We start from the raw sequence: 71,212 nt of genomic DNA on the forward strand, positions 1-71,212 counted from the left end.
GCGGTGTGGGTGAGAAGGACGAGGTGAGGGGTGAGGCGGGCGAGGCGTGAGGATGACGAGGCGCGGGGTGCGGTGGACGAGGTGAGGGGTGAGGAAGACGAGCTGAGGGGTGAGGAGAACGAGCGGTGAGGAGGACAATGGGTGAGGACGAGGGGTGAGGAGGGTGAGGTGAGGTGAGGGGTGAGTAGGATGAGTCGAGTGGTGAGGAGGACAAGATGAGGGGTAAGAAGGACGAGGTGAAGGGTGAGGAGGACGAGGTGAGCGGTGAGGACAACGACGGGTGAGGAGAACGAGCTGAGGTGAGAGGTGAGGACGAGGTGAAAGGTGAGGCGGACGAGGGGTGAGGAGGACGATGGGTGAGAAAGATGAGGCGTGGGGTGAGGACGAGGGGTGAGGAGGACGAGGGGTGAAGAGGACGAGGGGTGAAGAGGACGAGGGGTGAGGACGACGAGGGGTGAGGACGACGAGGGGTGAGGACGACGAGGGGTGAGGAGGACGAGGGGTGAGGAGGACGAGGGGTGAGGAGGACGAGGGGTGAGGAGGTGAGGAGCAGGGTGCGGTGGACGAGCGAGGGGTGAGGACGGGGGGTGAGAAGAAAAACGAGGTGTGGGGGTGAGGACGAGGGTTGAGGAGAGCGAGGGTTGAGGAGAGCGAGGGGTCAGGAGAGCGAGGGGTGAGGAGAGCGAGGGGTGAGGAGAGCGAGGGGTGAGGAGAGCGAGGGGTCAGGAGAGCGAGGGGTGAGGAGAGCGAGGGGTCAGGAGAGCGAGGGGTGAGGAGAGCGAGGGGTGAGGAGGACGAGGGGTGAGGAGAGCGAGGGTTGAGGAGAGCGAGGGGTGAGGAGAGCGAGGGGTGAGGAGAGCGAGGGGTGAGGAGGACGAGGGGTGAGGAGAACGAGTCGAGGGGTGAGGAGGACGAGGGTTGAGGAGAGCGAGGGTTGAGGAGAGCGAGGGGTGAGGAGAGCGAGGGGTGAGGAGAGCGAGGGGTGAGGAGAGCGAGGTGTGAGGAGGACGAGGGGTGAGGAGGACGAGGGGTGAGGAGGACGAGGGGTGAGGAGAACGAGTCGAGGGGTGAGGAGGAAGAGGTGAGGGGTATGAACAACGCGGTGTGGGTGAGAAGGACGAGGTGAGGGGTGAAGCGGGCGAGGCGTGAGGATGACGAAGCGCGGGGTGCGGTGGACGAGGTGAGGGGTGAGGAAGACGAGCTGAGGGGTGAGGAGAACGAGCGGTGAGGAGGACAATGGGTGAGGACGAGGGGTGAGGAAGGTGAGGTGAGGGGTGAGTAGGATGAGTCGAGTGGTGAGGACAAGAGGGGTAAGAAGAACGAGGTGAGGGGTGAGGAGGACGAGGTGAGCGGTGAGGACGACGATGGGTGAGGAGGACGAGCTGAGGTGAGAGGTGAGGACGAGTCGAGGGGTGAGGATGACGAGGTGAAAGGTGAGGCGGACGAGGGGTGAGGAGGACGATGGGAGAGAAAGATGAGGCGAGGGGTGAGGACGAGGGGTGAGGAGGACGAGGGGTGAGGAGGACGAGGGGTGAGGAGGACGAGGGGTGAGGAGAGTGAGAGGTGAGGAGTATGAAGAATGAGCTGTGGGGGTGAGGAGGACGAGGTGAGGGGTGAGAACGAGGTGAGGGTTGAGGACAAGTGAGGTGGACGAGGTGAGGGGTGACAAAGGGGTGAGGGGTCAAGAGGACGAGGTGAGGGGTCAAGCGGACGACGTGAGGGGTAAGGAGGACGAGGTGAGGGGTGAGGAGGATGAGGAGCAGGGTGCGGTTGACGAGCGAGGGGTGAGGAGGACGAGAAGTGAAGAGGACGGGGGGTGAGAAGTAAGAATAACGAGGTGTGGGGGTGAGGAGGACGAGGGGTGAGGAGGACGAGGCGAGGGGTGAGGAGAGCGAGGCGTGAGGAGGACGAGGGGTGAGGAGATGAGGGGTGCGGAGGACGAGTCGAGGGGTGAGGAGGAAGAGGTGAGGGGTAAGAAGAACGCGGTGTGGGTGAGAAGGACGAGGTGAGGGGTGAGGTGGGCGAGGCGTGAGGATGACGAGGCGCGGGGTGCGGTGGACAAGGTGAGGTGAGGGGTGAGAATGACGAGCTGAGGGGTGAGGAAGACGAGCTGAGGGGTGAGGATGACGAGCTGAGGGGTGAGGAGAACAAGGGGTGAGGAGAACGAGCGGTGAGGAGGACAATGGGTGAGGAGGACAATGGGTGAGGACAATGGGTGAGGAGGGTGAGGTGAGGTGAGGGGTGAGAAGGACGAGTCGAGTGGTGAGGAGGACAAGATGAGGGGTAAGAAGAACGAGGTGTGGAGTGAGGAGGACGAGGCAAATGGTGAGGACAGCGAGGGGAGGGGAGGACGAGGAGTGAGGACGAGCTAAGGGTGAGGAGGACGAGGTGAGCGGTGAGGGCGACGACGGGTGAGGAGGACGAGCTGAGGTGAGGACGAGTCGAGGGGTGAGGAGGACGAGGGGTGAGAAGGACGAGGGGTGAGGAGGACGAGGGGTGAGGAGAGTGAGGGGTGAGGAGTAAGAAGAACGAGCTGTGGGGGTGAGGAGGACGAGGTGAGGGGTGAGAACGAGGTGAGGGTTGAGGACAAGTGAGGTGGACGAGGTGAGGGGTGAGAACGAGGTGAGGGGTCAAGCGGACGACGTGAGGGGTAAGGAGGACGAGGTGAGGGGTGAGGAGGATGAGGAGCAGGGTGCGGTGGACGAGCGAAGGGTGAGGAGAACGAGAAGTGAGGAGGACGGGGAGTGAGAAGTAAGAAGAACGAGGTGTGGGGGTGAGGAGGACGAGGGGTGAGGAGGACGAGGCGAGGGCTGAGGAGAGCGAGGCGTGAGGAGAGCGAGCGGTGAGGAGAGTGAGGGGTGAGGAGGACGAGGGGTGAGGAGGACGAGGGGTGAGGAGGACGAGGGATGAGGAGGTGAGGAGCAGGGTGCGGTGGACGAGCGAGGGGTGAGGACGGGGGGTGAGAAGAAAAACGAGGTGAGGACGAGGGTTGAGGAGAGCGAGGGGTGAGGAAGACGAGGGGTGAGGAAGACGAGGGGTGAGGAGAGCGAGGGGTGAGGAAGACGAGGGGTGAGGAAGACGAGGGGTGAGGAAGACGAGGGGTGAGGAGAGCGAGGGGTGAGGAGAGCGAGGGGTGAGGAGGACGAGTCGAGGGGTGAGGAGGAAGAGGTGAGGGGTAAGAAGAACGCGGTGTGGGTGAGAAGGACGAGGTGAGGGGTGAGGATGACGAGGCGCGGGGTGGGGTGGACGAGGTGAGGTGAGGGGTGAGCAAGACGAGCTGAGGGGTGAGGAGAACGAGGGGTGAGGAGAACGAGCGGTGAGGAGGACAATGTGTGAGGAGGACAATGGGTGAGGAGGACGAGGGGTGACGAGGACGAGGGGTGAGGAGGGTGAGATGAGGGGTGAGTAGGACGAGTCGAGTGGTGAGGAGGACAAGATGAGGGGTAAGAAGAACGAGGTGTGGGGTGAGGAGGACGACGCAAATGGTGAGGACAGCGAGGGGAGGGGAGGACGAGGAGTGAGGACGAGCTAAGGGTGAGGAGGACGAGGCGAGGGAGAGGTGAGGGGTGAGAAGGACGAGGTGAGCGGTGAGGACAACGACGGGTGAGGAGGACGAGTTGAGGTGAGAGGACGAGTCGAGTGGTGAGGAGGACGAGGTAAAAGGTGAGGCGGAAGAGGGGTGAGGAGGACGATGGGTGAGAAAGATGAGGCGAGGAGGAGGAGGGGTGAGGACGACGAGGGGTGAGGAGGATGAGGGGTGAGAAGGACGAGTCGAAAGGTGAGGAGGACGAGGTGAGGGGTGAGGAAGACGAGCTGAGGGGTGAGGAGGACGAGGGGTGAGGAGGACGAGCTGAGGGGTAAAGCGGATGAGGTGAGGGGTGAGGAAGACGAGGTGATGGGTGAGGATGAGGTGAGGGGTGTGGACGAGGTGAAAGGTCAAGCGGACGACGTGAGGGGTGAGGACGAGGTGAGGAAGATGAGCTGAGGGGTGAGGAGGACGAGGTGAGGAGGACGGGGGTAAAGAGGACGAGCTGAGGAGGACGAGGTGAGGGGTGAGGAGGACGAGGTGAGGGTGAGGAGGATGAGATGAGGGGTAAAGATGACGAGGCAAGGGATGAGGAAGACGAGGCGAGGACGAGGTGAGGGGTGAGGAGGACTAAGTGAGGGGTGAGTACGAGACGAGGGGTGAGGAGAACGAGGGGTGAGGAGAACGAGGGGTGAGGAGGACGAGGGGTGAGGAGGACGAGGGGTGAGGAGGTGAGGAGCAGGGTGCGGTGGACGAGCGAGGGGTGAGGACGGGGGGTGAGAAGAAAAACGAGGTGTGGGGGTGAGGACGAGGGTTGAGGAGAGCGAGGGGTGAGGAGGACGAGGGGTGAGGAGAGCGAGGGGTGAGGAGAGTGAGGAGTGAGGAGAGCGAGGGGTGAGGAGGACGAGTCGAGGGGTGAGGAGGAAGAGGTGAGGGGTATGAAGAACGCGGTGTGGGTGAGAAGGACGAGGTGAGGGGTGAGGCGGGCGAGGCGTGAGGATGACGAGGCGTGGGGTGCGGTGGACGAGGTGAGGGGTGAGGAGAACGAGCGGTGAGGAGGACAATGGGTGAGGACGAGGGGTGAGGAGGGTGAGGTGAGGTGAGGGGTGAGTAGGATGAGTCGAGTGGTGAGGAGGACAAGATGAGGGGTAAGAAGAACGAGGTGAAGGGTGAGGAGGACGAGGTGAGCGGTGAGGACAACGACGGATGAGGAGAACGAGCTGAGGTGAGAGGTGAGGACGAGGTGAAAGGTGAGGCGGACGAGGGGTGAGGAGGACGATGGGTGAGAAAGATGAGGCGTGGGGTGAGGACGAGGGGTGAGGAGGACGAGGGGTGAAGAGGACGAGGGGTGAAGAGGACGAGGGGTGAGGACGACGAGGGGTGAGGACGACGAGGGGTGAGGACGACGAGGGGTGAGGACGACGAGGGGTGAGGAGGACGAGGGGTGAGGAGGACGAGGGGTGAGGAGGACGAGGGGTGAGGAGAGTGAGAGGTGAGGAGTAAGAAGAATGAGCTGTGGGGGTGAGGAGGACGAGGTGAGGGGTGAGAACGAGGTGAGGGTTGAGGACAAGTGAGGTGGACGAGGTGAGGGGTGAGAAAGGGGTGAGGGGTCAAGAGGACGAGGTGAGGGGTCAAGCGGACGACGTGAGGGGTAAAGAGGACGAGGTTAGGGGTGAGGAGGATGAGGAGCAGGGTGCGGTTGACGAGCGAGGGGTGAGGAGGACGAGAAGTGAGGAAGACGGGGGGTGAGGAGGACGAAAGGTGAGGCGGACGAGGGGTGAGGAGGACGATGGGAGAGAAAGATGAGGCGAGGGGTGAGGACGAGGGGTGAGGAGGACGAGGGGTGAGGAGGACGAGGGGTGAGGAGGACGAGGGGTGAGGAGAGTGAGAGGTGAGGAGTATGAAGAATGAGCTGTGGGGGTGAGGAGGACGAGGTGAGGGGTGAGAACGAGGTGAGGGTTGAGGACAAGTGAGGTGGACGAGGTGAGGGGTGACAAAGGGGTGAGGGGTCAAGAGGACGAGGTGAGGGGTCAAGCGGACGACGTGAGGGGTAAGGAGGACGAGGTGAGGGGTGAGGAGGATGAGGAGCAGGGTGCGGTTGACGAGCGAGGGGTGAGGAGGACGAGAAGTGAAGAGGACGGGGGGTGAGAAGTAAGAATAACGAGGTGTGGGGGTGAGGAGGACGAGGGGTGAGGAGGACGAGGCGAGGGGTGAGGAGAGCGAGGCGTGAGGAGGACGAGGGGTGAGGAGATGAGGGGTGCGGAGGACGAGTCGAGGGGTGAGGAGGAAGAGGTGAGGGGTAAGAAGAACGCGGTGTGGGTGAGAAGGACGAGGTGAGGGGTGAGGTGGGCGAGGCGTGAGGATGACGAGGCGCGGGGTGCGGTGGACAAGGTGAGGTGAGGGGTGAGAATGACGAGCTGAGGGGTGAGGAAGACGACCTGAGGGGTGAGGATGACGAGCTGAGGGGTGAGGAGAACAAGGGGTGAGGAGAACGAGCGGTGAGGAGGACAATGGGTGAGGAGGACAATGGGTGAGGACAATGGGTGAGGAGGGTGAGGTGAGGTGAGGGGTGAGAAGGACGAGTCGAGTGGTGAGGAGGACAAGATGAGGGGTAAGAAGAACGAGATGTGGAGTGAGGAGGACGAGGCAAATGGTGAGGACAGCGAGGGGAGGGGAGGACGAGGAGTGAGGACGAGCTAAGGGTGAGGAGGACGAGGTGAGCGGTGAGGGCGACGACGGGTGAGGAGGACGAGCTGAGGTGAGGACGAGTCGAGGGGTGAGGAGGACGAGGGGTGAGAAGGACGAGGGGTGAGGAGGACGAGGGGTGAGGAGAGTGAGGGGTGAGGAGTAAGAAGAACGAGCTGTGGGGGTGAGGAGGACGAGGTGAGGGGTGAGAACGAGGTGAGGGTTGAGGACAAGTGAGGTGGACGAGGTGAGGGGTGAGAACGAGGTGAGGGGTCAAGCGGACGACGTGAGGGGTAAGGAGGACGAGGTGAGGGGTGAGGAGGATGAGGAGCAGGGTGCGGTGGACGAGCGAAGGGTGAGGAGAACGAGAAGTGAGGAGGACGGGGAGTGAGAAGTAAGAAGAACGAGGTGTGGGGGTGAGGAGGACGAGGGGTGAGGAGGACGAGGCGAGGGCTGAGGAGAGCGAGGCGTGAGGAGAGCGAGCGGTGAGGAGAGTGAGGGGTGAGGAGGACGAGGGGTGAGGAGGACGAGGGGTGAGGAGGACGAGGGATGAGGAGGTGAGGAGCAGGGTGCGGTGGACGAGCGAGGGGTGAGGACGGGGGGTGAGAAGAAAAACGAGGTGAGGACGAGGGTTGAGGAGAGCGAGGGGTGAGGAAGACGAGGGGTGAGGAAGACGAGGGGTGAGGAGAGCGAGGGGTGAGGAAGACGAGGGGTGAGGAAGACGAGGGGTGAGGAAGACGAGGGGTGAGGAGAGCGAGGGGTGAGGAGAGCGAGGGGTGAGGAGGACGAGTCGAGGGGTGAGGAGGAAGAGGTGAGGGGTAAGAAGAACGCGGTGTGGGTGAGAAGGACGAGGTGAGGGGTGAGGATGACGAGGCGCGGGGTGGGGTGGACGAGGTGAGGTGAGGGGTGAGCAAGACGAGCTGAGGGGTGAGGAGAACGAGGGGTGAGGAGAACGAGCGGTGAGGAGGACAATGTGTGAGGAGGACAATGGGTGAGGAGGACGAGGGGTGACGAGGACGAGGGGTGAGGAGGGTGAGATGAGGGGTGAGTAGGACGAGTCGAGTGGTGAGGAGGACAAGATGAGGGGTAAGAAGAACGAGGTGTGGGGTGAGGAGGACGACGCAAATGGTGAGGACAGCGAGGGGAGGGGAGGACGAGGAGTGAGGACGAGCTAAGGGTGAGGAGGACGAGGCGAGGGAGAGGTGAGGGGTGAGAAGGACGAGGTGAGCGGTGAGGACAACGACGGGTGAGGAGGACGAGTTGAGGTGAGAGGACGAGTCGAGTGGTGAGGAGGACGAGGTAAAAGGTGAGGCGGAAGAGGGGTGAGGAGGACGATGGGTGAGAAAGATGAGGCGAGGAGGAGGAGGGGTGAGGACGACGAGGGGTGAGGAGGATGAGGGGTGAGAAGGACGAGTCGAAAGGTGAGGAGGACGAGGTGAGGGGTGAGGAAGACGAGCTGAGGGGTGAGGAGGACGAGGGGTGAGGAGGACGAGCTGAGGGGTAAAGCGGATGAGGTGAGGGGTGAGGAAGACGAGGTGATGGGTGAGGATGAGGTGAGGGGTGTGGACGAGGTGAAAGGTCAAGCGGACGACGTGAGGGGTGAGGACGAGGTGAGGAAGATGAGCTGAGGGGTGAGGAGGACGAGGTGAGGAGGACGGGGGTAAAGAGGACGAGCTGAGGAGGACGAGGTGAGGGGTGAGGAGGACGAGGTGAGGGTGAGGAGGATGAGATGAGGGGTAAAGATGACGAGGCAAGGGATGAGGAAGACGAGGCGAGGACGAGGTGAGGGGTGAGGAGGACTAAGTGAGGGGTGAGTACGAGACGAGGGGTGAGGAGAACGAGGGGTGAGGAGAACGAGGGGTGAGGAGGACGAGGTGAGGGGTGAGGAGGAGACGAGAGGTGAGAACGAGGGTTTAGGAGGACGAGGCGATGGGTGAGGACGAGGCGATGGGTGAGGAGGACGAGGTGATGGGTGAGGACGAGGTGAGGAGAGCGAGGGGTTAGAGAAGGACGAGGTGAGGGTGAGGGGGATGAGCTAAGGGGTAAAGATGACGAGGCGAGGACGAGGTGAGGGGTGAGGAGGACGAGGCGACCCGAGCTCGATTCCCGCTTACAGCCACCATCACCACTGCGTCCTGGATCTCGAGAGGTCGGTTCAGCCTTAAATTAGTATCTGGTACGATGTGTACACATCGCAACTCGGGAGAAAAAGGCAGCTGAGGGTGGTTCGGGCCACCCACACAGAACATGTGTGAAACTCAGAGATTATGCGTGAAACACGTGCAGATCATTAGAAAAACAGGCAAATATCTTGCGTGATATCAAAAATGGATCATGCGTAAAACACATACCGATCATACGCAAGAAACACACACTCAGGCAATGTATGAAAACACACTCATATGCTGCTGTAGGATACGTTGGTTCAGCAGATGTACAGGGTGATGGATTACAATGTTAAGTTTTTTTTTAAATGGCGTTGAAGAATATTGTCCATTCATTTGCAGTCCAGCCGTACACTCATTCATTCACGTGCTATCTTTTCGTCCATGCATCGGTCAATCCGCAAGTCAATTATGCAAGAGGACTCAGTCCCCCCTGCCCCGCCCCCCTCTGCAAGTAGTAGCAGCTCCCTGCACCACCCAGCTAACCCCACACTGCATGCCGCGTTCTGCGCGATGCCTCAAGTTAAAGGTCGTGTGGGTGACACATTACCGTGGTGATTATTTGAAATGTAATTTTTTATTTTACCAGGTAAGTGAGCCATATAGCTCTTTTTAAGAAGCGATCTGGTCACAAATGTTAGTTTTAACGGAGTGGCTCATCTTGTGGAAATTTATAGCAGTAAAATACTCTAAACCAGGGGTCTCAAACTCGCGGCCCGCAGGCAAATTGTGGCCCGCGAAACGATATTTTGTGGCCCACTATTTGGCATCAATTATTTTTTTTATTATTATGCTTTTTTACCATAGCTCAGGCTCGTGACAGCTTCCGGTGTTTGTTGACAAGTTAGCCAACGCGAATTAGCAACGTTAGTCACTAGGTTGAAACGTGATTCCGGAGTGACACCAAGTGGAAGGAAAATATATCCTGTCACCCAGTGCAAGGTACAGAGGACTTAGGAAGTGGGCGGACTCAACAAGTGTAATCAGTCATCTAATAAAGACAACAGAGTGTTGCAATAGGAAAGGGAAAATAATTACATGGATAGCAAATAGCATGAGATGGGTGGCAAGAACAAAAGCCAAATGGTGGTTAGAACCTGAATATTATAAAGAAGTTATAGATTTTATTACAAGAGAAACAAAGAAAAGGAAAAAGGACAGATATGTGCAATCGCAAAAGAAAATAATTTACCAAGAACAATTTAATCAAAAAGAGCAAGAAATTCAAAGATATAAAACATGAGACAATGCACTTGATGTTAAGAATTAAGACAGGTGGAGTAACATGGACACCAGAGTTAGCTCAATGGCATCCAGACAGATTCGGTAGAGCAGACGGATATGTAGGATGTGAACAAAAAGAAGAAAATCTAGATCACTTTATTTATGAATGTGAAAGGTATAAACACCTGAGAGAGAATACGATTCATGAATTTAATAATGATAAGAAAAACGAAGTGCTCAAAAAAAGCATGAAGAATGATAAAGTTTTCAAATACCTCTCAGAATATATAGAAAGGGCATACTAAATAAGATCCCAAATACTCAGGTATTGGGATAAAAACATGTAAATATATCACCCCCACCTTCCCTGAGCTTTCCAGGATGTTCAAGCGGACCATGTCCCTTTTTGGGAGCACATATCTGTGTGAAAAGCTCTTTTGCACCATGAACTTTAATAAGTCAAAGTACAGGTCCAAACTTACTGATGAGCATTTCAAGCCATACTGAGGGTCTCAATTGCTTCCTCCCTCAAGCCAAATGTGGCTCCGCTGTGTAAGAAGAGGAAGCGCTGCCAGGTCTCTGGAAGCATGGAGTAGGTAAGAGAAGTCTATGTTCTGAAGAACCGTTCATGTTCTGAACTGTTATTAATAAAGATTGAGAAGATTGGATCAGTTGCACTTTTTTTTGGAATACTTGATGCGGCCCAGCCTCACCCTCCAGCGGCCCCCAGGTAAGTTGAGTTTGAGACTCCTGCTCTGAACGCATGTTTCTAAATATGGAGGGAAAAACTGGAAGACCTGGAGAACAATCCACGCGACCACGGGAGAGAGAGAGACATGCAAACTCCAAATATACAGGCGTCAGGGTCCAGATCGACCACACGACCTCTTCCATACCAGGTGAAGGAGTTAACATCCCACCACCGCGGCACCCTTATGTACCAGGTTACACAGTCACGGACTCAAATGAAGACACAGTCCCTTCATTTAACAGTCTGTTCGATAAATAAGTGCTGTTAGCGAGCACCTATTAAGGCTAACATGCCACACGAGGGGGTGGGTGGTCATTTTTAGCCAGGATAGCCCTACTGGCTCTTTTCAGGAGGGTTCTACCACATTTCCCAGCAATGATTACTAGGCACAGTATATTCCAACTGGGTAATTTGCGGGCAATTGTATTTAATTCGGTTAATCTGGTCCATGACGCTGGGATCTTCAACGTCCACTGAAGCAGACGGCACATGGTGTCTTTGCGGTGAACACGCCTATAGCATTAAACAGGGCGGCCGCTGGATTCAAACCGCGAACATCTACGACAAGCGGCACACGTACAACTGCTACAGACACACGCCGAGTGTGTAATCACTCAATATGTGAGTGATTACACGCAACATTGTTGTGTGATTAAACACAACGTTGTTGTTGTGTGTGTAATCACACACAAAATATTGATGAGACGCAACGACGTTGTGTTGAGTGTAATCACAAACAACAACGTTGTGTTGAGTGTAATCACTCAAAACGACATTGTGTTGAGTGCAATCACTCACAACGACGTTGTGTTGAGTGTAATTACACACAACGACGTTGTGTTTAGTGTAATCACAAACAACAACGTTGTGTTGAGTGTAATCACAAACAACAACGTTGTGTTGAGTGTAATCACTTACAACAACAACGATGTGTTGAGTGTAATCACAGGCAACAATGTTGATGACACACAGCGTCCAACAGAGGGCGTCGTAGTCGTGCCATGGGGAGGCGGCGAGTGATGAACGCCACTGCGGCGCCGCAAAGAGATCAGAGCCGTGATATTTATTTATTTGTACACTGGAGGAGGAATCCGATGAGCTACGAAGTTTTTTTTTTTATCACAAACGTCCAGCGTCTTGGCCGTCACGATAGAACGAGGCCGATAAACGTGGAGGTATAAATGAGGGTGATGCTAAGTCGGTGTGCCGTGCCCTAAGTGAGGTTGCCATGGGCGTGTGTGTTGGCCGTGTCAGGAGCGGGTGAGGAGGACGAGGCAAGGGGTGAGGAGGACGAGGTGAAGGGTAAGAAGAACGAGGTCAGGAGGTGAGGGGTGAGGACGAGATGAGGTGTGAGGAAGACGAGATGAGGTGTGAGGAGGACGAGGAGAGGGGTGAGGAGAACGAGGAGTGAAGAGAGCGAGGGGTGAGGAGGACGAGGGGTGAGGAGGACGAGGGGTGAGGAGGACGAGGTGAGGGGTGAGGAAGACGAGCTGAGGGGTGAGCAGGACGAGGGGTGAGGAGGACGAGCTGAGGGGTAAAGCGGATGAGGTGAGGGGTGAGGAAGACGAGGTGATGGGTGAGGATGAGGTGAGGGGTGTGGACGAGGTGAAAGGTCAAGCGGACGACGTGAGGGGTGAGGACGAGGTGAGGAAGACGAGCTGAGGGGTGAGGAGGACGAGGTGAGGGTGAGGAGGATGAGCTAAGGGGTAAAGATGACGAGGGCGAGGACGAGGTGAGGGGTGAGGAGGACGAAGTGAGGGCGAGGTGAGGGGTGAGGAATACGAGCTGAGGGATGAGAAGGACGAGGTGAGGGGTGAGGAGGACGTGGGGTGAGGAGGACGAGGCGAGGGGTGAGGAGGAGGCGAGGGGTGAGAACGAGGGTTGAGGAGGACGAGGCAATGGGTGAGGAGGACGAGGTGATGGGTGAGGACGAGGTGAGGAGAGCGAGGGGTTAGAGAAGGACGAGGTGAGGGTGAGGAGGATGAGCTAAGGGGTAAAGATGACGAGGCAAGGGGTAAAGATGACGAGGCGAGGACGAGGTGAGGGGTGAGGAGGACGAAGTGAGGGCGAGGTGAGGGGTGAGGAATACGAGCTGAGGGATGAGAAGGACGAGGTGAGGGGTGAGGAGGACGAGGCGACCCGAGCTCGATTCCCGCTTACAGCCACCATCACCACTGCGTCCTGGATCTCGAGAGGTCGGTTCAGCCTTAAATTAGTATCTGGTACGATTTGTACACATCGCAACTCGGGAGAAAAAGGCAGCTGAGGGTGGTCCCGGCCACCCACACAGAACATGTGTGAAACCCAGAGATTATGCGTGAAACACGTGCAGATCATTAGAAAAACAGGCAAATATCTTGTGTGATATAAAATATGGATCATGCGTAAAACACATACCGATCATACGCAAGAAACACACACTCAGGCAATGTATGAAAACACACTCATATGCTGCTGTAGGATACGTTGGTTCAGCAGATGTACAGGGTGATGGATTACAATGTTAAGTTTTTTTTAAATGGCGTTGAAGAATATTGTCCATTCATTTGCAGTCCAGCCGTACACTCATTCATTCACGTGCTATCTTTTCGTCCATGCATCGGTCAATCCGCAAGTCAATTATGCAAGAGGACTCAGTCCCCCCTGCCCCGCCCCCCTCTGCAAGTAGTAGCAGCTCCCTGCACCACCCAGCTAACCCCACACTGCATGCCGCGTTCTGCGCGATGCCTCAAGTTAAAGGTCGTGTGGGTGACACATTACCGTGGTGATTATTTGAAATGTAACTTTTTATTTTACCAGGTAAGTGAGCCATATAGCTCTTTTTAAGAAGCGATCTGGTCACAAATGTTAGTTTTAACGGAGTGGCTCATCTTGTGGAAATTTATAGCAGTAAAATACTCTAAACCAGGGGTCTCAAACTCGCGGCCCGCAGGCAAATTGTGGCCTGCGAAACGATATTTTGTGGCCCACTATTTGGCATCAATTATTTTTTTTATTATTATGCTTTTTTACCATAGCTCAGGCTCGTGACAGCTTCCGGTGTTTGTTGACAAGTTAGCCAACGCGAATTAGCAACGTTAGTCACTAGGTTGAAACGTGATTCCGGAGTGACACCAAGTGGAAGGAAAATATATCCTGTCACCCAGTGCAAGGTACAGAGGACTTAGGAAGTGGGCGGACTCAACAAGTGTAATCAGTCATCTAATAAAGACAACAGAGTGTTGCAATAGGAAAGGGAAAATAATTACATGGATAGCAAATAGCATGAGATGGGTGGCAAGAACAAAAGCCAAATGGTGGTTAGAACCTGAATATTATAAAGAAGTTATAGATTTTATTACAAGAGAAACAAAGAAAAGGAAAAAGGACAGATATGTGCAATCGCAAAAGAAAATAATTTACCAAGAACAATTTAATCAAAAAGAGCAAGAAATTCAAAGATATAAAACATGAGACAATGCACTTGATGTTAAGAATTAAGACAGGTGGAGTAACATGGACACCAGAGTTAGCTCAATGGCATCCAGACAGATTCGGTAGAGCAGACGGATATGTAGGATGTGAACAAAAAGAAGAAAATCTAGATCACTTTATTTATGAATGTGAAAGGTATAAACACCTGAGAGAGAATACGATTCATGAATTTAATAATGATAAGAAAAACGAAGTGCTCAAAAAAAGCATGAAGAATGATAAAGTTTTCAAATACCTCTCAGAATATATAGAAAGGGCATACTAAATAAGATCCCAAATACTCAGGTATTGGGATAAAAACATGTAAATATATCACCCCCACCTTCCCTGAGCTTTCCAGGATGTTCAAGCGGACCATGTGCCTTTTTGGGAGCACATATCTGTGTGAAAAGCTCTTTTGCACCATGAACTTTAATAAGTCAAAGTACAGGTCCAAACTTACTGATGAGCATTTCAAGCCATACTGAGGGTCTCAAATGCTTCCTCCCTCAAGCCAAATGTGGCTCCGCTGTGTAAGAAGAGGAAGCGCTGCCAGGTCTCTGGAAGCATGGAGTAGGTAAGAGAAGCCTATGTTCTGAAGAACCGTTCATGTCCTGAACTGTTATTAATAAAGATTGAGAAGATTGGATCAGTTGCACTTTTTTCGGGAATACTTGATGCGGCCCAGCCTCACCCAGACTCTACCTCCAGCGGCCCCCAGGTAAGTTGAGTTTGAGACTCCTGCTCTGAACGCATGTTTCTAAATATGGAGGGAAAAACTGGAAGACCTGGAGAACAATTCACACGACCACGGGAGAGAGAGAGACATGCAAACTCCAAATATACAGGCGTCAGGGTCCAGATCGACCACACGACCTCTTGCATACCAGGTGAAGGAGTTAACATCACACCACCGCGGCACCCTTATGTACCAGGTTACACAGTCACGGACTCAAATGAAGACACAGTCCCTTCATTTAACAGTCTGTTCGATAAATAAGTGCTGTTAGCGAGCACCTATTAAGGCTAGCATGCCACACGAGGGGGTGGGTGGTCAGTTTTACCCAGGATAGCCCTACTGGCTCTTTTCAGGAGGGTTCTACCACATTTCCCAGCAATGATTACTAGGCACAGTATATTCCAACTGGGTAATTTGCGGGCAATTGTATTTAATTCGGTTAATCTGGTCCATGACGCTGAGATCTTCAACGTCCACTGAAGCAGACGGCACATGGTGTCTTTGCGGTGAACACGCCTGTAGCATTAAACAGGGCGGCCGCTGGATTCAAACCGCGAACATCTACGACAAGCGGCACACGTACAACTGCTACAGACACACGCCGAGTGTGTAATCACTCAATATGTGAGTGATTACACGCAACATTGTTGTGTGATTAAACACAACGTTGTTGTGTGTGTAATCACACACAAAAATATTGATGAGACGCAACGACGTTGTGTTGAGTGTAATCACAAACAACAACGTTGTGTTGAGTGTAATCACTCAAAACGACATTGTGTTGAGTGTAATCACTCACAACGACGTTGTGTTGAGTGTAATTACACACAACGACGTTGTGTTGAGTGTAATCACTTACAACAACAACAACGATGTGTTGAGTGTAATCACAGGCAACAATGTTGATGACACACAGCGTCCAACAGAGGGCGTCGTAGTCGTGCCATGGGGAGGCGGCGAGTGATTAACGCCACTGCGGCGCCGCAAAGAGATCAGAGCCGTGATATTTATTTATTTGTACACTGGAGGAGGAATCCGATGAGCTACGAAGTTTTTTTTAATCACAAACGTCCAGCGTCTTGGCCGTCACGATAGAACGAGGCCGATAAACGTGGAGGTATAAATGAGGGTGATGCTAAGTCGGTGTGCCGTGCCCTAAGTGAGGTTGCCATGGGCGTGTGTGTTGGCTGTGTCAGGAGCGGGTGAGGAGGACGAGGCAAGGGGTGAGGAGGACGAGGTGAAGGGTAAGAAGAACGAGGTCAGGAGGTGAGGGGTGAGGAGGACAAGATGAGGGGTGAGGAGGACGAGATGAGGTGTGAGGAGGACGAGGGGTGAGGAGGACGAGGGGTGAGGAGGACGAGGGGTGAGGAGGACGAGGGGTGCCGAAGACGAGGGGTGAGGAGGACGAGGGGTGAGGAAGACGAGGGGTGAAGAGAACGAGGGGTGAGGAGGACGGGGGGTGAGGAGGACGAGGGGTGAGGAGGACGAGGGGTGAGGAGGACGAGGGGTGAGGAGAGTGAGGGGTGAGGAGTAAGAAGAACGAGTTGTGGGGGTGAGGACGAGGTGAGGGGTGAGAACGAGGTGAGGGTTGAGGACAAGTGAGGTGGACGAGGTGAGGGGTGAGAATGAGGTGAGGGGTCAAGAGGGCGAGGTGAGGGGTCAAGCGGACGACGTGAGGGGTAAGGAGGACGAGGTGAGGAGTGAGGAGGATGAGGAGCGGTGTGCGGTGGACGAGCGAGGGGTGAGGAGGACGAGGGGCGAGGAAGACGGGGGGTGAGAAGGAAGAAGAACGAGGTGTGGGGGTGAGGAGGACGACGGGTGAGGAGGACGAGGTGAGGGCTGAGGAGAGCGAGGCGTGAGGAGAGCGAGGGGTGAGGAGAGCGAGGGGTGAGGAGAGCGAGGGGTGAGGACAGCGAGGGGTGAGGAGGACGAGGGGTGAGGAGGACGAGGGGTGAGTAGGTGAGGAGCAGGGTGCGGTGGACGAGCGAGGGGTGAGGACGGGGGGTGAGAAGAAAAACGAGGTGTGGGGGTGAGGACGAGGGTTGAGGAGAGCGAGGGTTGAGGAGAGCGAGGGTTGAGGAGAGCGAGGGGTGAGGAGAGCGAGGGGTGAGGAGAGCGAGGGGTGAGGAGAGCGAGGGGTGAGGAGGACGAGGGGTGAGGAGAGCGAGGGTTGAGGAGAGCGAGGGGTGAGGAGAGCCAGGGGTGAGGAGAGCGAGGGGTGAAGAGGACGAGGGGTGAGGAGAACGAGTCGAGGGGTGAGGAGGACGAGGGTTGAGGAGAGCGAGGGTTGAGGAGAGCGAGGGGTGAGGAGAGCGAGGGGTGAGGAGAGCGAGGGGTGAGGAGGACGAGGGGTGAGGAGGACGAGGGGTGAGGAGGACGAGGGGTGAGGAGAACGAGTCGAGGGGTGAGGAGGAAGAGGTGAGGGGTATGAAGAACGCGGTGTGGGTGAGAAGGACGAGGTGAGGGGTGAGGCGGGCGAGGCGTGAGGATGACGAAGCGCGGGGTGCGGTGGACGAGGTGAGGGGTGAGGAAGACGAGCTGAGGGGTGAGGAGAACGAGCGGTGAGGAGGACAATGGGTGAGGACGAGGGGTGAGGAAGGTGAGGTGAGGGGTGAGTAGGATGAGTCGAGTGGTGAGGACAAGATGAGGGGTAAGAAGAACGAGGTGAGGGGTGAGGAGGACGAGGTGAGCGGTGAGGACGACGACGGGTGAGGAGGACGAGCTGAGGTGAGAGGTGAGGACGAGTCGAGGGGTGAGGAGGACGAGGTGAAAGGTGAGGCGGACGAGGGGTGAGGAGGACGATGGGTGAGAAAGATGAGGCGAGGGGTGAGGACGAGGGGTGAGGAGGACGAGGGGTGAGGAGGACGAGGGGTGAGGAGAGTGAGAGGTGAGGAGTATGAAGAATGAGCTGTGGGGGTGAGGAGGACGAGGGGTGAGGAGGACGAGGCGAGGGGTGAGGAGAGCAAGGGGGGAGGAGGACGAGGGGTGAGGAGGACGAGGGGTGAGGAGATGAGGGGTGCGGAGGACGAGTCGAGGGGTGAGGAGGAAGAGGTGAGGGGTAAGAAGAACGCGGTGTGGGTGAGAAGGACGAGGTGAGGGGTGAGGTGGGCGAGGCGTGAGGATGACGAGGCGCGGGGTGCGGTGGACAAGGTGAGGTGAGGGGTGATAATGACGAGCTGAGGGGTGAGGAGAACAAGGGGTGAGGAGAACGAGCGGTGAGGAGGACAATGGGTGAGGAGGACAATGGGTGAGGACAATGGGTGAGGAGGGTGAGGTGAGGTGAGGGGTGAGAAGGACGAGTCGAGTGGTGAGGAGGACAAGATGAGGGGTAAGAAGAACGAGGTGTGGAGTGAGGAGGACGAGGCAAATGGTGAGGACAGCGAGGGGAGGGGAGGACGAGGAGTGAGGACGAGCTAAGGGTGAGGAGGACGAGGTGAGCGGTGAGGGCGACGACGGGTGAGGAGGACGAGCTGAGGTGAGGACGAGTCGAGGGGTGAGGAGGACGAGGGGTGAGAAGGACGAGGGGTGAGGAGGACGAGGGGTGAGGAGAGTGAGGGGTGAGGAGTAAGAAGAACGAGCTGTGGGGGTGAGGAGGACGAGGTGAGGGGTGAGAACGAGGTGAGGGTTGAGGACAAGTGAGGTGGACGAGGTGAGGGGTGAGAACGAGGTGAGGGGTCAAGAGGACGAGGTGAGGGGTCAAGCGGACGACGTGAGGGGTAAGGAGGACGAGGTGAGGGGTGAGGAGGATGAGGAGCAGGGTGCGGTGGACGAGCGAGGGGTGAGGAGAACGAGAAGTGAGGAGGACGGGGGGTGAGAAGTAAGAAGAACGAGGTGTGGGGGTGAGGAGGACGAGGGGTGAGGAGGACGAGGCGAAGGCTGAGGAGAGCGAGGCGTGAGGAGAGCGAGCGGTGAGGAGAGTGAGGGGTGAGGAGGACGAGGGGTGAGGAGGACGAGGGGTGAGGAGGACGAGGGGTGAGGAGGTGAGGAGCAGGGTGGGGTGGACGAGCGAGGGGTGAGGACGGGGGGTGAGAAGAAAACCGAGGTGTGGGGGTGAGGACGAGGGTTGAGGAGAGCGAGGGGTGAAGAGTGCGAGGGGTGAGGACGAGGGGTGAGGAGGACGAGGGGTGAGGAGAGCGAGGGGTGAGGAGAGCGAGGGGTGAGGAGGACGAGGGGTGAGGAGGTGAAGGGTGCGGAGGACGAGCTGAGGGGTGAGGAGAACGATGGGTGAGGAGAACGAGCGGTGAGGACAATGGGTGAGGAGGACAATGGGTGAGGAGGACGAGGGGTGAGGAGGGTGAGGTGAGGGGTGAGTAGGACGAGTCGAGTGGTGAGGAAGACAAGATGAGGGGTAAGAAGAACGAGGTGTGGGGTGAGGAGGACGAGGCAAATGGTGAGGACAGCGAGGGGAGGGGAGGACGAGCTAAGGGTGAGGAGGACGAGGCGAGGGAGAGGTGAGGGGTGAGGAGGACGAGGTGAGCGGTGAGGACGGCGACGGGTGAGGAGGACGAGCTGAGGTGAGAGGTGAGGACGAGTTGACGGGTGAGGAGGACGAGGTGAAAGGTGAGGCGGACGAGGGGTGAGGAGGACGATGGGTGAGGAAGATGAGGCGTGAGGGGTGAGGAGGACGAGGGGTGAGGGGTGAGGAGGACGAGAAGTGAGGAGGACGGGGGGTGAGAAGTAAGAAGAACGAGGTGTGGGGGTGAGGAGGACGAGGCGAGGGCTGAGGAGAGCGAGGGGTGAGGAGGACGAGGGGGGAGGAGGACGAGGGATGAGGAGGTGAGGAGCAGGGTGCGGTGGACGAGCGAGGGGTGAGGACGGGGGGTGAGAAGAAAAACGAGGTGAGGACGAGGGTTGAGGAGAGCGAGGGGTGAGGAAGACGAGGGGTGAGGAAGACGAGGGGTGAGGAGAGCGAGGGGTGAGGAGAGCGAGGGGTGAGGAGGACGAGTCGAGGGGTGAGGAGGAAGAGGTGAGGGGTAAGAAGAACGCGGTGTGGGTGAGAAGGACGAGGTGAGGGGTGAGGATGACGAGGCGCGGGGTGGGGTGGACGAGGTGAGGTGAGGGGTGAGCAAGACGAGCTGAGGGGTGAGGAGAACGAGGGGTGAGGAGAACGAGCGGTGAGGAGGACAATGTGTGAGGAGGACAATGTGTGAGGAGGACAATGGGTCAGGAGGACGAGGGGTGAGGAGGGTGAGGTGAGGGGTGAGTAGGACGAGTCGAGTGGTGAGGAGGACAAGATGAGGGGTAAGAAGAACGAGGTGTGGGGTGAGGAGGACGACGCAAATGGTGAGGACAGCGAGGGGAGGGGAGGACGAGGAGTGAGGACGAGCTAAGGGTGAGGAGGACGAGGCGAGGGAGAGGTGAGGGGTGAGAAGGACGAGGTGAGCGGTGAGGACGACGACGGGTGAGGAGGACGAGCTGAGGTGAGAGGACGAGTCGAGGGGTGAGGAGGACGAGGTAAAAGGTGAGGCGGAAGAGGGGTGAGGAGGACGATGGGTGAGAAATATGAGGCGAGGGGTGAGGACGACGAGGGGTGAGGAGGATGAGGGGTGAGAAGGACGAGTCGAAAGGTGAGGAGGACGAGGTGAGGGGTGAGGAAGACGAGCTGAGGGGTGAGGAGGACGAGGGGTGAGGAGGACGAGCTGAGGGGTAAAGCGGATGAGGTGAGGGGTGAGGAAGACGAAGTGATGGGTGAGGATGAGGTGAGGGGTGTGGACGAGGTGAAAGGTCAAGCGGACGACGTGAGGGGTGAGGACGAGGTGAGGAAGATGAGCTGAGGGGTGAGGAGGACGAGGTGAGGAGGACGAGGGGTGAAGAGGACGAGCTGAGGAGGACGAGGTGAGGGGTGAGGAGGACGAGGTGAGGGTGAGGAGGATGAGATGAGGGGTAAAGATGACGAGGCAAGGGGTGAGGAGGACGAGGCGAGGACGAGGTGAGGGGTGAGGAGGACTAAGTGAGGGGTGAGTACGAGACGAGGGGTGAGGAGAACGAGGGGTGAGGAGAACGAGGGGTGAGGAGGACGAGGCGAGGGGTGAGGAGGAGACGAGGGGTGAGAACGAGGGTTGAGGAGGACGAGGCGATGGGTGAGGACGAGGCGATGGGTGAGGAGGACGAGGTGATGGGTGAGGACGAGGTGAGGAGAGCGAGGGGTTAGAGAAGGACGAGGTGAGGGTGAGGGGGATGAGCTAAGGGGTAAAGATGACGAGGCGAGGTGAGGGGTGAGGAGGACGAGGCGACCCGAGCTCGATTCCCGCTTACAGCCACCATCACCACTGCGTCCTGGATCTCGAGAGGTCGGTTCAGCCTTAAATTAGTATCTGGTACGATGTGTACACATCGCAACTCGGGAGAAAAAGGCAGCTGAGGGTGGTCCGGGCCACCCACACAGAACATGTGTGAAACCCAGAGATTATGCGTGAAACACGTGCAGATCATTAGAAAAACAGGCAAATATCTTGCGTGATATCAAAAATGGATCATGCGTAAAACACATACCGATCATACGCAAGAAACACACACTCAGGCAAAGTATGAAAACACACTCATATGCTGCTGTAAGATACGTTGGTTCAGCAGATGTACAGGGTGATGGATTACAATGTTAAGTTTTGTTTTTTAAATGGCGATGAAGAATATTGTCCATTCTTTTGCAGTCCAGCCGTACACTCATTCATTCACGTGCTATCTTTTCGTCTATGCATCGGTCAATCCGCAACTCAATTATGCAAGAGGACTCAGTCCACCCCTGCCCCGCTACCCCTCTGCAAGTAGTAGCAGCTCCCTGCACCACCCAGCTAACCCCACACTGCATGCCGCGTTCTGCGCGATGCCTAAAGTTCAAGGTCGTGTGGGTAACACATTACCGTGGTGATTATTTGAAATGTAACTTTTTATTTTACCAGGTAAGTGAGCCATATAGCTCTTTTTAAGAAGCGATCTGGTCACAAATGTTAGTTTTAACGGAGTGGCTCATCTTGTGGAAATTTATAGCAGTAAAATACTCTAAACCAGGGGTCTCAAACTCGCGGCCCGCAGGCCAATTGTGGCCCGCGGAACGATATTTTGTGGCTCTCTATTTGGCATCAAATTTTTATTTATTTAATTATGTTTTTTCCCCGTAGCTCAGGCTCGTGACAGCTTCCGGTGTTTGTTGACAAGTTAGCCAACGCGAATTAGCAACGTTAGTCACTTGGTTGAAACGTGATTCCGGAGTGACTCCAAGTGGAAGGAAAATATATCCTGTCACCCTGTGCAAGGTACAGAGGACTCAGGAAGTGGGCGGACTCAACAAGTGTAATCAGTGACCTAATAAAGACAACAGAGTGTTGCAATAGGAAAGGGAAAATAATTACATGGATAGCAAATAGCATGAGATGGGTGGCAAGAACAAAAGCCAAATGTTGGTTAGAACCTGAATATTATAAAGAAGTTAAAGATTATTATTACAAGAGAAACAAAGAAAAGGAAAAAGGACAGATATGTGCAATCGCAAAATAAAATAATTTACCAAGAACAATTTAATCAAAAAGAGCAAGAAATTAAAAGATATAAATCATGAGACAATGCACTTGATGTTAAGAATTAAGACAGGTGGAGTAACATGGACACCAGAGTTAGCTCAATGGCATCCAGAGAGATTCGGTAGAGCAGAAGGATATGTAGGATGTGAACAAAAAGAAGAAAATCTAGATCACTTTATTTATGAATGTGAAAGGTATAAACACCTGAGAGAGAACACGATTGATGAATTTAATAATGATAAGAAAAACGTAGTGCTCAAAAAAAGCATGAACAATGATAAAGTTTTCAAATACCTCTCAGAATATATAGAAAGGGCATACTAAATAAGATCCCAAATACTCAGGTATTGGGATAAAAACATGTAAATATATCACCCCCACCTTCCCTGAGCTTTCCAGGATGTTCAAGCGGACCATGTGCCTTTTGGGAGCACATATCTGTGTGAAAAGCTCTTTTGGAAGCATGGAGTAGGTAAGAGAAGCCTATGTTCTGAAGAACCGTTCATGTTCTGAACTGTTATTAATAAAGATTGAGAAGATTGGATCAGTTGCACTTTTTCTGGGAATACTTGATGCGGCCCAGCCTCACCCAGACTCTACCTCCAGCGGCCCCCAGGTAAGTTGAGTTTGAGACTCCTGCTCTGAACGCATGTTTCTAAATATGGAGGGAAAAACTGGAAGACCTGGAGAACAATCCACGCGACCACGGGAGAGAGAGAGACATGCAAACTCCAAATATACAGGCGTCAGGGTCCGGATCGAACCCACGACCTCTTGCATACCAGGTGAAGGAGTTAACATCCCACCACCGCGGCACCCTTATGTACCAGGTTACACAGTCACGGACTCAAATGAAGACACAGTCCCTTCATTTAACAGTCTGTTCGATAAATAAGTGCTGTTAGCGAGCACCTATTAAGGCTAGCATGCCACACGAGGGGGTGGGTGGTCAGTTTTACCCAGGATAGCCCTACTGGCTCTTTTCAGGAGGGTTCTACCACATTTCCCAGCAATGATTACTAGGCACAGTATATTCCAACTGAGTAATTTGCGGGCAATTGTATTTAATTCGGTTAATCTGGTCCATGACGCTGGGATCTTCAACGTCCACTGAAGCAGACGGCACATGGTGTCTTTGCGGTGAACACGCCTGTAGCATTAAACAGGGCGGCCGCTGGATTCAAACCGCGAACATCTACGACAAGCGGCACACGTACAACTGCTACAGACACACGCCGAGTGTGTAATCACTCAATATGTGAGTGATTACACGCAACATTGTTGTGTGATTAAACACAACGTTGTTGTGTGTGTAATCACACACAAAAATATTGATGAAACGCAACGACGTTGTGTTGAGTGTAATCACAAACAACAACGTTGTGTTGAGTGTAATCACTCAAAACGACATTGTGTTGAGTGCAATCACTCACAACGACGTTGTGTGTGATTACACACAACGACGTTGTGTTGAGTGTAATCACACACAACGACGTTGTGTTTAGTGTAATCACTAACAACGACGTTGTGTTTAGTGTAATCACTAACAACGACGTTGTGTTTAGTGTAATCACTAACAACGACGTTGTGTTTAGTGTAATCACTAACAACGACGTTGTTTTGAGTGTAATCACTTACAACAACAACGTTGTGTTGAGTGTAATCACAGGCAACAATGTTGATGACACACAGCGTCCAACAGAGGGCGTCGTAGTCGTGCCATGGGGAGGCGGCGAGTGATGAACGCCACTGCGGCGCCGCAAAGAGATCAGAGCCGTGATATTTATTTGTACACTGGAGGAGGAATCCGATGAGCTACGAAGTTCTTTATCACAAACGTCCAGCGTCTTGGCCGTCACGATAGAACGAGGCCGATAAACGTGGAGGTATAAATGAGGGTGATGCTAAGTCGGTGTGCCGTGCCCTAAGTGAGGTTGCCATGGGCGTGTGTGTTGGCCGTGTCAGGAGCGGGTGAGGAGGACGAGGCAAGGGGTGAGGAGGACGAGGTGAAGGGTAAGAAGAACGAGGTCAGGAGGTGAGGTGTGAGGAGGACGAGATGAGGTGTGAGGAGGACGAGGAGAGGGGTGAGGAGAACGAGTGAAGAGAACGAGGGGTGAGGAGGACGAGGGGTGAGGAGGACGAGGGGTGAGGAGGACGAGGGGTGAGGAGGACGATGGGTGAGAAAGATGAGGCGAGGGGTGAGGAGGACGAGGGGTGAGGAGGACGAGGGGTGAGGAGGATGAGGGGTGAGAAGGACGAGTCGAGGGGTGAGGAGGACGAGGTGAGGGGTGAGGAAGACGAGCTGAGGGGTGAGGAGGACGAGGGGTGAGGAGGACGAGCTGAGGGGTAAAGCGGATGAGCTGAGGGGTGAGGGAGACGAGGTGATGGGTGTGGATGAGGTGAGGGGTGTGGACGAGGTGAAAGGTCAAGCGGACGACGTGATGGGTGAGGACGAGGTGAGGAAGACGAGCTGAGGGGTGAGGAGGACGAGGTGAGGAGGACGAGGGGTGAAGAGGACGAGCAGAGGAGGACGAGGTGAGGGGTGAGGAGGACGAGGTGACGGTGAGGAGGATGAGCTCAGGGGTAAAGATGACGAGGCAAGGGGTGAGGAGGACGAGGCGAGGACGAGGTGAGGGGTGAGGAGGACGAAGTGAGGGGTGAGTACGAGGCGAGGGGTGAGGAGAACGAGGGGTGAGGAGGACGAGGCGAGGGGTGAGGAGGAGGCGAGGGGTGAGAACGAGGGTTGAGGAGGACGAGGCAATGGGTGAGGAGGACGAGGCGATGGGTGAGGAGGACGAGGTGATGGGTGAGGGGACGAGGTGAGGAGAGCGAGGGGTTAGAGAAGGACGAGGTGAGGGTGAGGAAGATGAGCTAAGGGGTAAAGATGACGAGGGCGAGGACGAGGTGAGGGGTGAGGAGGACGAAGTGAGGGCGAGGTGAGGGGTGAGGAATACGAGCTGAGGGATGAGAAGGACGAGGTGAGGGGTGAGGAGGACGAGGGGTGAGGAGGACGAGGCGAGGGGTGAGGAGGAGGCGAGGGGTGAGAACGAGGGTTGAGGAGGACGAGGCAATGGGTGAGGAGGACGAGGTGATGGGTGAGGAGGACGAGGTGATGGGTGAGGACGAGGTGAGGAAAGCGAGGGGTTAGAGAAGGACGAGGTGAGGGTGAGGAGGATGAGCTAAGGGGTAAAGATGACGAGGCAAGGGGTAAAGATGACGAGGCGAGGACGAGGTGAGGGGTGAGGAGGACGAAGTGAGGGCGAGGTGAGGGGTGAGGAATACGAGCTGAGGGATGAGAAGGACGAGGTGAGGGGTGAGGAGGACGAGGCGACCCGAGCTCGAGTCCCGCTTACAGCCACCATCACCACTGCGTCCTGGATCTCGAGAGGTCGGTTCAGCCTTAAATTAGTATCTGGTACGATGTGTACACATCGCAACTCGGGAGAAAAAGGCAGCTGAGGGTGGTCCCGGCCACCCACACAGAACATTTGTGAAACCCAGAGATTATGCGTGAAACATGTGCAGATCATTAGAAAAACAGGCAAATATCTTGTGTGATATAAAATATGGATCATGCGTAAAACACATACCGATCATACGCAAGAAACACACACTCAGGCAATGTATGAAAACACACTCATATGCTGCTGTAGGATACGTTGGTTCAGCAGATGTACAGGGTGATGGATTACAATGTTAAGTTTTTTTAAAATGGCGATGAAGAATATTGTCCATTCATTTGCAGTCCAGCCGTACACTCATTCATTCACGTGCTATCTTTTCGTCTATGCATCGGTCAATCCGCAAGTCAATTATGCAAGAGGACTCAGTCCCCCCCTGCCCCGCCCCCCTCTGCAAGTAGTAGCAGCTCCCTGCACCACCCAGCTAACCCCACACTGCATGCCGCGTTCTGCGCGATGCCTCAAGTTCAAGGTCGTGTGGGTGACACATTACCGTGGTGATTATTTGAAATGTAACTTTTTATTTTACCAGGTAAGTGAGCCATATAGCTCTTTTTAAGAAGCGATCTGGTCACAAATGTTAGTTTTAACGGAGTGGCTCATCTTGTGGAAATTTATAGCAGTAAAATACTCTAAACCAGGGGTCTCAACTCGCGGCCCGCAGGCCAATTGTGGCCCGCGGAACGATATTTTGTGGCCCACTATTTGACATCAAATTTGTATTTATTTTTTAATTATTATATTTTTTTACCATATCTCAGGCTCGTGACAGCTTCCGGTGTTTGTTGACAAGTTAGCCAACGCGAATTAGCAACGTTAGTCACTTGGTTGAAACGTGATTCTGGAGTGACACCAAGTGGAAGGAAAATATATCCTGTCACTCAGTGCAAGGTACAGAGGACTTAGGAAGTGGGCGGACTCAACAAGTGTAATCAGTGACCTAATAAAGACAACAGAGTGTTGCAATAGGAAAGGGAAAATAATTACATGGATAGCAAATAGCATGAGATGGGTGGCAAGAACAAAAGCCAAATGTTGGTTAGAACCTGAATATTATAAAGAAGTTATAGATTATTATTACAAGAGAAACAAAGAAAAGGAAAAAGGACAGATATTTGCAATCGCAAAAGAAAATAATTTACCAAGAACAATTTAATCAAAAAGAGCAAGAAATTAAAAGATATAAAACATGAGACAATGCACTTGATGTTAAGAATTAAGACAGGTGGAGTAACATGGACACCAGAGTTAGCTCAATGGCATCCAGAGAGATTGGTTAGAGCAGAAGGATATGTAGGATGTGAACAAAAAGAAGAAAATCTAGATCACTTTATTTATGAATGTGAAAGGTATAAACACCTGAGAGAGAACACGATTGATGAATTTAATAATGATAAGAAAAACGAAGTGCTCAAAAAAAGCATGAACAATGATAAAGTTTTCAAATACCTCTCAGAATATATAGAAAGGGCATACTAAATAAGATCCCAAATACTCAGGTATTGGGATAAAAACATGTAAATATATCACCCCCACCTTCCCTGAGCTTTCCAGGATGTTCAAGCGGACCATGTGCCTTTTTGGGAGCACATATCTGTGTGAAAAGCTCTTTTGCACCATGAACTTTAATAAGTCAAAGTACAGGTCCAAACTTACTGATGAGCATTTCAAGCCATACTGAGGGTCTCAATTGCTTCCTCCCTCAAGCCAAATGTGGCTCAGCTGTGTAAGAAGAGGAAGCGCTGCCAGGTCTCTGGAAGCATGGAGTAGGTAAGAGAAGCCTATGTTCTGAAGAACCGTTCATGTTCTGAACTGTTATTAATAAAGATTGAGAAGATTGGATCAGTTGCACTTTTTTTTGGAATACTTGATGCGGCCCAGCCTCACCCAGACTCTACCTCCAGCGGCCCCCAGGTAAGTTGAGTTTGAGACTCCTGCTCTGAACGCATGTTTCTAAATATGGAGGGAAAAACTGGAAGACCTGGAGAACAATCCACGCGACCACGGGAGAGAGAGAGAGACATGCAAACTCCAAATATACAGGCGTCAGGGTCCGGATCGAACCCACGACCTCTTGCATACCAGGTGAAGGAGTTAACATCCCACCACCGCGGCACCCTTATGTACCAGGTTACACAGTCACGGACTCAAATGAAGACACAGTCCCTTCATTTAACAGTCTGTTCGATAAATAAGTTCTGTTAGCGAGCACGTATTAAGGCTAGCATGCCACACGAGGGGGTGGGTGGTCAGTTTTAGCCAGGATAGCCCTACTGGCTCTTTTCAGGAGGGTTCTACCACATTTCCCAGCAATGATTACTAGGCACTGTATATTCCAACTGGGTAATTTGCGGGCAATTGTATTTAATTCGGTTAATCTGGTCCATGACGCTGGGATCTTCAACGTCCACTGAAGCAGACGGCACATGGTGTCTTTGCGGTGAACACGCCTGTAGCATTAAACAGGGCGGCCGCTGGATTCAAACCGCGAACATCTACGACAAGCGGCACACGTACAACTGCTACAGACACACGCCGAGTGTGTAATCACTCAATATGTGAGTGATTACACGCAACATTGTTGTGTGATTAAACACAACGTTGTTGTGTGTGTAATCACACACAAAAATATTGATGAGACGCAACGACGTTGTGTTGAGTGTAATCACAAACAACAACGTTGTGTTGAGTGTAATCACTCAAAACGACATTGTGTTGAGTGTAATCACTCACAACGACGTTGTGTTGAGTGTAATTACACACAACGACGTTGTGTTTAGTGTAATCACACACAACGACGTTGTGTTGAGTGAAATCACTAACAACGACGTTGTGTTGAGTGTAATCACAACAACAACGTTGTGTTTAGTGTAATCACTAACAACGACGTTGTGTTTAGTGTAATCACTAATAACGACGTTGTGTTGAGTGTAATCACTCACAACAACGTTGTGTTGAGTGTAATCACAGGCAACAATGTTGATGACACACAGCGTCCAACAGAGGGCGTCGTAGTCGTGCCATGGGGAGGCGGCGAGTGATGAACGCCACTGCGGCGCCGCAAAGAGATCAGAGCCGTGATATTTATTTATTTGTACACTGGAGGAGGAATCCGATGAGCTACGAAGTTCTTTATCACAAACGTCCAGCGTCTTGGCCGTCACGATAGAACGAGGCCGATAAACGTGGAGGTATAAATGAGGGTGATGCTAAGTCGGTGTGCCGTGCCCTAAGTGAGGTTGCCATGGGCGTGTGTGTTGGCCGTGTCAGGAGCGGGTGAGGAGGACGAGGCAAGGGGTGAGGAGGACGAGGTGAAGGGTAAGAAGAACGAGGTCAGGAGATGAGGGGTGAGGAGGACGAGATGAGGTGTGAAAAGGACGAGGAGAGGGGTGAGGAGAACGAGGAGTGAAGAGAACGAGGGGTGAGGAGGACGAGGGTGAGGAGGACGAGGGGTGAGGAGGACGAGGGGTGAGGAGCACGAGGGGTGAGGAGGACGAGGGGTGAGGAGGACGAGGGGTGAGGAGGACGAGGGGTGAGGAGGACGAGGCGAGGGGTGAGGAGGAGGCGAGGGGTGAGAACGAGGGTTGAGGAGGACGAGGCGATGGATGAGGAGGACGAGGTGATGGGTGAGGACGAGGTGAGGAGAGCGAGGGGTTAGAGAAGGACGAGGTGAGGGTGAGGAGGATGAGCTAAGGGGTAAAGATGACGAGGCAAGGGGTAAAGATGACGAGGCAAGGGGTGAGTACGAGGCGAGGACGAGGCGAGGACGAGGTGAGGAGGACGAAGTGAGGGCGAGGTGAGGGGTGAGGAATACGAGCTGAGGGAGGAGAAGGACGAGGTGAGGGGTGAGGAGGACGAGGCGACCCGAGCTCGATTCCCGCTTACAGCCACCATCACCACTGCGTCCTGGATCTCGAGAGGTCGGTTCAGCCTTAAATTAGTATCTGGTACGATTTATACACATCGCAACTCGGGAGAAAAAGGCATCTGAGGGTGGTCCCGGCCACCCACACAGAACATTTGTGAAACCCAGAGATTATGCGTGAAACACGTGCAGATCATTAGAAAAACAGGCAAATATCTTGTGTGATATCAAATATGGATCATGCGTAAAACACATACCGATCATACGCAAGAAACACACACTCAGGCAATGTATGAAAACACACTCATATGCTGCTGTAGGATACGTTGGTTCAGCAGATGTACAGGGTGATGGATTACAATGTTAAGTTTTTTTTTAAATGGCGATGAAGAATATTGTCCATTCATTTGCAGTCCAGCCGTACACTCATTCATTCACGTGCTATCTTTTCGTCTATGCATCGGTCAATCCGCAAGTCAATTATGCAAGAGGACTCAGTCCCCCCCTGCCCCGCCCCCCTCTGCAAGTAGTAGCAGCTCCCTGCACCACCCAGCTAACCCCACACTGCATGCCGCGTTCTGCGCGATGCCTCAAGTTCAAGGTCGTGTGGGTGACACATTACCGTGGTGATTATTTGAAATGTAACTTTTTATTTTACCAGGTAAGTGAGCCATATAGCTCTTTTTAAGAAGCGATCTGGTCACAAATGTTAGTTTTAACGGAGTGGCTCATCTTGTGGAAATTTATAGCAGTAAAATACTCTAAACCAGGGGTCTCAAACTCGCGGCCCGCAGGCCAATTGTGGCCCGCGGAACGATATTTTGTGGCCCACTATTTGGCATCATTTTTTTTATTACATTTTTTTACCGTAGCTCAGGCTCGTGACAGCTTCCGGTGTTTGTTGACAAGTTAGCCAACGCGAATTAGCAACGTTAGTCACTTGGTTGAAACGTGATTCCGGAGTGACACCAAGTGGAAGGAAAATATATCCTGTCACCCTGTGTAAGGTACAGAGGACTCAGGAAGTGGGCGGACTCAACAAGTGTAATCAGTGACCTAATAAAGACAACAGAGTGTTGCAATAGGAAAGGGAAAATAATTACATGGATAGCAAATAGCATGAGATGGGTGGCAAGAACAAAAGCCAAATGTTGGTTAGAACCTGAATATTATAAAGAAGTTATAGATTATTATTACAAGAGAAACAAAGAAAAGGAAAAAGGACAGATATGTGCAATCGCAAAAGAAAATAATTTACCAAGAACAATTTAATCAAAAAGAGCAAGAAATTAAAAGATATAAAACATGAGACAATGCACTTGATGTTAAGAATTAAGACAGGTGGAGTAACATGGACACCAGAGTTAGCTCAATGGCATCCAGAGAGATTCGGTAGAGCAGAAGGATATGTAGGATGTGAACAAAAAGAAGAAAATCTAGATCACTTTATTTATGAATGTGAAAGGTATAAACACCTGAGAGAGAACACGATTGATGAATTTAATAATGATAAGAAAAACGAAGTGCTTAAAAAAAGCATGAACACTGATAAAGTTTTCAAATACCTCTCAGAATATATAGAAAGGGCATGCTAAATAAGATCCCAAATACTCAGGTATTGGGATAAAAACATGTAAATATATCACCCCCACCTTCCCTGAGCTTTCCAGGATGTTCAAGCGGACCATGTGCCTTTTTGGGAGCACATATCTGTGTGAAAAGCTCTTTTGCACCATGAACTTTAATAAGTCAAAGTACAGGTCCAAACTTACTGATGAGCATTTCAAGCCATACTGAGGGTCTCAATTGCTTCCTCCCTCAAGCCAAATGTGGCTCAGCTGTGTAAGAAGAGGTAGCGCTGCCAGGTCTCTGGAAGCATGGAGTAGGTAAGAGAAGCCTATGTTCTGAAGAACCGTTCATGTTCTGAACTGTTATTAATAAAGATTGAGAAGATTGGATCAGTTGCACTTTTTTTTGGAATACTTGATGCGGCCCAGCCTCACCCAGACTCTACCTCCAGCGGCCCCCAGGTAAGTTGAGTTTGAGACTCCTGCTCTGAACGCATGTTTCTAAATATGGAGGGAAAAACTGGAAGACCTGGAGAACAATCCACGCGACCACGGGAGAGAGAGAGACATGCAAACTCCAAATATACAGGCGTCAGGGTCCGGATCGAACCCACGACCTCTTGCATACCAGGTGAAGGAGTTAACATCCCACCACCGCGGCACCCTTATGTACCAGGTTACACAGTCACGGACTCAAATGAAGACACAGTCCCTTCATTAAACAGTCTGTTCGATAAATAAGTGCTGTTAGCGAGCACCTATTAAGGCTAGCATGCCACACGAGGGGGTGGGTGGTCAGTTTTACCCAGGATAGCCCAACTGGCTCTTTTCAGGAGGGTTCTACCACATTTCCCAGCAATGATTACTAGGCACAGTATATTCCAACTGGGTAATTTGCGGGCAATTGTATTTAATTCGGTTAATCTGGTCCATGACGCTGGGATCTTCAACGTCCACTGAAGCAGACGGCACATGGTGTCTTTGCGGTGAACATGCCTGTAGCATTAAACAGGGCGGCCGCTGGATTCAAACCGCGAACATCTACGACAAGCGGCACACGTACAACTGCTACAGACACACGCCGAGTGTGTAATCACTCAATATGTGAGTGATTACACGCAACATTGTTGTGTGATTAAACACAACGTTGTTGTGTGTGTAATCACACACAAAAATATTGATGAAACGCAACGACGTTGTGTTGAGTGTAATCACAAACAACAACGTTGTGTTGAGTGTAATCACTCAAAACGACGTTGTGTTGAGTGTAATTACACACAACGACGTTGTGTGTAATCACACACAACGACGTTGTGTTTAGTGTAATCACTAACAACGACGTTGTGTTGAGTGTAATTACACACAACGACGTTATGTGTAATCACTGACAACGACGTTGTGTTGAGTGTAATCACTTACAACAACAACGTTGTGTTGAGTGTAATCACAGGCAACAATGTTGATGACACACAGCGTCCAACAGAGGGCGTCGTAGTCGTGCCATTGGGAGGCGGCGAGTGATGAACGCCACTGCGGCGCCGCAAAGAGATCAGAGCCGTGATATTTATTTATTTGTACACTGGAGGAGGAATCCGATGAGCTACGAAGTTCTTTAACACAAACGTCCAGCGTCTTGGCCGTCACGATAGAACGAGGCCGATAAACGTGGAGGTATAAATGAGGGTGATGCTAAGTCGGTGTGACGTGCCCTAAGTGAGGTTGCCATGGGCGTGTGTTGGCCGTGTCAAGAGCGGGTGAGGAGGACGAGGCAAGGGGTGAGGAGGACGAGGTGATGGGTAAGAAGAACGAGGTCAGGAGGTGAGGTGTGAGGAGGACGAGATGAGGTGTGAGGAGGACGAGGAGAGGGGTGAGGAGAACGAGGAATGAAGAGAACGAGGGGTGAGGAGGACGAGGGGTGAGGAGGACGAGGGGTGAGGAGGACGAGGGGTGCCGAAGACGAGGGGTGAGGAGGACGAGGGGTGAGGAAGACGAGGGGTGAGGAAGACGAGGGGTGAGGAAGACGGGAGTGAGGAGGACGAGGGGTGAGGAGAGTGAGGGGTGAGGAAGACGAGGGGTGAGGAAGACGAGGGGTGAGGAAGACGAGGGGTGAGGAGGACGAGGGGTGAGGAGGACGGGAGTGAGGAGGACGAGGGGTGAGGAGAGTGAGGGGTGAGGAGGACGAGGGGTGAGGAGGACGAGAGTGAGGAGGACGAGAGTGAGGAGGACGAGGGGTGAGGAGAGTGAGGGGTGAGGAGTAAGAAGAACGAGCTGTGGGGGTGAGGACGAGGTGAGGGGTGAGAACGAGGTGAGGGTTGAGGACAAGTGAGGTGGACGAGGTGAGGGGTGAGAATGAGGTGAGGGGTCAAGAGGACGAGGTGAGGGGTCAAGCGGACGACGTGAGGGGTAAGGAGGACGAGGTGAGGGTGAGGAGGATGAGGAGCAGGGTGAGGTGGACGAGCGAGGGGTGAGGAGGACGGGGGGTGAGAAGTAAGAAGAACGAGGTGTGGGGGTGAGGAGGACGAGGGGTGAGGAGGACGAGGTGAGGGCTGAGGAGAGCGAGGCGTGAGAGCTAGGGTTGAGGAGAGCGAGGGGTGAGGACAGCGAGGGGTGAGGAGGTGAGGAGCAGGGTGCGGTGGACGAGCGAGGGGTGAGGACGGGGGGTGAGAAGAAAAACGAGGTGTGGGGTGAGGACGAGGGTTGAGAGCGAGGGGTGAAGAGAGCGAGGGGTGAGGAGAGCAAGGGGTGAGGAGGACGAGGGGTGAGGAGGACGAGTCGAGGGGTGAGGAGGAAGAGGTGAGGGGTAAGAAGAACGCGGTGTGGGTGAGAAGGACGAGGTGAGGGGTGAGGCGGGCGAGGCGTGAGGATGACGAGGCGCGGGGTGTGGTGGACAAGGTGAGGTGAGGGGTGAGAATGACGAGCTGAGGGGTGAGGAGAACGAGGGGTGAGGAGAACGAGCGGTGAGGAGGACAATGTGTGAGGAGGACAATGGGTGAGGAGGACAATGGGTGAGGAGGGTGAGGTGAGGGGTGAGTAGCACGAGTCGAGTGGTGAGGAGGACAAGGTGAGGGGTAAGAAGAACGAGGTGTGGGGTGAGGAGGACGAGGTGAAAGGTGAGGCGGACGAGGGGTGAGGAGGATGGGTGAGGATGAGGCGAGGGGTGAGGAGGATGAGAGGTGAGGAGGACGAGGGGTGAGGAGGATGAGGGGTGAGAAGGACGAGTCGAGGGGGGAGTAAGTCGAGGGGTGAGGAAGACGAGGGGTGAGGAGGACGAGCTGAGGGGTGAGGAGGACGAGGGGTGAGGAGGACGAGCTGAGGAGTGAGGAGGATGAGCTGAGGGGTAAAGCGGATGAGGTGAGGGGTGAGGAAGATGAGGTGATGGGTGAGGATGAGGTGAGGGGTGTGGACGAGGTGAAAGGTCAAGCGGACGACGTGAGGGGTGAGGACGAGGTGAGGAAGACGAGCTGAGGAGGATGAGGTGAGGGGTGAGGAGGACGAGGTGAGGGTGAGGAGGATGAGCTGAGGGGTAAAGATGACGAGGCAAGGGGTGAGGAGGATGAGGCGAGGACGAGGTGAGGGGTGAGGACGAGGTGAGGGGTGAGGAGGACGAAGTGAGAAGTGAGTACGAGGCGAGGGGTGAGGAGAACGAGGGGTGAGGAGGACGAGGCGAGGGGTGAGGAGGAGGCGAGGGGTGAGGAGGGTGAGGGGTGAGGAGGGTGAGGTGAGATGAGGGGTGAGAAGGATGAGTCGAGTGGTGAGGAGGACAAGATGAGGGGTAAGAAGAACGAGGTGTGGGTTGAGGAGGATGAGGCAAATGGTGAGGACAGCGAGGGGAGGACGAGGAGTGAGGACGAGCTAAGGGTGAGGAGGACGAGGCGAGGGCGAGGTGAGCGGTGAGGAGGACGAGGTGAGCGGTGAGGACGACGACGGGTGAGGAGGACGAGCTGAGGTGAGGAGGAGTCAAGGGGTGAGGAGGACGAGGGGTGAGGACGACGAGGGGTGACGATGACGAGAGTGAGGAGGACGAGGGGTGAGGAGTAAGAAGAACGAGCTGTGAGGGTGAGGAGGACGAGGTGAGGGGTGAGAACGAGGTGAGGGTTGAGGACAAGTGAGGTGGACGAGGTGAGGGGTGAGAACGAGGTGAGGGGTCAAGCGGCCGACGTGAGGGGTAAGGAGGACGAGGTGAGGGGTGAGGAGGATGAGGAGCAGGGTGCGGTGGACGAGCGAGGGGTGAGGACGGGGGGTGAGAAGAAAAACGAGGTGTGGGGGTGAGGACAAGGGTTGAGTAGAGCGAGGCGTGAAGAGAGTGAGGGGTGAGGAGAGCGAGGGGTGAGGAGGACGACGGGTGAGGAGGAAGAGGTGAGGGGTAAGAAGAACGCGGTGTGGGTGAGAAGGACGAGGTGAGGGGTGAGGCGGGCGAGGCGTGAGGATGACGAGGCGCGGGGTGGGGTGGACGAGGCGAGGTGAGGGGTGAGGAAGACGAGCTGAGGGGTGAGGAGAACGAGGAGTGAGGAGAACGAGGGGTGAGGAGAACGAGCGGCGAGGAGGACAATGGGTGAGGAGGACAATGGGTTAGGAGGACGAGGGGTGAGGAGGGTGAGGTGAGGGGTGAGTAGGACGAGTCGAGTGGTGAGGAGGACAAGATGAGGGGTAAGAAGACGGAGGTGTGGGGTGAGGAGGACGAGGCAAATGGTGAGGACAGCGAGGGGAGGGGAGGACGAGCTAAGGGTGAGGAGGACGAGTTGAGCGGTGAGGACGACGACGGGTGAGGAGGACGAGCTGAGGTGAGAGGTGAGGACGAGTCGAGGGGTAAGGAGGACGAGAGGTGACGATGACGAGAGTGAGGAGGACGAGGGGTGAGTAGAGTGAGAGGTGAGGAGTAAGAAGAACGAGCTGTGGAGGTGAGGAGGACGAGGTGAGGGTTGAGGACAAGTGAGGTGGACGAGGTGAGGGGTGAGAAAGGGGTGAGGGGTCAAGAGGACGAGGTGAGGGGTCAAGGGGACGTGAGGGGTAAGGAGGACGAGGTGAGGGGTGAGGAGGATGAGGAGCAGGGTGCGGTGGACGAGCGAGGGGTGAGGAGGACGAGAAGTGAGGAGGACGGGGGGTGAGAAGTAAGAAGAACGAGGTGTGGGGGTGAGGAGGACGAGGGATGAGGAGGACGAGGCGAGGGCTGAGGAGAGCGAGAGGTGAGGAGAGCGAGGGGTGAGGACAGCGAGGGGTGAGGAGGACAAGGGATGAGGAGGTGAGGAGCAGGGTGCGGTGGACGAGCGAGGGGTGAGGACGGGGGGTGAGAAGGAAAACGAGGTGAGGACGAGGGTTGAGGAGAGCGGGGGGTGAAGAGAGCGAGGGGTGAGGAGAGCGAGGGGTGAGGAAGACGAGGGGTGAGGAGGACGAGAGGTAAGGAGGTGAGGGGTGCGAAGGACGAGTCGAGGGGTGAGGAGGAAGAGGTGATGGGTAAGAAGAACGCGGTGTGGGTGAGAAGGACGAGGCGCGGGGTGCGGTGGACGAGGTGAGGGGTGAGGAAGACGAGCTGAGGGGTGAGAACGAGGGGTGAGGAGAATGAGCGGTGAGGAGGACAATGTGTGAGGAGGACGAGGGGTGAGGAGGACGAGGGGTGAGGAGGACGAGGGGTGAGGAGGGTGAGGTGAGGGGTGAGTAGAACGAGTCGAGTGGTGAGGAGGACAAGATGAGGGGTAAGAAGACCGAGGTGAGGGGTGAGGAGGACGAGGTGAGCGGTGAGGACGACAACGGGTGAGGACGAGCTGAGGTGAGAGGACGAGTCGAGGGGTCAGGAGGACGAGGTAAAAGGTGAGGCGGACGAGGGGTGAGGAGGACGATGGGCGAGGATGTTGAGGCGAGGGGTGAGGAGGACGAGGGGTGAGGGGTGAGGAGGACGAGGGGTGAGGAGGATGAGGGGTGAGGAGGACGAGGTGAGGGGTGAGGAGGACGAGGGGTGAGGAGGACGAGCTGAGGGGTAAAGCGGATGAGGTGAGGGGTGAGGACGAGGTGAGGAAGACGAGCTGAGGGGTGAGGAGGACGAGGTGAGGAGGACGAGGGGTGAAGAGGACGAGCTGAGGAGGACGAGATGAGGTGTGAGGAGGACGAGGAGAGGGGTGAGGAGAACGAGGAGTGAAGAGAACGAGGGGTGAGGAGGACGAGGGGTGAGGAGGACGAGGGGTGAGGGGGACGAGGGGTGAGGAGGACGAGGGGTGAGGAGGACGAGGGGTGAGGAGCACGAGGGGTGAGGAGGACGAGGGGGGCCGAAGACGAGGGGTGAGGAGGACGAGGGGTGAGGAGGACGAGGGGTGAGGAGGACGAGGGGTGAGGAGGACGAGGGGTGAGGAGGACAGGAGTGAGGAGGACGAGAGTGAGGAGGACGACGGGTGAGGAGAGTGAAGGGTGAGGAGTAAGAATAACGAGCTGTGGGGGTGAGGACGAGGTGAGGGGTGAGAACGAGGTGAGGGTTGAGGACAAGTGAGGTGGACGAGGTGAGGGGTGAGAATGAGGTGAGGGGTCAAGAGAGCGAGGTGAGGGGTCAAGCGGACGACGTGAGGGGTAAGGAGGACGAGGTGAGGGGTGAGGAGGATGAGGAGCGGGGTGCGGTGGACGAGCGAGGGGTGAGGAGGACGAGGGGCGAGGAGGACGAGGGGTGAGGAGGTGAGGAGCAGGGTGCGGTGGACGAGCGAGGGGTGAGGACGGGGGGTGAGAAGAAAAACGAGGTGTGGGGGTGAGGACGAGGGTTGAGGAGAGCGAGGGGTGAGGAGGACGAGGGGTGAGGAGAGCGAGGGGTGAGGAGAGTGAGGAGTGAGGAGAGCGAGGGGTGAGGAGGACGAGTCGAGGGGTGAGGAGGAAGAGGTGAGGGGTATGAAGAACGCGGTGTGGGTGAGAAGGACGAGGTGAGGGGTGAGGCGGGCGAGGCGTGAGGATGACGAGGCGTGGGGTGCGGTGGACGAGGTGAGGGGTGAGGAGAACGAGCGGTGAGGAGGACAATGGGTGAGGACGAGGGGTGAGGAGGGTGAGGTGAGGTGAGGGGTGAGTAGGATGAGTCGAGTGGTGAGGAGGACAAGATGAGGGGTAAGAAGAACGAGGTGAAGGGTGAGGAGGACGAGGTGAGCGGTGAGGACAACGACGGATGAGGAGAACGAGCTGAGGTGAGAGGTGAGGACGAGGTGAAAGGTGAGGCGGACGAGGGGTGAGGAGGACGATGGGTGAGAAAGATGAGGCGTGGGGTGAGGACGAGGGGTGAGGAGGACGAGGGGTGAAGAGGACGAGGGGTGAAGAGGACGAGGGGTGAGGACGACGAGGGGTGAGGACGACGAGGGGTGAGGACGACGAGGGGTGAGGACGACGAGGGGTGAGGAGGACGAGGGGTGAGGAGGACGAGGGGTGAGGAGGACGAGGGGTGAGGAGAGTGAGAGGTGAGGAGTAAGAAGAATGAGCTGTGGGGGTGAGGAGGACGAGGTGAGGGGTGATAACGAGGTGAGGGTTGAGGACAAGTGAGGTGGACGAGGTGAGGGGTGAGAAAGGGGTGAGGGGTCAAGAGGACGAGGTGAGGGGTCAAGCGGACGACGTGAGGGGTAAAGAGGACGAGGTGAGGGGTGAGGAGGATGAGGAGCAGGGTGCGGTTGACGAGCGAGGGGTGAGGAGGACGAGAAGTGAGGAAGACGGGGGGTGAGGAGGACGAGGGGTGAGGGGGACGAGGGGTGAGGGGGACGAGGGGTGAGGAGGACGAGGGGTGAGGAGGACGAGGGGTGAGGAGGACGAGGGGTGAGGAGGACGAGGGGGGCCGAAGACGAGGGGTGAGGAGGACGAGGGGTGAGGAGGACGAGGGGTGAGGAGGACGAGGGGTGAGGAGGACAGGAGTGAGGAGGACGAGAGTGAGGAGGACGACGGGTGAGGAGAGTGAAGGGTGAGGAGTAAGAATAACGAGCTGTGGGGGTGAGGAAGAAGTGAGGGGTGAGAACGAGGTGAGGATTGAGGACAAGTGAGGTGGACGAGGTGAGGGGTGAGAATGAGGTGAGGGGTCAAGAGGGCGAGGTGAGGGGTCAAGCGGACGACGTGAGGGGTAAGGAGGACGAGGTGAGGGGTGAAGAGGATGAGGAGCGGGGTGCGGTGGACGAGCGAGGGGTGAGGAGGACGAGGGGCGAGGAGGACGGGGGGTGAGAAGTAAGAAGAACGAGGTGTGGGGGTGAGGAGGACAAGGGGTCAGGAGGACGAGGTGAGGGCTGAGGAGAGCGAGGCGTGAGGAGAGCGAGGGGTGAGGAGAGCGAGGGGTGAGGACAGCGAGGGGTGAGGAGGACGAGGGGTGAGGAGGTGAGGAGCAGGGTGCGGTGGACGAGCGAGGGGTGAAAAGGGGGGTGAGAATAAAAACGAGGTGTGGGGGTGAGGACGATGGTTGAGGAGAGCGAGGGGTGAGGAGGACGAGGGGTGAGGAGAGCGAGGGGTAAGGAGAGCGAGGGGTGAGGAGAGCGAGGGGTGAGGAGGACGAGGGGTGAGGAGGACGAGGGGTGAGGAGGACGAGGGGTGAGGAGGACGAGGGGTGAGGAGGACGAGGGGTGAGGAGGACGAGGGGTGAGGAGGACGAGGGGTGAGGAGGACGAGGGGTGAGGAGGACGAGGGGTGAGGAGGACGAGGGGTGAGGAGGACGAGGGGTGAGGAGGACGAGGGGTGAGGAGGACGAGGGGTGAGGAGTAAGAAGAACGAGCTGTGGGGGTGAGGACGAGGTGAGGGGTGAGAACGAGGTGAGGGTTGAGGACAAGTGAGGTGGACGAGGTGAGGGGTGAGAATGAGGTGAGGGGTCAAGAGGGTGAGGTGAGGGGTCAAGCGGACGACGTGAGGGGTAAGGAGGACGAGGTGAGGGGTGAGGAGGATGAGGAGCGGGGTGCGGTGGACGAGCGAGGGGTGAGGAGGACGAGGGGCGAGGAGGACGAGATGAGGGCTGAGGAGAGCGAGGCGTGAGGAGAGCGAGGGGTGAGGAGAGCGAGGGGTGAGGAGAGCGAGGGGTGAGGAGAGCGAGGGGTGAGGAGAGCGAGGGGTGAGGAGGACGAGGGTTGAGGAGGTGAGGAGCAGGGTGCGGTGGACGAGCGAGGGGTGAGGATGGGGGGTGAGAAGAAAAACGAGGTGTGGGGGTGAGGACGAGGGTTGAGGAGAGCGAGGGGTGAGGAGGACGAGGGGTGAGGAGGACGAGGGGTGAGGAGAGCGAGGGGTGAGGAGGACGAGTCGAGGGGTGAGGAGGAAGAGGTGAGGGGTATGAAGAACGCGGTGTGGGTGAGAAGGACGAGGTGAGGGGTGAGGCGGGCGAGGCGTGAGGATGACGAGGCGCGGGGTGCGGTGGACGAGGTGAGGGGTGAGGAAGACGAGCTGAGGGGTGAGGAGAACGAGCGGTGAGGAGGACAATGGGTGAGGACGAGGGGTGAGGAGGGTGAGGTGAGGTGAGGGGTGAGTAGGATGAGTCGAGTGGTGAGGAGGACAAGATGAGGGGTAAGAAGAACGAGGTGAAGGGTGAGGAGGACGAGGTGAGCGGTGAGGACAACGACGGGTGAGGAGAACGAGCTGAGGTGAGAGGTGAGGACGAGGTGAAAGGTTAGGCGGACGAGGGGTGAGGAGGACGATGGGTGAGAAAGATGAGGCGTGGGGTGAGGACGAGGGGTGAGGAGGACGAGGGGTGAAGAGGACGAGGGGTGAAGAGGACGAGGGGTGAGGACGACGAGGGGTGAGGACGACGAGGGGTGAGGACGACGAGGGGTGAGGAGGACGAGGGGTGAGGAGGACGAGGGGTGAGGAGGACGAGGGGTGAGGAGGTGAGGAGCAGGGTGCGGTGGACGAGCGAGGGGTGAGGACGGGGGGTGAGAAGACAAACGAGGTGTGGGGGTGAGGACGAGGGTTGAGGAGAGCGAGGGGTGAGGAGGACGAGGGGTGAGAAGGACGAGGGGTGAGGAGAGCGAGGGGTGAGGAGAGCGAGGGGTGAAGAGGACGAGTCGAGGGGTGAGGAGGAAGAGGTGAGGGGTATGAAGAACGCGGTGTGGGTGAGAAGGACGAGGTGAGGGGTGAGGCGGGCGAGGCGTGAGGATGACGAGGCGCGGGGTGCGGTGGACGAGGTGAGGGGTGAGGAAGACGAGCTGAGGGGTGAGGAGAACGAGCGGTGAGGAGGACAATGGGTGAGGACGAGGGGTGAGGAGGGTGAGGTGAGGTGAGGGGTGAGTAGGATGAGTCGAGTGGTGAGGAGGACAAGATGAGGGGTAAGAAGAACGAGGTGAAGGGTGAGGAGGACGAGGTGAGCGGTGAGGACAACGACGGGTGAGGAGAACGAGCTGAGGTGAGAGGTGAGGACGAGGTGAAAGGTGAGGCGGACGAGGGGTGAGGAGGACGATGGGTGAGAAAGATGAGGCGTGGGGTGAGGACGAGGGGTGAGGAGGACGAGGGGTGAAGAGGACGAGGGGTGAGGACGACGAGGGGTGAGGACGACGAGGGGTGAGGAGGACGAGGGGTGAGGAGGACGAGGGGTGAGGAGGACGAGGGGTGAGGAGAGTGAGAGGTGAGGAGTAAGAAGAATGAGCTGTGGGGGTGAGGAGGACGAGGTGAGGGGTGAGAACGAGGTGAGGGTTGAGGACAAGTGAGGTGGACGAGGTGAGGGGTGAGAAAGGGGTGAGGGGTCAAGAGGACGAGGTGAGGGGTCAAGCGGACGATGTGAGGGGTAAAGAGGACGAGGTGAGGGGTGAGGAGGATGAGGAGCAGGGTGCGGTTGATGAGCGAGGGGTGAGGAGGACGAGAAGTGAGGAGGACGGGGGGTGAGAAGTAAGAAGAACGAGGTGTGGGGGTGAGGAGGACGAGGAGTGAGGAGGACGAGGCGAGGGGTGAGGAGAGCGAGGGGTGAGGACGAGGGGTGAGGAGGACGAGGGGTGAGGAGGACGAGGGGTGAGGAGAGCGAGGGGTGAGGAGGACGAGGGGTGAGGAGGTGAGGGGTGCGGAGGACGAGTCGAGGGGTGAGGAGGAAGAGGTGAGGGGTAAGAAGAACGCGGTGTGGGTGAGAAGGACGAGGTGAGGGGTGAGGCGGGCGAGGCATGAGGATGACGAGGCGCGGGGTGCGGTGGACAAGGTGAGGGGTGAGAATGACGAGCTGAGGGGTGAGGAGAACGAGGGGTGAGGAGAACGAGCGGTGAGGAGGACAATGGGTGAGGAGGACAATGGGTGAGGACAATGGGTGAGGAGGGTGAGGTGAGGTGAGGGGTGAGTAGGACGAGTCGAGTGGTGAGGACAAGATGAGGGGTAAGAAGAACGAGGTGTGGGGTGAGGAGGACGAGGCAAATGGTGAGGACAGCGAGGGGAGGGGAGGACGAGGAGTGAGGACGAGCTAAGGGTGAGGAGGACGAGGCGAGGACGAGGTGAGCGGTGAGGACGACGACGGGTGAGGAGGACGAGCTGAGGTGAGGACGAGTCGAGGGGTGAGGAGGACGAGGTAAAAGGTGAGGCGGACGAGGGGTGAGGAGGACGATGGGTGAGGAAGATCAGGCGAGGGGTGAGGAGGACGAGGGGTGACGATGACGAGAGTGAGGAGGACGAGGGGTGAGGAGGACAGGAGTGAGGAGAGTGAGGGGTGAGGAGTAAGAAGAACGAGCTGTGGGGGTGAGGACGAGGTGAGGGGTGAGAACGAGGTGAGGGTTGAGGACAAGTGAGGTGGACGAGGTGAGGGGTGAGAATGAGGTGAGGGGTCAAGCGGACGACGTGAGGGGTAAGGAGGACGAGGTGAGGGGTGAGGAGGATGAGGAGCCGGGTGCGGTGGACGAGCGAGGGGTGAGGAGGACGAGGGGCGAGGAGGACGAGGTGAGGGCTGAGGAGAGCGAGGCGTGAGGAGAGCGAGGGGTGAGGACAGCGAGGGGTGAGGAGGATGAGGGGTGAGGAGGACGAGGGGTGAGGAGGTGAGGAGCAGGGTGCGGTGGACGAGCGAGGGGTGAGGACGGGGGGTGAGAATAAAAACGAGGTGTGGGGGTGAGGACGAGGGTTGAGGAGAGCGAGGGGTGAAGAGAGCGAGGGGTGAGTAGGTGAGGGGTGTGGAGGACGAGTCGAGCGGTGAGGAGGAAGAGGTGAGGGGTAAGAAGAACGCGGTGTGGGTGAGAAGGACGAGGTGAGGGGTGAGGCGGGCGAGGCGTGAGGATGAACGAGGCGCGGGGTGGGGTGGACGAGGTGAGGGGTGAGGAAGACGAGCTGAGGGGTGAGGAGAACGAGGGGTGAGGAGAACGAGCGGTGAGGAGGACAATGGGTGAGGAGGACAATGGGTGAGGAGGACGAAAGGTGAGGAGGGTAAGGTGAGGGGTGAGTAGGACGAGTCGAGTGGTGAGGAGGACAAGATGAGGGGTAAGAAGAACGAGGTGTGGGGTGAGGAGGACGAGGCAAATGGTGAGGACAGCGAGGGGAGGGGAGGACGAGGAGGACGAGCTAAGGGTGAGGAGGACGAGGCGAGGGAGAGGTGAGGGGTGAGGAGGACGAGGTGAGCGGTGAGGACGACGACGGGTGAGGAGGACGAGCTGAGGTGAGAGGTGAGGACGAGTCGAGGGTTGAGGAGGACGAGGTGAAAGGTGAGGCGGACGAGGGGTGAGGAGGACGATGGGTGAGGAAGATGAGGCGTGAGGGGTGACGAGGGGTGAGGGGTGAGGAGGACGAGAAGTGAGGAGGACGGGGGGTGAGAAGTAAGAAGAAGGAGGTGTGGGGGTGAGGAGGACGAGGCGAGGGCTGAGGAGAGCGAGGGGTGAGGAGGACGAGAGGTGAGGAGGACGAGGGGTGAGGAGGACGAAGGATGAGGAGGTCAGGAGCAGGGTGCGGTGGACGAGCGAGGGGTGAGGACGGGGGGTGAGAAGAAAAACGAGGTGAGGACGAGGGTTGAGGAGAGCGAGGGGTGAGGAGAGCGAGGGGTGAGGAGGACGAGGGGTGAGGAGAACGCGGGGTGAGGAGAACGAGCGGTGAGGAGGACGAGGGGTGAGGAGGACGAGGGGTGAGGAGGACAATGGGTGAGGAGGACGAGGTGAGCGGTGAGGACGACGACGGGTGAGGAGGACGAGCTGAGGTGAGAGGACGAGTCGAGGGGTGAGGAGGACGAGGTAAAAGGTGAGGCAGACGAGGGGTGAGGAGGACGATAGGTGAGAAAGATGAGGCGAGGGGTGAGGAGGACGAGGGGTGAGGAGGACGAGCGGTGAGGAGGACAATGGGTGAGGAGGACAATGGGTGAGGAGGACAATGGGTGAGGAGGACGAAGGGTGAGGAGGGTAAGGTGAGGGGTGAGTAGGACGAGTCGAGTGGTGAGGAGGACAAGATGAGGGGTAAGAAGAACGAGGTGTGGGGTGAGGAGGACGAGGCAAATGGTGAGGACAGCGAAGGGAGGGGAGGACGAGGAGGACGAGCTAAGGGTGAGGAGGACGAGGCGAGGGAGAGGTGAGGGGTGAGGATGACGAGGTGAGCGGTGAGGACGATGACGGGTGAGGAGGACGAGCTGAGGTGAGAGGTGAGGACGAGTCGAGGGTTGAGGAGGACGAGGTGAAAGGTGAGGCGGACGAGGGGTGAGGAGGACGATGGGTGAGGAAGATGAGGCGTGAGGGGTGACGAGGGGTGAGGGGTGAGGAGGACGAGAAGTGAGGAGGACGGGGGGTGAGAAGTAAGAAGAAGGAGGTGTGGGGGTGAGGAGGACGAGGCGAGGGCTGAGGAGAGCGAGGGGTGAGGAGGACGAGAGGTGAGGAGGACGAGGGGTGAGGAGGACGAAGGATGAGGTGAGGAGCAGGGTGCGGTGGACGAGCGAGGGGTGAGGACGGGGGGTGAGAAGAAAAACGAGGTGAGGACGAGGGTTGAGGAGAGCGAGGGGTGAAGAGAGCGAGGGGTGAAGAGAGCGAGGGGTGAGGAAGACGAGGGGTGAGGAGAGCGAGGGGTGAGGAAGACGAGGGGTGAGGAAGACGAGGGGTGAGGAGAGCGAGGGGTGAGGAGGACGAGGGGTGAGGAGAACGAGGGGTGAGGAGAACGAGCGGTGAGGAGGACGAGGGGTGAGGAGGACGAGGTGAGCGGTGAGGACGACGACGGGTGAGGAGGACGAGCTGAGGTGAGAGGACGAGTCGAGGGGTGAGGAGGACGAGGTAAAAGGTGAGGCAGACGAGGGGTGAGGAGGACGATAGTGTGAGAAAGATGAGGCGAGGGGTGAGGAGGACGAGGGGTGAGGAGGATGAGGGGTGAGAAGGACGAGTCGAGGGGTGAGGAGGACGAGGTGAGGGGTGAGGAAGACGAGCTAAGGGGTGAGGAGGACGAGGGGTGAGGAGGACGAGCTGAGGGGTAAAGCGGATGAGGTGAGGGGTGAGGAAGACGAGGTGATGGGTGAGGATGAGGTGAGGGGTGTGGACGAGGTGAAAGGTCAAGCGGACGACGTGAGGGGTGAGGACGAGGTGAGGAAGACGAGCTGAGGGGTGAGGAGGACGAGGTGAGGAGGACGAGGGGTGAAGAGGACGAGCTGAGGAGGACGAGCTGAGGAGGACGAGGTGAGGGGTGAGGAGGACGAGGTGAGGGTGAGGAGGATGAGCTGAGGAGGACGAGGGGTGAAGAGGACGAGCAGAGGAGGACGAGGTGAGGGGTGAGGAGGACGAGGTGACGGTGAGGAGGATGAGCTCAGGGGTAAAGATGACGAGGCAAGGGGTGAGGAGGACGAGGCGAGGACGAGGTGAGGGGTGAGGAGGACGAAGTGAGGGGTGAGTACGAGGCGAGGGGTGAGGAGAACGAGGGGTGAGGAGGACGAGGCGAGGGGTGAGGAGGAGGCGAGGGGTGAGAACGAGGGTTGAGGAGGACGAGGCAATGGGTGAGGAGGACGAGGCGATGGGTGAGGAGGACGAGGTGATGGGTGAGGGGACGAGGTGAGGAGAGCGAGGGGTTAGAGAAGGACGAGGTGAGGGTGAGGAAGATGAGCTAAGGGGTAAAGATGACGAGGGCGAGGACGAGGTGAGGGGTGAGGAGGACGAAGTGAGGGCGAGGTGAGGGGTGAGGAATACGAGCTGAGGGATGAGAAGGACGAGGTGAGGGGTGAGGACGAGGCGAGGACGAGGTGATGGGTGAGGAGGACGAAGTGAGGGCGAGGTGAGGGGTGAGGAATACGAGCTGAGGGATGAGAAGGACGAGGTGAGGGGTGAGGAGGACGAGGCGACCCGAGCTCGATTCCCGCTTACAGCCACCATCACCACTGCGTCCTGGATCTCGAGAGGTCGGTTCAGCCATAAATTAGTATCTGGTACGATGTGTACACATCGCAACTCGGGAGAAAAAGGCAGCAGAGGGTGGTCCCGGCCACCCACACAGAACATTTGTGAAACCCAGAGATTATGCGTGAAACACGTGCAGATCATTAGAAAAACAGGCAAATATCTTGTGTGATATCAAATATGGATCATGCGTAAAACACATACCGATCATACGCAAGAAACACACACTCAGGCAATGTATGAAAACACACTCATATGCTGCTGTAGGATACGTTGGTTCAGCAGATGTACAGGGTGATGGATTACAATGTAAAGTTTTTTTAAAATGGCGATGAAGAATATTGTCCATTCATTTGCAGTCCAGCCGTACACTCATTCATTCACGTGCTATCTTTTCGTTTATGCATCGGTCAATCCGCAAGTCAATTATGCAAGAGGACTCAGTCCCCCCCTGCCCCGCCCCCCTCTGCAAGTAGTAGCATCTCCCTGCACCACCCAGCTAACCCCACACTGCATGACGCGTTCTGCGCGATGCCTCAAGTTCAAGGTCGTGTGGGTGACACATTACCGTGGTGATTATTTGAAATGTAACTTTTTATTTTACCAGGTAAGTGAGCCATATAGCTCTTTTTAAGAAGCGATCTGGTCACAAATGTTAGTTTTAACGGAGTGGCTCATCTTGTGGAAATTTATAGCAGTAAAATACAGGCCAATTGTGGCCCGCGAAACGATATTTTGTGGCCCACTATTTGACACCTATTATTTATTTATTTTCAAATTATTATATTTTTTTTACCATAGCTCAGGCTCGTGACAGCTTCCGGTGTTTGTTGACAAGTTAGCCAACGCGAATTAGCAACGTTAGTCACTTGGTTGAAACGTGATTCCGGAGTGACACCAAGTGGAAGGAAAATATATCCTGTCACCCAGTGCAAGGTACAGAGGACTTAGGAAGTGGGCGGACTCAACAAGTGTAATCAGTGACCTAATAAAGACAACAGAGTGTTGCAATAGGAAAGGGAAAATAATTACATGGATAGCAAATAGCATGAGATGGGTGGCAAGAACAAAAGAACCTGAATATTATAAAGAAGCTATAGATTATTATTACAAGAGAAACAAAGAAAAGGAAAAAGGACAGATATGTGCAATCGCAAAAGAAAATAATTTACCAAGAACAATTTAATCAAAAAGAGCAAGAAATTAAAAGATATAAAACATGAGACAATGCACTTGATGTTAAGAATTAAGACAGGTGGAGTAACATGGACACCAGAGTTAGCTCAATGGCATCCAGAGAGATTCGGTAGGGCAGAAGGATATGTAGAATGTGAACAAAAAGAAGAAAATCTAGATCACTTTATTTATGAATGTGAAAGGTATAAACACCTGAGAGAGAACACGATTGATGAATTTAATAATGATAAGAAAAACGAAGTGCTCAAAAAAAGCATGAACAATGATAAAGTTTTCAAATACCTCTCAGAATATATAGAAAGGGCATACTAAATAAGATCCCAAATACTCAGGTATTGGGATAAAAACATGTAAATATATCACCCCCACCTTCCCTGAGCTTTCCAGGATGTTCAAGCGGACCATGTGCCTTTTTGGGAGCACATATCTGTGTGAAAAGCTCTTTTGCACCATGAACTTTAATAAGTCAAAGTACAGGTCCAAACTTACTGATGAGCATTTCAAGCCATACTGAGGGTCTCAATTGCTTCCTCCCTCAAGCCAAATGTGGCTCAGCTGTGTAAGAAGAGGAAGCGCTGCCAGGTCTCTGGAAGCATGGAGTAGGTAAGAGAAGCCTATGTTCTGAAGAACCGTTCATGTTCTGAACTGTTATTAATAAAGATTGAGAAGATTGGATCAGTTGCACTTTTTTTTGGAATACTTGATGCGGCCCAGCCTCACCCAGACTCTACCTCCAGCGGCCCCCAGGTAAGTTGAGTTTGAGACTCCTGCTCTAAACGCATGTTTCTAAATATGGAGGGAAAAACTGGAAGACCTGGAGAACAATCCACGCGACCACGGGAGAGAGAGAGACATGCAAACTCCAAATATACAGGCGTCAGGGTCCGGATCGAACCCACAACCTCTTGCATACCAGGTGAAGGAGTTAACATCCCACCACCGCGGCACCCTTATGTACCAGGTTACACAGTCACGGACTCAAATGAAGACACAGTCCCTTCATTTAACAGTCTGTTCGATAAATAAGTTCTGTTAGCGAGCACCTATTAAGGCTAGCATGCCACACGAGGGGGTGGGTGGTCAGTTTTACCCAGGATAGCCCTACTGGCTCTTTTCAGGAGGGTTCTACCACATTTCCCAGCAATGATTACTAGGCACAGTATATTCCAACTGGGTAATTTGCGGGCAATTGTATTTAATTCGGTTAATCTGGTCCATGACGCTGGGATCTTCAACGTCCACTGAAGCAGACGGCACATGGTGTCTTTGCGGTGAACACGCCTGTAGCATTAAACAGGGCGGCCGCTGGATTCAAACCGTGAACATCTACGACAAGCGGCACACGTACAACTGCTACAGACACACGCCGAGTGTGTAATCACTCAATATGTGAGTGATTACACGCAACATTGTTGTGTGATTAAACACAACGTTGTTGTGTGTGTAATCACATACAAAAATATTGATGAGACGCAACGACGTTGTGTTGAGTGTAATCACAAACAACAACGTTGTGTTGAGTGTAATCACTCAAAACGACATTGTGTTGAGTGTAATCACTCACAACGACGTTGTGTTGAGTGTAATTACACACAACGACGTTGTGTTGAGTGTAATCACTTACAACAACAACAATGTGTTGAGTGTAATCACAGGCAACAATGTTGATGACACACAGCGTCCAACAGAGGGCGTCGTAGTCGTGCCATGGGGAGGCGGCGAGTGATGAACGCCACTGCGGCGCCGCAAAGAGATCAGAGCCGTGATATTTATTTATTTGTACACTGGAGGAGGAATCCGATGAGCTACGAAGTTTTTTTTTTATCACAAACGTCCAGCGTCTTGGCCGTCACGATAGAACGAGGCCGATAAACGTGGAGGTATAAATGAGGGTGATGCTAAGTCGGTGTGCCGTGCCCTAAGTGAGGTTGCCATGGGCGTGTGCGTTGGCCGTGTCAGGAGCGGGTGAGGAGGACGAGGCAAGGGGTGAGGAGGACGAGGTAAAGGCTAAGAAGAACGAGGTCAGGAGGTGAGGGGTGAGGAGGACGAGATGAGGGGTGAGGAGGACGAGATGAGGTGTGAGGAGGACGAGGGGTGAGGAGGACGAGGGGTGAGGAGGACGAGGGGTGAGGAGGACGAGGGGTGAGGAGGACGAGGGGTGCCGAAGACGAGGGGTGAGGAGGACGAGGGGTGAGGAAGACGAGGGGTGAAGAGAACGAGGGGTGAGGAGGACGGGGGGTGAGGAGGACGAGGGGTGAGGAGGACGAGGGGTGAGGAGGACAGGAGTGAGGAGGACGAGGGGTGAGTAGAGTGAGGGGTGAGGAGTAAGAAGAACGAGTTGTGGGGGTGAGGACGAGGTGAGGGGTGAGAACGAGGTGAGGGTTGAGGACAAGTGAGGTGGACGAGGTGAGGGGTGAGAATGAGGTGAGGGGTCAAGAGGGCGAGGTGAGGGGTCAAGCGGACGACGTGAGGGGTAAGGAGGACGAGGTGAGGAGTGAGGAGGATGAGGAGCGGGGTGCGGTGGACGAGCGAGGGGTGAGGAGGACGAGGGGCGAGGAGGACGGGGGGTGAGAAGGAAGAAGAACGAGGTGTGGGGGTGAGGAGGACGACGGGTGAGGAGGACGAGGTGAGGGCTGAGGAGAGCGAGGCGTGAGGAGAGCGAGGGGTGAGGAGAGCGAGGGGTGAGGACAGCGAGGGGTGAGGAGGACGAGGGGTGAGGAGGACGAGGGGTGAGTAGGTGAGGAGCAGGGTGCGGTGGACGAGCGAGGGGTGAGGACGGGGGGTGAGAAGAAAAACGAGGTGTGGGGGTGAGGACGAGGGTTGAGGAGAGCGAGGGTTGAGGAGAGCGAGGGTTGAGGAGAGCGAGGGGTGAGGAGAGCGAGGGGTGAGGAGAGCGAGGGGTGAGGAGGACGAGGGGTGAGGAGAGCGAGGGTTGAGGAGAGCGAGGGGTGAGGAGAGCGAGGGGTGAGGAGAGCGAGGGGTGAGGAGGACGAGGGGTGAGGAGGACGAGGGTTGAGGAGAGCGAGGGTTGAGGAGAGCGAGGGTTGAGGAGAGCGAGGGTTGAGGAGAGCGAGGGTTGAGGAGAGCGAGGGGTGAGGAGAGCGAGGGGTGAGGAGAGCGAGGGGTGAGGAGGACGAGGGGTGAGGAGGACGAGGGGTGAGGAGGACGAGGGGTGAGGAGAACGAGTCGAGGGGTGAGGAGGAAGAGGTGAGGGGTATGAAGAACGCGGTGTGGGTGAGAAGGACGAGGTGAGGGGTGAGGCGGGCGAGGCGTGAGGATGACGAAGCGCGGGGTGCGGTGGACGAGGTGAGGGGTGAGGAGAACGAGCGGTGAGGAGGACAATGGGTGAGGACGAGGGGTGAGGAAGGTGAGGTGAGGGGTGAGTAGGATGAGTCGAGTGGTGAGGACAAGATGAGGGGTAAGAAGAACGAGGTGAGGGGTGAGGAGGACGAGGTGAGCGGTGAGGACGACGACGGGTGAGGAGGACGAGCTGAGGTGAGAGGTGAGGACGAGTCGAGGGGTGAGGAGGACGAGGTGAAAGGTGAGGCGGACGAGGGGTGAGGAGGACGATGGGTGAGAAAGATGAGGACGAGGGGTGAGGAGGACGAGGGGTGAGGAGGACAAGGGGTGAGGAGAGTGAGAGGTGAGGAGTATGAAGAATGAGCTGTGGGGGTGAGGAGGACGAGGTGAGGGGTGAGAACGAGGTGAGGGTTGAGGACAAGTGAGGTGGACGAGGTGAGGGGTGACAAAGGGGTGAGGTGTCAAGAGGACGAGGTGAGGGGTCAAGCGGACGACGTGAGGGGTAAGGAGGACGAGGTGAGGGGTGAGGAGGATGAGGAGCAGGGTGCGGTGGACGAGCGAGGGGTGAGGAGAACGAGAAGTGAGGAGGACGGGGGGTGAGAAGTAAGAAGAACGAGGTGTGGGGGTGAGGAGGACGAGGGGTGAGGAGGACGAGGCGAGGGCTGAGGAGAGCGAGGCGTGAGGAGAGCGAGCGGTGAGGAGAGTGAGGGGTGAGGAGGACGAGGGGTGAGGAGGACGAGAGGTGAGGAGGACGAGGGGTGAGGAGGACGAGGGGTGAGGAGGACGAGGGGTGAGGAGGGTGAGGTGAGGGGTGAGTAGGACGAGTCGAGTGGTGAGGAAGACAAGATGAGGGGTAAGAAGAACGAGGTGTGGGGTGAGGAGGACGAGGCAAATGGTGAGGACAGCGAGGGGAGGGGAGGACGAGGAGGACGAGCTAAGGGTGAGGAGGACGAGGCAAATGGTGAGGACAGCGAGGGGAGGGGAGGACGAGGAGTGAGGACGAGCTAAGGGTGAGGAGGACGAGGCGAGGGAGAGGTGAGGGGTGAGGACGAGGTGAGCGGTGAGGACGGCGACGGGTGAGGAGGACGAGCTGAGGTGAGAGGTGAGGACGAGTCGAGGGGTGAGGAGGACGAGGTGAAAGGTGAGGCGGACGAGGGGTGAGGAGGACGATGGGTGAGGAAGATGAGGCGTGAGGGGTGAGGAGGACGAGGGGTGAGGGGTGAGGAGGACGAGAAGTGAGGAGGACGGGGGGTGAGAAGTAAGAAGAACGAGGTGTGGGGGTGAGGAGGACGAGGCGAGGGCTGAGGAGAGCGAGGGGTGAGGAGGACGAGGGGTGAGGAGGACGAGGGGTGAGGAGGACGAGGGATGAGGAGGTGAGGAGCAGGGTGCGGTGGACGAGCGAGGGGTGAGGACGGGGGGTGAGAAGAAAAACGAGGTGAGGACGAGGGTTGAGGAGAGCGAGGGGTGAGGAAGACGAGGGGTGAGGAAGACCAGGGGTGAGGAGAGCGAGGGGTGAGGAGGTCGAGGGGTGAGGAGGACGAGTCGAGGGGTGAGGAGGAAGAGGTGAGGGGTAAGAAGAACGCGGTGTGGGTGAGAAGGACGAGGTGAGGGGTGAGTAGGACCAGTCGAGTGGTGAGGAGGACAAGATGAGGGGTAAGAAGAACGAGGTGTGGGGTGAGGAGGACGAGGCAAATGGTGAGGACAGCGAGGGGAGGGGAGGACGAGGAGTGAGGACGAGCTAAGGGTGAGGAGGACGAGGCGAGGGAGAGGTGAGGGGTGAAGACGACGGGTGAGGAGGACGAGCTGAGGTGAGGACGAGTCGAGGGGTGAGGAGGACGAGGTGAAAGGTGAGGCGGACGAGGGGTGAGGAGGACGATGGGTGAGGAAGATGAGGCGAGGGGTGAGGAGGACGAGGGGTGAGGAGGACGAGGTGAGGGGTGAGGAAGACGAGCTGAGGGGTGAGGAGGACGAGGGGTGAGGAGGACGAGCTGAGGGGTAAAGCGGATGAGGTGAGGGGTGAGGAAGACGAGGTGATGGGTGAGGATGAGGTGAGGGGTGTGGACGAGGTGAAAGGTCAAGCGGACGACCTGAGGGGTGAGGACGAGGTGAGGAAGACGAGCTGAGGGGTGAGGAGGACGAGGTGAGGAGGACGAGGGGTGAATAGGACGAGCTGAGGAGGACGAGGTGACGGGTGAGGAGGACGAGGTGAGGGTGAGGAGGATGAGCTGAGGGGTAAAGATGACGAGGCAAGGGGTGAGGACGAGGCGAGGACGAGGTGAGGGGTGAGGAGGACGAAGTGAGGGGTGAGGAGAATGAAGTGAGGGGTGAGTACGAGGCGAGGGGTGAGGAGAACGAGGGGTGAGGAGGACGAGGCGAGGGGTGAGGTGAAGAGGACGAGCTGAGGAAGACGAGGTGAGGGGTGAAGAGGACGAGGTGAGGGGTGAGGAGGACGAGGTGAGGAGGACGAAGTGAGGGGTGAGGAGAACGAGGGGTGAGGAGAACGAGGGGTGAGGAGGACGAGGCGAGCGGTGAGGAGGAGGCGAGGGGTGAGAGCGAGGGTTGAGGAGGACGAGGCGATGGGTGAGGAGGACGAGGTGATGGGTGAGGACGAGGTGAGGGGTGAGAACGAGGGGTGAAGGAGAACGGGGTGAGGAGGACGAGGCGAGATGCGAGGACGGGGTGAGGACGAGGTGAAGGGTGAGGAGGAGGTGATGTTTGATTCGTGACAAAACATGTAATAAAGTTATTAATAACAATCTGAATTATAGTCAATTATTCACGTCTACTACAGAGAGTGCAGGTAGCCGTGTGAGGATGAGGTGAGAACGAGGTGAGGGGTAACGACGAGGTGAGTAGAACGAGAGGCGAGGGGTGAGAACGGGGTGAGGGTTGAGGACGACGGGTGAGGTGGACGAGGTGAGGGGTGAGGATGAGTCGAGAGGTGAGGGGTGAGGATGAGTCGAGGGGTGAGGAGGACGAGGTAAAACGTGAGGCAGACGAGGAATGAGGAGGACGATGGGTGAGAAAGATGAGGCGAGGGGTGAGGAGGACGAGGGGTGAGGAGGACGAGGGGTGCCGAAGACGAGGGGTGAGGAAGACGAGGGGTGAGGAAGACGAGGGGTGAGGAAGACGAGGGGTGAGGAGGACGAGGGGTGAGGAGGACGGGAGTGAGGAGGACGAGGGGTGAGGAGAGTGAGGGGTGAGGAGGACGAGGGGTGAGGAGGACGAGAGTGAGGAGGATGAGAGTGAGGAGGACGAGGGCTGAGGAGGACGATGGGTGAGAAAGATGAGGCGAGGGGTGAGGAGGACGAGGGGTGAGGAGGACGAGGGGTGAAGAGGACGAGCAGAGGAGGACGAGGTGAGGGGTGAGGAGGACGAGGTGAGGGTGAGGAGGATGAGCTGAGGGGTAAAGATGACGAGGCAAGGGGTGAGGAGGACGAGGCGAGGACGAGGTGAGGGGTGACGAGGACGAAGTGAGGGGTGAGTACGAGGCGAGGGGTGAGGAGAACGAGGGGTGAGGTGGACGAGGCGAGGCGTGAGGAGGAGGCGAGGGGTGAGAACGAGGGTTGAGGAGGACGAGGCGATGGGTGAGGAAGACGAGGCGATGGGTGAGGAGGACGAGGTGATGGGTGAGGACGAGGTGAGGAGAGCGAGGGGTTAGAGAAGGACGAGGTGAGGGTGAGGAGGATGAGCTAAGGGGTAAAGATGACGAGGCGAGGACGAGGTGAGGGGTGAGGAGGACGAAGTGAGGGCGAGGTGAGGGGTGAGGAATACGAGCTGAGGGATGAGAAGGACGAGGTGAGGGGTGAGGACGAGGCGAGGACGAGGTGAGGGGTGAGGAGGACGAAGTGAGGGCGAGGTGAGGGGTGAGGAATACGAGCTGAGGGATGAGAAGGACGAGGTGAGGGGTGAGGAGGACGAGGCGACCCGAGCTCGATTCCCGCTTACAGCCACCATCACCACTGCGTCCTGGATCTCGAGAGGTCGGTTCAGCCTTAAATTAGTATCTGGTACGATGTGTACACATCGCAACTCGGGAGAAAAAGGCAGCTGAGGGTGGTCCCGGCCACCCACACAGAACATGTGTGAAACCCAGAGATTATGCGTGAAACACGTGCAGATCATTAGAAAAACAGGCAAATATCTTGTGTGATATCAAATATGGATCATGCGTAAAACACATACCGATCATACGCAAGAAACACACACTCAGGCAATGTATGAAAACACACTCATATGCTGCTGTAGGATACGTTGGTTCAGCAGATGTACAGGGTGATGGATTACAATGTAAAGTTTTTTTAAAATGGCGATGAAGAATATTGTCCATTCATTTGCAGTCCAGCCGTACACTCATTCATTCACGTGCTATCTTTTCGTCTATGCATCGGTCAATCCGCAAGTCAATTATGCAAGAGGACTCAGTCCCCCCCTGCCCCGCCCCCCTCTGCAAGTAGTAGCATCTCCCTGCACCACCCAGCTAACCCCACACTGCATGACGCGTTCTGCGCGATGCCTCAAGTTCAAGGTCGTGTGGGTGACACATTACCGTGGTGATTATTTGAAATGTAACTTTTTATTTTACCAGGTAAGTGAGCCATATAGCTCTTTTTAAGAAGCGATCTGGTCACAAATGTTAGTTTTAACGGAGTGGCTCATCTTGTGGAAATTTATAGCAGTAAAATACAGGCCAATTGTGGCCCGCGAAACGATATTTTGTGGCCCACTATTTGGCACCTATTATTTATTTATTTTTAAATTATTATATTTTTTTTACCATAGCTCAGGCTCGTGACAGCTTCCGGTGTTTGTTGACAAGTTAGCCAACGCGAATTAGCAACGTTAGTCACTTGGTTGAAACGTGATTCCGGAGTGACACCAAGTGGAAGGAAAATATATCCTGTCACCCAGTGCAAGGTACAGAGGACTTAGGAAGTGGGCGGACTCAACAAGTGTAATCAGTGACCTAATAAAGACAACAGAGTGTTGCAATAGGAAAGGGAAAATAATTACATGGATAGCAAATAGCATGAGATGGGTGGCAAGAACAAAAGAACCTGAATATTATAAAGAAGCTATAGATTATTATTACAAGAGAAACAAAGAAAAGGAAAAAGGACAGATATGTGCAATCGCAAAAGAAAATAATTTACCAAGAACAATTTAATCAAAAAGAGCAAGAAATTAAAAGATATAAAACATGAGACAATGCACTTGATGTTAAGAATTAAGACAGGTGGAGTAACATGGACACCAGAGTTAGCTCAATGGCATCCAGAGAGATTCGGTAGAGCAGAAGGATATGTAGAATGTGAACAAAAAGAAGAAAATCTAGATCACTTTATTTATGAATGTGAAAGGTATAAACACCTGAGAGAGAACACGATTGATGAATTTAATAATGATAAGAAAAACGAAGTGCTCAAAAAAAGCATGAACAATGATAAAGTTTTCAAATACCTCTCAGAATATATAGAAAGGGCATACTAAATAAGATCCCAAATACTCAGGTATTGGGATAAAAACATGTAAATATATCACCCCCACCTTCCCTGAGCTTTCCAGGATGTTCAAGCGGACCATGTGCCTTTTTGGGAGCACATATCTGTGTGAAAAGCTCTTTTGCACCATGAACTTTAATAAGTCAAAGTACAGGTCCAAACTTACTGATGAGCATTTCAAGCCATACTGAGGGTCTCAATTGCTTCCTCCCTCAAGCCAAATGTGGCTCAGCTGTGTAAGAAGAGGAAGCGCTGCCAGGTCTCTGGAAGCATGGAGTAGGTAAGAGAAGCCTATGTTCTGACGAACCGTTCATGTTCTGAACTGTTATTAATAAAGATTGAGAAGATTGGATCAGTTGCACTTTTTTTTGGAATACTTGATGCGGCCCAGCCTCACCCAGACTCTACCTCCAGCGGCCCCCAGGTAAGTTGAGTTTGAGACTCCTGCTCTAAACGCATGTTTCTAAATATGGAGGAAAAAACTGGAAGACCTGGAGAACAATCCACGCGACCACGGGAGAGAGAGAGAGAGACATGCAAACTCCAAATATACAGGCGTCAGGGTCCGGATCGAACCCACAACCTCTTGCATACCAGGTGAAGGAGTTAACATCCCACCACCGCGGCACCCTTATGTACCAGGTTACACAGTCACGGACTCAAATGAAGACACAGTCCCTTCATTTAACAGTCTGTTCGATAAATAAGTTCTGTTAGCGAGCACCTATTAAGGCTAGCATACCACACGAGGGGGTGGGTGGTCAGTTTTACCCAGGATAGCCCTACTGGCTCTTTTCAGGAGGGTTCTACCACATTTCCCAGCAATGATTACTAGGCACAGTATATTCCAACTGGGTAATTTGCGGGCAATTGTATTTAATTCGGTTAATCTGGTCCATGACGCTGGGATCTTCAACGTCCACTGAAGCAGACGGCACATGGTGTCTTTGCGGTGAACACGCCTGTAGCATTAAACAGGGCGGCCGCTGGATTCAAACCGCGAACATCTACGACAAGCGGCACACGTACAACTGCTACAGACACACGCCGAGTGTGTAATCACTCAATATGTGAGTGATTACACGCAACATTGTTGTGTGATTAAACACAACGTTGTTGTGTGTGTAATCACATACAAAAATATTGATGAGACGCAACGACGTTGTGTTGAGTGTAATCACAAACAACAACGTTGTGTTGAGTGTAATCACTCAAAACGACATTGTGTTGAGTGTAATCACTCACAACGACGTTGTGTTGAGTGTAATTACACACAACGACGTTGTGTTGAGTGTAATCACTTACAACAACAACAATGTGTTGAGTGTAATCACAGGCAACAATGTTGATGACACACAGCGTCCAACAGAGGGCGTCGTAGTCGTGCCATGGGGAGGCGGCGAGTGATGAACGCCACTGCGGCGCCGCAAAGAGATCAGAGCCGTGATATTTATTTATTTGTACACTGGAGGAGGAATCCGATGAGCTACGAAGTTTTTTTTTATCACAAACGTCCAGCGTCTTGGCCGTCACGATAGAACGAGGCCGATAAACGTGGAGGTATAAATGAGGGTGATGCTAAGTCGGTGTGCCGTGCCCTAAGTGAGGTTGCCATGGGCGTGTGCGTTGGCCGTGTCAGGAGCGGGTGAGGAGGACGAGGCAAGGGGTGAGGAGGACGAGGTGAAGGGTAAGAAGAACGAGGTCAGGAGGTGAGGGGTGAGGAGGACGAGATGAGGGGTGAGGAGGACGAGATGAGGTGTGAGGAGGACGAGGGGTGAGGAGGACGAGGGGTGAGGAGGACGAGGGGTGAGGAGGTCGAGGGGTGAGGAGGACGAGTCGAGGGGTGAGGAGGAAGAGGTGAGGGGTAAGAAGAACGCGGTGTGGGTGAGAAGGACGAGGTGAGGGGTGAGTAGGACCAGTCGAGTGGTGAGGAGGACAAGATGAGGGGTAAGAAGAACGAGGTGTGGGGTGAGGAGGACGAGGCAAATGGTGAGGACAGCGAGGGGAGGGGAGGACGAGGAGTGAGGACGAGCTAAGGGTGAGGAGGACGAGGCGAGGGAGAGGTGAGGGGTGAAGACGACGGGTGAGGAGGACGAGCTGAGGTGAGGAAGAGTCGAGGGGTGAGGAGGACGAGGTGAAAGGTGAGGCGGACGAGGGGTGAGGAGGACGATGGGTGAGGAAGATGAGGCGAGGGGTGAGGAGGACGAGGGGTGAGGAGGACGAGGTGAGGGGTGAGGAAGACGAGCTGAGGGGTGAGGAGGACGAGGGGTGAGGAGGACGAGCTGAGGGGTAAAGCGGATGAGGTGAGGGGTGAGGAAGACGAGGTGATGGGTGAGGATGAGGTGAGGGGTGTGGACGAGGTGAAAGGTCAAGCGGACGACCTGAGGGGTGAGGACGAGGTGAGGAAGACGAGCTGAGGGGTGAGGAGGACGAGGTGAGGAGGACGAGGGGTGAAGAGGACGAGCTGAGGAGGACGAGGTGACGGGTGAGGAGGACGAGGTGAGGGTGAGGAGGATGAGCTGAGGGGTAAAGATGACGAGGCAAGGGGTGAGGACGAGGCGAGGACGAGGTGAGGGGTGAGGAGGACGAAGTGAGGGGTGAGGAGAATGAAGTGAGGGGTGAGTACGAGGCGAGGGGTGAGGAGAACGAGGGGTGAGGAGGACGAGGCGAGGGGTGAGGTGAAGAGGACGAGCTGAGGAAGACGAGGTGAGGGGTGAAGAGGACGAGGTGAGGGGTGAGGAGGACGAGGTGAGGAGGACGAAGTGAGGGGTGAGGAGAACGAGGGGTGAGGAGAACGAGGGGTGAGGAGGACGAGGCGAGCGGTGAGGAGGAGGCGAGGGGTGAGAGCGAGGGTTGAGGAGGACGAGGCGATGGGTGAGGAGGACGAGGTGATGGGTGAGGACGAGGTGAGGAGAGCGAGGGGTTAGAGAAGGACGAGGTGAGGGTGAGGAGGATGAGCTAAGGGGTAAAGATGACGAGGCAAGGGGTGAGGACGAGGCGAGGACGAGGTGAGGGGTGAGGAGGACGAAGTGAGGGCGAGGTGAGGGGTGAGGAATACGAGCTGAGGGATGAGAAGAACGAGGTGAGGGGTGAGGAGGACGAGGTGAGGGGTGAGAACGAGGGGTGAAGGAGAACGGGGTGAGGAGGACGAGGCGAGATGCGAGGACGGGGTGAGGACGAGGTGAAGGGTGAGGAGGAGGTGATGTTTGATTCGTGACAAAACATGTAATAAAGTTATTAATAACAATCTGAATTATAGTCAATTATTCACGTCTACTACAGAGAGTGCAGGTAGCCGTGTGAGGATGAGGTGAGAACGAGGTGAGGGGTAACGACGAGGTGAGTAGAACGAGAGGCGAGGGGTGAGAACGGGGTGAGGGTTGAGGACGACGGGTGAGGTGGACGAGGTGAGGGGTGAGGATGAGTCGAGAGGTGAGGGGTGAGGATGAGTCGAGGGGTGAGGAGGACGAGGTAAAACGTGAGGCAGACGAGGAATGAGGAGGACGATGGGTGAGAAAGATGAGGCGAGGGGTGAGGAGGACGAGGGGTGAGGAGGACGAGGGGTGAGGAAGACGAGGGGTGAGGAAGACGAGGGGTGAGGAGGACGAGGGGTGAGGAGGACGAGGGGTGAGGAGAGTGAGGGGTGAGGAGGACGAGGGGTGAGGAGGACGAGAGTGAGGAGGATGAGAGTGAGGAGGACGAGGGCTGAGGAGAGTGAGGGGTGAGGAGTAAGAAGAACGAGCTGTGGGGGTGAGGACGAGGTGAGGGGTGAGAACGAGGTGAGGGTTGAGGACAAGTGAGGTGGACGAGGTGAGGGGTGAGAATGAGGTGAGGGGTGAGAATGAGTTGAGGGGTCAAGAGGACGAGGTGAGGGGTCAAGCGGATGACGTGAGGGGTAAGGAGGACGAGGTGAGGGGTGAGGAGGATGAGGAGCAGGGTGCGGTGGACGAGCGAGGGGTGAGGAGGATGAGAAGTGAGGAGGACGGGGGGTGAGACGTAAGAAGAACGAGGTGTGTGGGTGAGGAGGACGAGGCGAGGGCTGAGGAGAGCGAGGGGTGAGGACGGGGGGTGAGAAGAAAAACGAGGTGAGGACGAGGGTTGAGGAGAGCGAGGGGTGAGGAAGACGAGGGGTGAGGAGAGCGAGGGGTGAGGAGGACGAGGGGTGAGGAGAACGAGGGGTGAGGAGGACGAGAGGTAAGGAGGTGAGGGGTGCGAAGGACGAGTCGAGGGGTGAGGAGGAAGAGGTGAGGGGTAAGATGAACGCGGTGTGGGTGAGAAGGACGAGGTGAGGGGTGAGGTGGGCGAGGCGTGAGGATGACGAGGCGCGGGGTGGGGTGGACGAGGTGAGGGGTGAGGAAGACGAGCTGAGGGGTGAGGAGAACGAGGGGTGAGGAGAACGAGCGGTGAGGACAATGGGTGAGGACAATGTGTGAGGAGGACGAGGGGTGAGGAGGGTGAGGTGAGGGGTGAGTAGGACGAGTCGAGTGGTGAGGAAGACAAGATGAGGGGTAAGAAGAACGAGGTGTGGGGTGAGGAGGACGAGGCAAATGGTGAGGACAGCGAGGGGAGGGGAGGACGAGGAGGACGAGCTAAGGGTGAGGAGAACGAGGGAGAGGTGAGGGGTGAGGAGGACGAGGTGAGCGGTGAGGACGGCGACGGGTGAGGAGGACGAGCTGAGGTGAGAGGTGAGGACGAGTCGAGGGGTGAGGAGGACGAGGTGAAAGGTGAGGCGGACGAGGGGTGAGGAGAACGATGGGTGAGAAAGATGAGGCATGAGGGGTGAGGAGGACGAGGGGTGAGGGGTGAGGAGGACGAGAAGTGAGGACGGGGGGTGAGAAGTAAGAAGAACGAGGTGTGGGGGTGAGGAGGACGAGGCGAGGGCTGAGGAGAGCGAGGGGTGAGGAGGACGAGGGGTGAGGAGGACGAGGGGTGAGGAGGACGAGAGATGAGGAGGTGAGGAGCAGGGTGCGGTGGACGAGCGAGGGGTGAGGATGGGGGGTGAGAAGAAAAACGAGGTGAGGACGAGGGTTGAGGAGAGCGAGGGGTGAGGAAGACGAGGGGTGAGGAAGACGAGGGGTGAGGAGAGCGAGGGGTGAGGAAGACGAGGGGTGAGGAAGACGAGGGGTGAGGAAGACGAGGGGTGAGGAGAGCAAGGGGTGAGGAGGTCGAGGGGTGAGGAGGACGAGTCGAGGGGTGAGGAGGAAGAGGTGAGGGGTAAGAAGAACGCGGTGTGGGTGAGAAGGACGAGGTGAGGGGTGAGGTGGGCGAGGCGTGAGGATGACGAGGCGCGGGGTGGGGTGGACGAGGTGGACGAGGTGAGGTGAGGGGTGAGGAAGACGAGCTGAGGGGTGAGGAGAACGAGGGGTGAGGAGAACGAGCGGTGAGGAGGACAATGTGTGAGGAGGACAATGGGTTAGGAGGACGAGGGGTGAGGAGGACGAGGGGTGAGGAGGGTGAGATGAGGGGTGAGTAGGACGAGTCGAGTGGTGAGGAGGACAAGATGAGGGGTAAGAAGAACGAGGTGTGGGGTGAGGAGGACGACGCAAATGGTGAGGACAGCGAGGGGAGGACGAGGAGTGAGGACGAGCTGAGGGTGAGGAGGACGAGGCGAGGGAGAGGTGAGGGGTGAGAAGGACGAGGTGAGCGGTGAGGACGACGACGGGTGACGAGGACGAGCTGAGGTGAGGACGAGTCGAGGGGTGAGGAGGACGAGGTAAAAGGTGAGGCGGATGAGGGGTGAGAAAGATGAGGCGAGGGGTGAGGAGGACGAGGGGTGAGGAGGACGAGGGGTGAGGAGGATGAGGGGTGAGAAGGACGAGTCGAAAGGTGAGGAGGACGAGGTGAGGGGTGAGGAAGACGAGCTGAGGGGTGAGGAGGACGAGGGGTGAGGAGGACGAGCTGAGGGGTAAAGCGGATGAAGTGAGGGGTGAGGAAGACGAGGTGATGGGTGAGGATGAGGTGAGGGGTGTGGACGAGGTGAAAGGTCAAGCGGACGACGTGAGGGGTGAGGACGAGGTGAGGAAGATGAGCTGAGGGGTGAGGAGGACGAGGTGAGGAGGTCGAGGGGTGAAGAGGACGAGCTGAGGAGAACGAGGTGAGGGGTGAGGAGGACGAGGTGAGGAGGATGAGATGAGGGGTAAAGATGACGAGGCAAGGGGTGAGGAGGACGAGGCGAGGACGAGGTGAGGGGTGAGGAGGACTAAGTGAGGGGTGAGTACGAGACGAGGGGTGAGGAGAACGAGGGGTGAGGAGGACGAGGCGAGGGGTGAGGAGGAGACGAGAGGTGAGAACGAGGGTTGAGGAGGACGAGGCGATGGGTGAGGAGGACGAGGCGATGGGTGAGGAGGACGAGGTGATGGGTGAGGACGAGGTGAGGAGAGCGAGGGGTTAGAGAAGGACGAGGTGAGGGTGAGGGGGATGAGCTAAGGGGTAAAGATGACGAGGCGAGGACGAGGTGAGGGGTGAGGAGGACGAGGCGACCCGAGCTCGATTCCCGCTTACAGCCACCATCACCACTGCGTCCTGGATCTCGAGAGGTCGGTTCAGCCTTAAATTAGTATCTGGTACGATGTGTACACATCGCAACTCGGGAGAAAAAGGCAGCTGAGGGTGGTCCGGGCCACCCACACAGAACATGTGTGAAACCCAGAGATTATGCGTGAAACACGTGCAGATCATTAGAAAAACAGGCAAATATCTTGCGTGATATCAAAAATGGATCATGCGTAAAACACATACCGATCATACGCAAGAAACACACACTCAGGCAAAGCATGAAAACACACTCATATGCTGCTGTAGGATACGTTGGTTCAGCAGATGTACAGGGTGATGGATTACAATGTTAAGTTTTTTTTTTAAAATGGCGATGAAGAATATTGTCCATTCATTTGCAGTCCAGCCGTACACTCATTCATTCACGTGCTATCTTTTCGTCTATGCATCGGTCAATCCGCAAGTCAATTATGCAAGAGGACTCAGTCCCCCCCTGCCCCGCCCCCCTCTGCAAGTAGTAGCAGCTCCCTGCACCACCCAGCTAACCCCACACTGCATGCCGCGTTCTGCGCGATGCCTCAAGTTCAAGGTCGTGTGGGTAACACATTACCGTGGTGATTATTTGAAATGTAACTTTTTATTTTACCAGGTAAGTGAGCCATATAGCTCTTTTTAAGAAGCGATCTGGTCACAAATGTTAGTTTTAACGGAGTGGCTCATCTTGTGGAAATTTATAGCAGTAAAATACTCTAAACCAGGGGTCTCAAACTCGCGGCCCGCAGGCCAATTGTGGCCCGCGGAACGATATTTTCTGGCCCACTATGTGACATCAACTTTTATTTATTTTTTAATTATTATATATTTTTTACCATAGCTCAGGCTCGTGCCAGCTTCCGGTGTTTGTTGACAAGTTAGCCAACGCGAATTAGCAACGTTAGTCACTTGGTTGAAACGTGATTCCGGAGTGACACCAAGTGGAAGGAAAATATATCCTGTCACCCAGTGCAAGGTACAGAGGACTTAGGAAGTGGGCGGACTCAACAAGTGTAATCGGTGACCTAATAAAGACAACAGAGTGTTGCAATAGGAAAGGGAAAAAAGCCAAATGTTGGTTAGAACCTGAATATTATAAAGAAGTTATAGATTATTACAAGAGAAACAAAGAAAAGGAAAAAGGACAGATATGTGCAATCGCAAAAGAAAATAATTTACCAAGAACAATTTAATCAAAAAGAGCAAGAAATTAAAAGATATAAAACATGAGACAATGCACTTGATGTTAAGAATTAAGACAGATGGAGTAACATGGACACCAGAGTTAGCTCAATGGCATCCAGAGAGATTCGGTAGAGCAGAAGGATATGTAGAATGTGAACAAAAAGAAGAAAATCTAGATCACTTTATTTATGAATGTGAAAGGTATAAACACCTGAGAGAGAACACGATTGATGAATTTAATAATGATAAGAAAAACGAAGTGCTCAAAAAAAGCATGAACATTGATAAAGTTTTCAAATACCTCTCAGAATATATAGAAAGGGCATACTAAATAAGATCCCAAATACTCAGGTATTGGGATAAAAACATGTAAATATATCACCCCCACCTTCCCTGAGCTTTCCAGGATGTTCAAGCGGACCATGTGCCTTTTTGGGAGCACATATCTGTGTGAAAAGCTCTTTTGCACCATGAACTTTAATAAGTCAAAGTACAGGTCCAAACTTACTGATGAGCATTTCAAGCCATACTGAGGGTCTCAATTGCTTCCTCCCTCAAGCCAAATGTGGCTCAGCTGTGTAAGAAGAGGAAGCGCTGCCAGGTCTCTGGAAACATGGAGTAGGTAAGAGAAGCCTATGTTCTGAAGAACCGTTCATGTTCTGAACTGTTATTAATAAAGATTGAGAAGATTGGATCAGTTGCACTTTTTTTTGGAATACTTGATGCGGCCCAGCCTCACCCAGACTCTACCTCCAGCGGCCCCCAGGTAAGTTGAGTTTGAGACTCCTGCTCTGAACGCATGTTTCTAAATATGGAGGGAAAAACTGGAAGACCTGGAGAACAATCCACGCGACCACAGGAGAGAGAGAGACATGCAAACTCCAAATATACAGGCGTCAGGGTCCGGATCGAACCCACAACCTCTTGCATACCAGGTGAAGGAGTTAACATCCCACCACCGCGGCACCCTTATGTACCAGGTTACACAGTCACGGACTCAAATGAAGACACAGTCCCTTCATTTAACAGTCTGTTCGATAAATAAGTTCTGTTAGCGAGCACCTATTAAGGCTAGCATGCCACACGAGGGGGTGGGTGGTCAGTTTTACCCAGGATAGCCCTACTGGCTCTTTTCAGGAGGGTTCTACCACATTTCCCAGCAATGATTACTAGGCACAGTATATTCCAACTGGGTAATTTGCGGGCAATTGTATTTAATTCGGTTAATCTGGTCCATGACGCTGGGATCTTCAACGTCCACTGAAGCAGACGGCACATGGTGTCTTTGCGGTGAACACGCCTGTAGCATTAAACAGGGCGGCTGCTGGATTCAAACCGCGAACATCTACGACAAGCGGCACACGTACAACTGCTACAGACACACGCCGAGTGTGTAATCACTCAATATGTGAGTGATTACACGCAACATTGTTGTGTGATTAAACACAACGTTGTTGTGTGTGTAATCACACACAAAAATATTGATGAGACGCAACGACGTTGTGTTGAGTGTAATCACAAACAACAACGTTGTGTTGAGTGTAATCACTCAAAACGACATTGTGTTGAGTGTAATCACTCACAACGACATTGTGTTGAGTGTAATTACGCACAACGACGTTGTGTGTAATTACACACAGCGACGTTGTGTTTAGTGTAATCACTAACAACGACGTTGTGTTTAGTGTAATCACTAACAACGACGTTGTGTTTAGTGTAATCACTAACAACGACGTTGTGTTTAGTGTAATCACACACAGCGACGTTGTGTTGAGTGTAATCACAGGCAACAATGTTGATGACACACAGCGTCCAACAGAGGGCGTCGTAGTCGTGCCATGGGGAGGCGGCGAGTGATGAACGCCACTGCGGCGCCGCAAAGAGATCAGAGCCGTGATATTTATTTATTTGTACACTGGAGGAGGAATCCGATGAGCTACGAAGTTCTTTATCACAAACGTCCAGCGTCTTGGCCGTCACGATAGAACGAGGCCGATAAACGTGGAGGTATAAATGAGGGTGATGCTAAGTCGGTGTGCCGTGCCCTAAGTGAGGTTGCATGGGCGTGTGCGTTGGCCGTGTCAGGAGCGGGTGAGGAGGACGAGGCAAGGGGTGAGGACGAGGTGAAGGGTAAGAAGAACGAGGTCAGGAGGTGAGGGGTGAGGAGGACGAGATGAGGGGTGAGGAGGACGAGGAGAGGGGTGAGGACGAGGTGTGAGGAGGTCGAGGGGTGAGGAGGACGAGGGGTGAGGAGGACGAGGGGTGAGGAGGACGAGGGGTGAGGAGGACGAGGGGTGAGGAGGACGAGGGGTGAGCAGGACGAGGGGTGAGGAGAGTGAGGGGTGAGGAGTAAGAAGAACGAGCTGTGGGGGTGAGGACGAGGTGAGGGGTGAGAACGAGGTGAGGGTTGAGGACAAGTGAGGTGGACGAGGTGAGGGGTGAGAATGAGGTGAGGGGTCAAGCGGACGACGTGAGGGGTAAGGAGGACGAGGTGAGGGGTGAGGAGGATGAGGAGCAGGGTGCGGTGGACGAGCGAGGGGTGAGGAGGACGAGGGGCGAGGAGGACGGGGGGTGAGAAGTAAGAAGAACGAGGTGTGGGGGTGAGGAGGACGAGGGGTGAGGAGGACGAGGTGAGGGCTTAAGAGAGCGAGGCGTGAGGAGAGCGAGGGGTGAGGAGAGCGAGGGGTGAGGAGAGCGAGGGGTGAGGAGGACGAGGGGTGAGGAGGACGAGGGGTGAGGAGGTGAGGAGCAGGGTGCGGTGGACGAGCGAGGGGTGAGGACGGGGGGTGAGAAGAAAAACGAGGTGTGGGGGTGAGGACGAGGGTTGAGAAGAGCGAGGGGTGAGGAGAGCAAGGGGAGAGCGAGGGGTGAGGAGGACGAGGGGTGAGGAGGACGAGGGGTGAGGAGGACGAGGGGTGAGGACGAGTCGAGGGGTGAGGAGGAAGAGGTGAGGGGTATGAAGAACGCGGTGTGGGTGAGAAGGACGAGGGGTGAGGAGGTGAGGGGTGCGGAGGACGAGCCGAGCGGTGAGGAGGACAAGATGAGGGGTAAGAAGAACGAGGTGTGGGGTGAGGAGGACGAGGCAAATGGTGAGGACAGCGAGGGGAGGGGAGGACGAGGAGTGAGGACGAGCTAAGGGTGAGGAGGACGAGGCGAGGGATAGGTGAGGGGTGAGGAGGACGAGGTGAGCGGTGAGGACGACGACGGGTGAGGAGGACGAGCTGAGGTGAGAGGTGAGGACGAGTCGAGGGGTGAAGAGGACGAGGTGAAAGGTGAGGCGGACTGTGGTTCACAATATCGTGCATAGTTTGGGTTGCATGGTCACAATCACACTGTGGCTTGACTTTAAATTTCTATTGCGTCGTTTCACGTTGTACGATCTGTTCTGGATGACCACAGTCAAACACTGGAGAGTTTTTAATTTTACATTTGTGCATCAGGTATCCGCATCTGCCATGGTTTGTGCAGATGCGGTTTAGGGGGACCATGATCTTCGTGGAATATCAAGCTCAGGGATCTTCTGCGTTGGGTTTTTCACAAGGTGTGTCAGTTCTTTTGAACTTACACTGATCATGTCGACTCTCTGCAGTGGCAATGTGAAACTATTAAAATAAAAAGGGATACAATTTTTCAAAAGTTGATTCTTACACGTGCAATTCAATACATGAATTGTCAGCTTAATAATAAATATTAATCGATTTAACCGATGTATCGCGCTGTTACTACTAACTAGCACAACTCTTTATTACGATCAGAGCATGTACAAAGTAAAATTTTAAGTAAAAATATATTTCCTGAAGTAATGATGGTTTATTCAAACTGTGTGCAATATCAAGCAACTTCGGAATGATTTCTGAAGCACTGCTGCAATGTTTGGTGCACTGCGATACTAACGCGGCGATCCGAGTTGGATTCCTAGCCATGGCTAACGTCAGTGGTGACTGATATCTGAACCAGTCCTGAACCTAATCCCCGCCCCCTTCACCAAGCGTGGTAAAGTTTGGTGCAACAACCCCCATGACCAAAGCAACGTGGCGAGGCCTTCATCAGGCAGTGGACTGCCAGAGGGGTGTAACACACACAATCATCAGTTTGTCTCGACAATCACTTGCATTGAACATTGAATCCTTAAGTTGCATTACCAATGGCATATTGGTGTGGCTCACTGACCCTTTGATGTGAAAGATTAAAGAACCCCAAGTGTCTGTCGCTGTGGCTCCAGATCCACCCAGGGCAGAGATCACAACCCCAGTCTCCTCCAACAGCTACCACAGACACAATAAAATCCGTCAACATCAGTTGGTTGACACCGCGGCGACCGCAAGGCAAACACCGGCTTAAAGCTAAACGATACGCATGGAGCTGCATCTCACAATGCAGTGCACGAAAACTGATTAAATATTACAGATTTAAGTTTGCATATTAAAACAAAATTCGCTCTCAATTTTAGTTTTCCAAATGCGCTATCGGCGTAATGTCAAGAGACAAATAAATCATCCATTCGTAAATCTCGCATAGCCGTGCAGGCCCTGTGTCATAAAATGCGGTGGGTGGCCTTTTATCTTGTACACAATAGGAGCCAACACTTTCACATTAGCTGTGTTATGAGATTGTGCGGCGCACGAGAGTCAAGCTGAAATTGTTATTCTCAGAGATGGAATTAGGAAAATGAAGTGCAAAACCCAAGTTTAATGAGACTGTAATTTTGTGCAGTCGCTGGTGAATGGGCTCGCACGATCGACTTGATAAGACTTGAGACCTCGGTTTCAACCCAAGCGGTCAAAATCCAGATTCAAGCCCAGAATCTCATTATTGCCAACACACCACTTTGATCTTTGAGCCACCCGTCCACTTTGCATATATAGTGTTATCATATATTTTATCTGAATGTCACCGCTGTACACTCAATTTTAACGGTGATTTTCAATATCTACCTTTGGGATGTTTGCCAAATTCACAGATATTTTTTAAGAGTGACAAGAGAAAACCCATGCATCTTACGTGACACTTTGTTGTGCTCTGCATTGGCAGTGATTACATAACGCTTAAACGTATTCGAGTTATCGACAAATGAGTTTTAAGTTCGTAATAATAAACTAATATTACCCCGCACAATTTTGGAAACAAACTTAACATTGAGCGCCACTCGGAGGCGGTAAGCAAACTCAAACTTTGCACGGGCAGTGTCGTACACCTACTTGCTGTACTGCCTCTTACCAGCTGGAGGCGGGTGGGCTCACGCACGCCACGTACGCACCTGGGCGTTGCGATGGAGGATGTCCAAGAAGGAGCCGAGGCCCAGGCTCGGGAGGTCGCGCGAGTCAAAAGCTCGGCAAGCTGCTTCTTCACGCGTGACAGCGCAGATAGGCTCGGGGGCTCTGCCATCTTACTTGCGTGGCTCAGCAGACGGACCAGATGCTCGGCTACCGCCTCTGCGAAGGAGAGAAGCAATGCCATTGTAGGAGAGGACAACGATGCTGTAACTCGCTCCAATAGGCTCAACAACTGCAACTCTCTCTCTGCCCCCCCACCCACCCCCACGTCTCATCTACGGCCTCCCGATACGTTTCATCATCACTCTCCAGATGACTAAAAAAACAAGTTTAACACGAAGGCCTTCGCGACCAATGATTATCCATAATTGAGATTTTTGGGTAACCATTCATATGAACCTTATGGCGGGACCCCGGGGTCCCATAAGTCCCCGCCTCCCGCATAAACATATTATATATAATATAATATATAATATAATTTAAACATTATATTATAATGTAAACATAAAGTTTGCTCTTTTTCACCAATGGGTTTGAAGGATGGTGGCAAGTGTTGTCTTGTTAAACTACGCCTTTAAAACTGGAAACTACTTACCTACAGTAGCTCTATTTAAATATACTATCGAAAATAAAATTTACTCCCCTCTGTCAATCATCGTGTTTCTCAGTGTGGATTTGTAAACACACTTGTTAAACAATACATAAAATAGTACGCGTTTTCAATGCGCTGTTCATATTGTAAAATGTGTTTATACCAATGTGACTCTACAGCAGTTGCAGAGCCGCACTTTTATATTATTCAGGTCAAAGCCAGATAAACAGTGGAGGATGAACATCCCATGAAGGCGGGGCAATTGTTGTGCAATCATTTCAGGTCAAATTTACAGGTGCGTTTTATTCATGCCACACAGGTAGAGAGTTGAGAGTGAAACCTGGCCCACTGGCATCGTGAATCACGGATCATGAGTCACCCGGACTTGTTGTGTTTGCTTATGGTTGCTATACAAGCCATCAAATCTACACCACGAAGAGAGTTGATGAACAAGTAGGAGAGTGTGTAACTGGATTACATTCATGTGCACAGGCGTTTCACATGTGAATATAAAATAAGGTCGACTCAAACGCTACTCTTTAGGATTTGGCACACTCAATAACATTTTAATTGATAAATAAAGACCAATAAACCACAATCAAATGGGTCATGCATCGATGTATCAATTGTAGCTACGGACTGCTTAAGAAGAAAATGATGAATGCAGATTCGAAGCGAGTTTAAACATGAATCTACACCATTTAAATATATTTTAAACAACCCGTTGCAAACATGACAGTAATTTGAAATGTAGCACTGTACATCAGAACAATTTGAAAGACGTTAGAGATTTGAAACTGTCCAAAAAGAAAGGAGGAAAATAAATTTATTTTTACATAATACAGGTTTTTTGCGTAAGATTGCGTAAATATAAAAATATGTCGGTAAACCCACCACCACCCGACAGCCAATTAGTAAGGTTTGTCACTTAAACAGAACATGCCAATGCGTTACTAGTACAGCACACCGGTTGTGTGTTAGAGAGCAAAGCCACAACATAAACAATCTGAGTACGTCGTTTCGCCAGTAATTACAACCAGCATCATCAGGAGACAGCCAGATTTGTGGATTTTTAAATGTAGATTTATTCAAATCTATATTTAAAAACATATAGAGAAACTGGAACATTATTATTACAGAATTTGGTTGGACATATGTCGAAAAGAGAATGACCCCAGCTTAGCTTGCAAGAACTAAGAGACACTGTGTGGCCATGTGGCCTTAATGAGAGAGACTGACTCCAGCTTAGCTTCTAATAACTAAGAGACACAGTGTGGCCATGTGGCCTTAATGAGAGAGACTGACTCCAGCTTAGGTCGCAAGAACTAAGAGACAGTGGCCATGTGGCCTTAATGAGAGAGACTGACTCCAGCTTAGCTTGTAAGAATTAAGAGACAGTGTGGCCATGTGGCCTTAATGAGAGAGACTGACTCCAGCTTAGCTTGCAAAAACTAAGAGACACAGTGT

The sequence above is a fragment of the Petromyzon marinus genome, unplaced genomic scaffold (assembly GCF_048934315.1).
Source record: "Petromyzon marinus isolate PM22_M1 ecotype Great Lakes invasive population unplaced genomic scaffold, UKy_Petmar_22M1.pri1.0 PM_Scaffold_159, whole genome shotgun sequence".
Taxonomy (NCBI): domain Eukaryota; kingdom Metazoa; phylum Chordata; class Hyperoartia; order Petromyzontiformes; family Petromyzontidae; genus Petromyzon; species Petromyzon marinus.